Source organism: Lygodium microphyllum, chromosome 13, assembly GCF_053477565.2.
Source record: "Lygodium microphyllum isolate KBCC chromosome 13, Lygodium_microphyllum_v1.1.10, whole genome shotgun sequence".
Classification (NCBI taxonomy): domain Eukaryota; kingdom Viridiplantae; phylum Streptophyta; class Polypodiopsida; order Schizaeales; family Lygodiaceae; genus Lygodium; species Lygodium microphyllum.
In genome coordinates this window covers 55,416,705-55,488,793 of record NC_141147.1, presented here as the reverse complement: position 1 = coordinate 55,488,793, position 72,089 = coordinate 55,416,705, and the positions used below count along the sequence as shown (strand labels likewise).

General features: G+C 40.8%; 1 protein-coding gene across 2 annotated transcripts; it reads left to right on the top strand.

Moving 5' to 3' along the window:
- The first annotated feature begins 18,479 nt into the window (after window positions 1–18,479).
- Window positions 18,480–53,061, top strand: LOC148026638 (mitochondrial carrier protein CoAc1-like). 2 transcript variants are annotated; one of them, XM_087691106.1, is made up of 8 exons: window positions 18,480–18,721; window positions 42,012–42,536; window positions 42,928–43,013; window positions 43,113–43,320; window positions 43,464–43,566; window positions 51,543–51,727; window positions 51,874–51,993; window positions 52,338–53,051. In XM_087691106.1, exons 2-8 carry the CDS (start codon window positions 42,342–42,344, stop codon window positions 52,431–52,433), a joined length of 993 nt encoding a protein of 330 aa, XP_087547232.1. In that variant the 5' UTR covers window positions 18,480–18,721; window positions 42,012–42,341; the 3' UTR covers window positions 52,434–53,051. The 2 variants fall into 2 exon arrangements, with proteins under 2 accessions (XP_087547232.1, XP_087547233.1); XM_087691107.1 differs by lacking the exon at window positions 18,480–18,721 and adding an exon at window positions 42,654–42,808 and having other exon boundaries at window positions 42,403–42,536; window positions 52,338–53,061.
- The last annotated feature ends 19,028 nt before the right edge of the window (window positions 53,062–72,089 follow it).

Genomic DNA, 72,089 nt, shown 5'->3' with positions numbered 1-72,089 from the left:
GAAGAAGTTATGTGGTCGTATGTGCTTGAAAGGCAATTGATATTTATGAATATGTTCAACTAGGTTGAGAGAAACCTAATCATTGTAGGTGATGAAGAAGGCGGTGTTTGAAAGTAGTTGATGCAATGTGGAAAAATCTTTTGCTATTAGCCCATGTCTTGCTTATGGAACCTTGTATATTTTAGGTATATATTGAAGGCACTTGGGCTTCCCTATGTATACAATGACCCAGTTTGAAGGCCATCAAGATAGTAGCCAAAGCTTGGAATACATATTACACTATCTCATATCATAACCTTTCTCATAGTTATTTCCTTACGACACCATGCTCCCTCCTCTATCCTTAATGCTGATGCTTGTTATCCATTGGAAAATCCCAACATTGCCCCTACCATCGTCCACATGTACATGGATGTAGATGCATTGATAGATCTATCTCAAGTATGCCCTCCAAGTATAGCAATTGCAATGGTTACAATGGTTTCTGTACCTTTTCTAGCCTTCTTTTTAGGCTATCTTTTGTTCTTTGTCTTTGCATTTCTTCCTATCATTTAGGACTCCTTAGACTTCTTAAAACTATTTTTCTATCTTCTTTTCCTTTGTTTACTCCTATCACTATTTGAATCACTAAATTTACTATCTAAATTTGAACTCAAAGAAGAATCCTCTTTCTTATTGTGGTTACCTAAGTTTGAATCTTATCTAACTTTGATGACTCCTTGCTAGATTTCTTCTTAGATTTCCCTATCCCCAATCTTTTCTCTATCCTTTAGGTAGCTTGAGAAAGGACATCAATTTCACCATTAGCTTGCAACTCAACATTAGTAATAACACTTACAATGGTTAAATCTAAGCTCTTGACAAAATCTTGTTGGATCTACACCATACCATCCTCAAGCGAATGGATAGATAGAAAGTTTCAACTTGTGGATGCTTAAGAATATTGATAGTGAAAATAGGAAAGATTGGGGTACTAAGTTAGATTCAACTTTGTGGTCTTTTAGAATACCATACAAGGTTACAACTGGGTTGACACCATATACATTGGTTTATGGGGCAGAAGATGTTGTTCCTATGGAATTCATTGTCCCCAATTTAAGAGTGTCTATTACTCATAATATTTCTCTTGAAGAGTCAGCACACAATAGGTTGCAAGCTACATTGCAAGGTGAGGTAATCAAACATGTAGTGAATGGCTTGAGGCTTAAGAAGTTAATACAACATGACTATGATGATCCAAATCTTGATGATGATAAGAAACAAGATGTCTATGCAAATTTGGGTCAAGTTTTTGTTGCGATTCCTTAAGTAGAATTGTCAAATCTTGTGTTTCTCAATGTGGGTTGTAAAGTGAATGAGCAAGAGAAATGTGCTAGTAGAAATTGCTTGGTATGATTGGCAATTGCAACAACATATTAGTGTTCCTTTGTAGGAACTGTAGGATTGTAGGATTAATATTACATTTCCTATATGAGAGTTATAGTTCTCCCTAAGTTTTAATGTATTTTTCAAAGAGAAGATTCTCATTAGTATTTTAAAGGAGATCAAGTTTGGTAGGATTTTGGATTATTTCTTTCATGCAATAACATCTTTACAATATGCCAAAAAATCAATAAATTTATTCAAAAACATTAGACCATGATGCTCAAATTAATTTTCCCATCTCATCATTCTTCACCCAACAAGACTCTGAAGCTCCAACTCAAAAGTTGTTTATCTACATCTTCCTTATATGTCAAAGGGTTGATGTCATCCACCACCTCCACACGGGCATCTATTGTTTACTCAAGTTAAGTATTTTGTCCATTTGAAGAAGAAGAGATGATTTGTATCTCTTTTAAACATGTTTGGAGCATTTGGGTTTAAGAATTAATTATGATTGTAAATAAACTACTCTTCTTCATCTTCACTTAATCTTTCTAGCATGTACAATGCATTTTGCCTACATTTGGCACACACCATTCAACCAAGCATTCTTTGTTGTAAAACAAAAGACATGGAAGTTCTTTGTACCACTACAAATCATGGGTTGATCTTTCATTGAATGATGCTTAGATTGCACCTATTCAAGCTAAGGCCGACCTAAGAGTAAATGTTAAGAAATCAGAATGTCTTCCATATTTAGCATGACCAAGGAAGTGTCAAATTACTCTCCACCAATCTCTAGCATCATGGACAAGACATTAAGAGGAAGAATTTGACATCTTGGATACAAAGTGGATGAGGGTCAACTTGAGATCTTTGCATGTTCTATCTAAAATGATATCACACCACTAGACCAACTAACCACAAGGATGTCCTTAAATATTTTTTGGACTACTAGCACCACATTCACTTTGGAGACATCTAGAATTGGGGCATCAATGACATTCAAGGTCCCTCCACCCCATTTCACTAGGATTACTAATCAAACATGCACTATCAAAATGATTACCATGTGCAGCTAGACCTTCTCAATCGTTATCATAGAGTTCTTTTACCTCACTACCACATCTTCAAGTGAGGTTTGGGTGGGGAAACTACTTAAAATTACCTTTCACAAAGGTGTGTATAGTGGAGATGTTGGAATCCATTGTTGATAAGAACAAGGTAGAGAAATATCACAATAGTTGATAAGGCTAAATCCATTTCATTGGGACATTAACATTATATTATAAGGGAGATTGAGGTCTCATTAGAGGACCAATATTCTACATATATAGCTAAAAATAAAAGCACCATTGTGCTTCATCTGTAGATTTCTAGTTGGCTATGGTCACTAAGTGTCAATAGTTGGGAGCTACTGCACAAATTGATAAAGTCAAAATGCATAACTTGATGTCAATGTAGTCAAAAGGATAAAAAAGATACACTACAATACTTAAAGACATAATTAACTATAGACTCAAAACCATGCTTGCTCAAATAGTGTTATTTGAACGTCTATGTAGAATACATATGCTTAAATATAATAGTTCCAACCATCATAGACATCAAGGTATAGAGATGGAGTAGTCATTCAAAAGTTGGCATGCCTATCTAGGCACTAGGCTATCTTGTAGCTAATACACCAATCTAAAGCATTGGCATGGGACTACAAACACCATTATCTATATGCTTTAAAGGAGGTTGTAGAAGTGATGAATCAAACAACATGCATTGCCTAACAAGAAACACAATGAGGATCATAATGCAAGTGTTCTAAAATATGCATATTTTACTTTAGCATCATTTGTAAACCTTCCAATAATAGCATATGCACCATGCACAACTCCCTCATCACAGATATCCATGTTGCAAAGTCTATGACATAAGGTCCACGAATTGATAATATTATTATTATTGCTATGATTACAAACCCTATAATTATCAGCCACATACATGATTATAAAACGAGCTTTGATAGTTATTGAATCAAACAACAAGTTCTTTATTATGCTCGATGCATAACAAGAGAGTAAGTTATAGAACCAACTTTGATAGCTATAGAATCAAACAACATGTTCTTTTTAATGCTCAATGAATGGCAACAAAGTATATGTACTACTATTTACTTTGTAAGTTACATTTTACCAACAACTTGAGCATGATGTAAGATTGTCTTGGTACATTGAAGAGAGCCTTACTATGAAGGCATCTTCAAGGAATGAATGCAATTCCCTGATGAGTAGTAATATGCTTGTTTGCATCACTATAAGAATACTAAACATTTTTTTTTAAACTATCATACATGAGTTGTGCACGAAATGATCATAAATGCACTTTGGTGAATGCAAGTCAACAGCAACATAATGTGTAAATTCCTTCTTTTCAGATTGATAATCTAACATTTCATCGACTAGCAAACCTTGCTCTTATTCTTCTTATTGTTAGCCTACAAATCTTGATAGCCCTTGATAAGGTGACCTTCATGTTTGTAACATCTAGAACAAAGTATATTTTTCTTATCACCATGGTCATTGTTTTGAGTAGTTATATTGTATAGAATTAGGAAGGCTTTGAGCCACTAGCCAAAAAAGTATTTTTCTTGCCCTTTTGATGACCTATAGAAAATGTCAAATCAATTATATATATGATAAAATGATTTTGTTGATTCTTCTTGCAAGCTTATTAAACATGGAGGCCTTTAGGTTGCCCTTCATCTAACTAACGTGCATATGCAAATCCCTCATAAGATTTTGGTAAGGTATTTAGAATATTGGTAATTAAGTGCCCAAAAATCATCCATGTGGGAGCTTTCGCTCAACCGCCAAGACCCACGGACCGCTTATTGTTCAAGCATTCCAAGCCGAGCACTAATGGCTACCTCTCACATAGCTGATGCGCCATCCATATCTACGGGTGTAGTGAGCTTACCTCCATGCCGATCAAGTTACCTCCTCTCCCGCGCACTCCGGTAGCTCCACGATCCAAGTGCAAGCTTCAAGCAAGCTCCATCCTCAAGCTCCACGCTCCAAGCTCCATTGCCACGAGCAAGACAAGAGAAGAGAAGAGAAGAGAAGAAGAGAGGAAAAGATGGAGAGCTTCTCCTCCTTGGTCCCTTACCCTCACACACTCACTCCCTCACACTCTCACACTCCCTCTCTCAAGCACAAGCTCAAGCAAGCAAGAAGAAGAAGAAGAAGAAGAAGAGGAGGAGAGCCACTTTTGGCCACATACAAGAATGACCTTCTCATTCACTTTTCAACTTTATATACAAAACCCTAAATCCCTTTTGGACGGTTATCCCCTTATCCCCTTTTTTACGTGGCTGGCCGTGGCCTAGGCCCTTTTTCCCATTGTCCTTTTGGACGATTATCCCCTTATCCCCTTTTTTACGTGGCCGGCCGTGGCCTAGGCCCTTTTTCCCGTTGTCCTTTTATCTTCCTAGCTTCCTTTCCATCGCCCATCTACATTTACAAATTGCCTCGGCGCTCCTTAAATTAAATCATGATGCGCTTGCGCTCTTTTACAAAAGTAGCGACTTGCGCTTTTCCTTGTGCGCCTTTCTCCCTTATTTAGGACTCTTCTCCTTGTGCATCTTTGTCTTCCGTTTCACTTTGCCTTGGCCTTTGTCTTCTGCTTTAGCTTTTCCAAAATTTCCACCTTGTTCGTCTGAGGGTTAACATTACCCCCCTCCTAGACGAGTGCTAGTCCCATGGCACTCACCATCGTAGGTAGCAGGCTTTAGCGTGCACCGAAGACATGGGTGGCAAGGACGTCTATGGTTGCCGTGGAGGAGTGTTGGTAGTGGTGGGGAGGAAGGTCATTGGTGGCCTAGGTGGCTGGTGGTAGGGATGTTCTTTGTGGGGATTGCACAGATGGAGTACAAGTGGCAGCTTGTTGGGGATTGTGCACATGACGATTCTTGGCGGGCTTGCAGGATGATAAAGGATAGGAATTCAGAGCTGATTGTTGATGAAGAGCGAACGACACTTTCGTTGGAGTCTTCAATATGTGCAATTGAAAACCTCTCATAAGTGGTCTCTCCCTAGGGGTAGTGTTAGTCTTCTCTATCGTGCACAAGACATAGTTTAATTAGTTTGGGAGACAGGTCAAACTCTAAGCAAGCTGAGAGTATTGTCTTGCACTTAAGGACCCAAATTGTGTATATATTTTGGTGCAGATATTATGTGAGTGCTCGTGCATACTTAGATATTACATAGTTAAAAGACCGTGGGCTGGTTTCTCATAACGATGTGTGGATGAAGCAAAGTCGTCCATGTTGAGAAGTACACGTGGAGGTGTATACGACATCCTTTACATTGTGACTACACGATGTAACATAATTGAACACAAGGATACTGCACTATCGGTAGTTGGTAGCTATTGGACCTATGTGATGAGAACAGTGTATTTTTCATGGCCATTCGTGCAACGCTTACCACAATTGATTGCAATGGTATTAAGCCAGAGTGCAAGAGGGAATCATGTGAATGGGTCAGGGGGTGACAAGTCTAACCATAGGCGAGACAAACTCCCTAGGTATGTCCTACCCTTGATGTGCCTGAACTATTGTGGGTGATGCTAGGGGACTAGAGGACTAGGGATGGAGCCAGCCGACCAAGGTCACTGGACGCACCTAATTTGAGGACCCCTAGGTGCTGTGCTATGATCATGGGTGCTTTTATCTTTTCGTTCTTTTCTTCTTCTTTTTTCTATTTTCTTTTTTGTTTCTTTTTCTTATGCTTTTTTCTTTCTTTCTTTTTTTGACTTGCATGAGTATAACCATTGCAATATGTTGAGGCTATCAGCCTTTCAATGGGTTGGGAAATGTCAAGCTTCGAAGGCTTAGGAAATGGATATTACAGTGATGATTGTGCTCTAGCCTCGTTGTTAGAGAAGTAGTTGTTGAGATGAGGAGATACACTTGAGATACTACAAACCTCTTTGCGACACGCGATGTTGGTACAATTGAGGTAACAACCATCGTGAGCCAACTGTAGAGCTTGACCCAGGAAGAGAGCGTAGCCCATGACTATGCTTTGTTTCGTGCGATGTGGGCACTCGCAAGGTGATTTTTCAAGTTCGGCAGCGTGGCTTTGTCGCGGTTCTTTGTGAGGTTGGTGGTCTTGCGGTGACTTGGGCATTGAACACATTTGCACGAAGACCTATGTCATCCTGCATCCACTTGTCACTTCATGAGAGTATATGCAAGTCGCATGCGTCAAGTACAACGAACAAATGCAATCATGTCAAGATATAACTTTTTCAAAATCCTATGATGCTGATTACGATGCCTATTCCACTGCTTGTTAAAGACATGGCATATATTAGCAATAGGTAAGAGAAGTGTGTACAAGTGGGGAGCCTGCCCCTTTAACCATCAAAAGACAAAAAGTTATGGCAGGATGGCCTTTGTTAAGTTGCTTATATATCATAGGGGCTACTCTATTTGCACAGGGCGGGGTGAGTCTGGGTGGTTGGGCGACTAAGGCTATGCTGGGGAGGGGCTCCTATGAGGTTGGGCAGGGAAGATGTCGACCGGGACCTGAATGGTGTAGCTCTGGCTGCAACCGTTTCTAAAATGCTTTTGAATAATGCATCGAATTCTTACTTGTCTCGAGTTGCCCTCTCTACTTTCGAGCACCTGGTGCCCGAGCGTCTGTTGGGGGCTCGCACAACTAGTGTTGCCACGCCTTGTGTGCTTCTTTGAGCTTCTATTCCCCTGGCCTGGGGATTCTTCGGCCTACGTCCGGGGCGGTGTCGCTTGGGAGGCTAGGCACGTAGTGCATCGACGGAGGAGCCTGTGCTGCATGTTCCCTTTGACGATAGAGAGTGTCTTTGCAAGCCAGCTGCCCTAGTTGCTCCATGTCTTCCACGTAGGGGGACCTACAAAATGCGAGCCAAGGATTAGGCCTTGATACAGGATAAAACCATTTGCATGGAAGGGATTATAGTGTGGGTTATCAAGCACATATGACGAGAAGGGGAGGGGTGAGGCATGTAGTGTTTGTTGTAGAGGGATGGCCCCCATGATGATGTTCATTTGGCCTCCAACCATTAGCAGATCTTGGCTCATGCTAAGTTACGTGGCCTGGTTGTCATGGAGTGGGGCAGGGCTCATCCTCGAAAGGATAGACCGAAAAGGGGGAATGGTGTATAGAAAGGGATGGCACCCTGTCTACATCATCAGAGATGTTGGTTAGGGCTTCCTATGGTGGTAATGAGGGTTACATGCCCTCTGCCTGGAGGTGGGAATGGTCACACAACTTCTAAATGTGTGGTGAGAGGAGGACCTGAGGAGCTTAGCCTATTGAACCCAACTCTTCTCCATGCGCTTGACTATTATTGCTTGTGTGTGTTGATAGTGTCTATACACGGTCACACAAGTCATTGTTTCTTTATATACATATCTATGAATCCATGTCACTTCACGAGGATAAAAACCAATTGTAGAACTCTGGATTGTACTGGAGCATGGCACATGCATCTAGTACTCGTGGCAGCTTACTCAATACCGATAGATATTTTGCAACATCGAGTAGCATGGAACCTTGTCCAAGTCTACTGGCAACATGTAACTCCTCCTCAGTGAGAACCTTATCAGACAGAGAGTTCTCTTGGCTAGTTTTAGCTAAGTCCATACCCCGAATGGCAGTCAGCACACTCGAAAGGAAGTTGGTGCCACATAGGTTGAGTCTCTTTGAGACCGCCATTTGGCCAGTTCGGCCATTGCAATGCGGTTTTCACACCAATGTTGTTCAAATTGACTTCGACCCTCTGATAGTCGCTTTAGTTGCTCTATCTCTAAGAGATTTGGTTGCCAGAGCACATCATTGAATGTTACAGTTAAGCGTAGTTCGTCAGCTTCCTCGTCAAAGATGAGTCGCATGCGTTCATATAGGAGCCCGTTATAGTGATCATCAAGATGTTCTTGCTCTTCCCATGATAAGGGAAATGGCAAGTATTCTTCAAGCTGCTCTTTAGGGAATGCGCCCATGTCTGCCAGGACGTAGACATGTTCGAACACTTTGAGCTTAGCATCCAACTCGGTTAAGCATTCTGTGACACTTTTATGTTCAACGAGGGCTTGCTCGGTTGCTATCTCATGCAAGGTTCTAGGAGTTTGCCTGGGCTTTAGCATAGCTGGGGGCTTAGACCTAGACAAGCAGGTTTGGCCAATGCTAGGATTTCTTATTCTCTCGAGGTTTCCATGTTTCTCCTAAGGCTTCGTTATTGCATCATGGTTCTCCTTGGATGGGACTGGTATAGATTTGTCACCCTGTTGTGACAGCATTGTATCCATTCTTGATTGGTCAATGAGAGTTCTGTTGTCAGTGGATTGAGTGTTGTAAGCAACCATTGATGGTAACGATTGCTTTGATTTTTCAAAGCACACGAATGTGTCTGAGATTTCACCACTATTAGGAGAGGCATCAATGGGTTCATTGGTGGGATGGACTCAATGCTTTATTCCTCAGCTCTCCAGCGCTCTTCCTCTCAATGTTCTTGGGGTCCACAACCACCTGCAACTGCTATTGTTTTTGTTGTTTTCTCCTCTTTTTCTTGGTCAGTGAAGGTGTATCTCTCAACAACTCAGGACCCTGGACCAGGTCAACTGTTGATGTGCTTGGTTGGGCCTCAACATTCTCTTTCTCTAGTGTGTCCTTATGGGACATAGCCGTGGCCTGCTGAATAGCCTCGCTAGGTTGTGAGGGTACAACTGCCTCCTTTTTCGGAGAGTCTAGCTCTTCAGCCAATTCCCTTGTGTTTAGCTCCTCCAACCTAGGCTTTAGGCACTTTGGAAGTGCTGGAGTTGTCAAGAAAGTTGGTTGCGACACCTCCTCCACATGTAAACTACTAAGGATACGTTCCGCAAGGGGCATTGTCATGGCCAAGGGCTATGACTGCTGTGATCCCTGATTGGAAGTAGTAGTGGCTAGTCCAGTGGGCTAGCTACTCTTGGTGGATTGCGGTGTCAGGTCGCTAGGGTGATCGGAAGTGGTCGTGTCTTTTGTTGCCCTTTGAGCATTCATCTGTGTAGATCCAGCATGAGTTGATCTAGTCACATTAGGTTGCATAGGCATATCCTTGGGCCGAGAGCTACGACTAGTGTCATGTTCCAACTCTTGGACATTTGGAAGCTTAGATGGAGATAGAGATTGGGAGTGAGCAACCACCCTTGACGACCGTTGCTGTGCTTCTAGTGTCCGTTTGGAAAAAGAGGGTGTAGGAGATCTAGGACTCTTAGGTGGACTGTGAATGATTTACTCGAGGCTATTAGACGATTGTGCCATTTGCTTTGTTGAGCGATCAGCCTTGCCATGAGCAATGTTGTGCCTATGATGCCTGTTATCCTCTTGGGAAATCAAAAACTTTTTGGGCACTAATGGCTTTTGTGCACACTCAATGGTTACATATGACATATGCTTATTAAGCATGTTAGGTTGAGGCTCTTTCTTTCGAACACTCTTGTTTGGTTTCTTGCCTCGAGACCTAGAGTTTCTCTTAGTTTTCCTCATGTGCTTCGTTGCTTTTGATACGAACTGACCTTCAAGCGATAGAGAAGGTTTAGCAGGGGATTTTGGCACCCAAATCTATCAGTTACCTACGTAATACCCTTGAGCACGTAGCAACCCTTTGGATATCCATCGCAGTGTTGTGCTGACCCTCCATCCATGCCTTCGTCTATAAGGCTTGGGCTTCTTTTGGGGTCTTCTACGATATTTGTAAGTCCAAAGCCCGTCCTTGGCATTGTCTCTTGACTTTCTTGTTTCAGGCATGGCCTCACTCAGTGGTTCTCGTTGTTCGACCTGTGCTTGTATCAACTCTTCCAACAAGTCCTTGCTCTCGTTAGTAGGCTTGACTGTTATGTGAACACCTTCCTTGCATTTCCCTCAAGGTTCAATGAGGTCACCCTTGCTAAAGGTCATGACTATCCTTACACCCGGTAGTGTCAGGTGTATCCTCTATGCTACATAGTCGACCTCGCACTTGGTCGCCCTTTTGAAGGGTCTTCCTAGGAGGGTTTCCTTCCCACAGCTAGCACCATTTGGAGGAACATGAAATAGGATAGGCAAGCTTTCAATTTTAATTATCGCAAGGATTCTGCACTTCCCTATGAGCGCTTGTGGGTGTCCCCCATAAGGGCTAAGAGTTGCACTAGTCGGTGTGAGCTCTGGTTGGCCTAGTAGGGTCCATGATTCATAGGTCAAGATATTAAAATCTGCTCCTTCATCAATCAGAGCATCGATAGTATGCTCTCTTTTCGCGGTGAGTTTGACCCTAAGATAAGCGGGTGGTACTATGTCTTCGTCTTCCGAGTCTTGGCTTGTAGATTTAAGCCTTCTGACAAATGCCTTTGAGTCCCCAACTGCACGACCAGATGTGGATTCTCCACCGATGTCTTGGGTCGTCTGTGCAGTGCTGCTCAATGTACATCTCTCGTTAAGAGTGTCATGTCTAGTCATCTTCGCATTTGTAGCTTGCTGATGTTGCATTTTGCTCTGACTAGACACGGTCTGAACACAATGTCTTTGTGTTCTCGTGGTGTGGCCTTTTTGCCCTTGATAGCTAGATTGGCGTGTTGAGGTTCTAGGTTCTCTTTTTGAATTTGTTTGGGTGTGGGCTTCTGTGTGCTACTTTGTAAGTGAAGATCTATGCTTGTGTAGAGCCATTACTACACTAGGGCCTAATTCGGAGAACCTGTCACGATGCACGTTTTCTCTCCAACCTACTTGGGGGAGGTGTGGAGGGGGCAGAGCCCCCTCTGTGGGGGTCTAGGGGAGCAGTCCCCCCCGGCCCGCATGGCCGTTACGGTAAACGCCATGTGCAATTTGGAGGACTATTTATAGCCAAATTTTGAACTACTTGCTCTAAGTTTCAGCCCAGTGATGGATTTGTGATGTGCCTTTAGCTCTACGTAGACTTTGGGGTCAATTTCGGGGTTTAGATGCGTCAAAATTTGTGTCCTAGATACATATCCGATTTTGGCAGTTTTCTGTCTGATTCTCAGATGTCCGATTTTTAGGAGTCCGATTATTAGAATAGGAAGTCCAATTTTGGGTTGGTCCGATCGGCCCAGTGGTTCGATTTTGGTCACGTCTGATTTCTGGAATCGGACGTCCAATTTTGACAGGGGTCCGATTCTGAGTGGTCCGATTCCTCATGTCCGATTTCCAAGGTCCGAGTGTCCGATTTTCAAAATCAGACGGCTCCAATTAGTCTTAGTCAGACAAGGGTGGTCCGATTCTGGGACTTGTCCGATTCTGGGAATCGGATCGGGAGGGTGGTCCAATTTTCGGAGTCGGACGGTTTTCAGAGAGATCCGATTTTCAGAGTTGGACGGTTTTCAGAGAGGTCCGATTTTTGGAGTCGGACGGTCTGACTCTAGAGATATGGCAATCCTATTCTGGGACTCGGACAAATTGGTCCTGACTGCGTGACTGACGGCCTGCGAGTTGCACACGACGCCTTTAGGTTGACGTCTACTTCACTAAATCGTGCTGTGCCATCTAATTAGATGCAAAGCAATAGAGGAAAACACTTGACGTACCTAAAAATGGTGTGGTGCTTGAATCGATCAGCATGTCGACGATCTCCTTGCAGCACTCTCTCTCTCTCTCTCCCTGGCTCTCAAGGTCACTCTCTTCTCAGAGGGCAGGATGTCAAATGTGGCATTTCCTGGTTCCCTGGGCCTCTTATTGCCCCATCCCAGTCTGCTGTGACCTCAGAGGTTAGTTCCTCACACTCTTCCAGCCAGAATTATGAATCTGTGTCCCTATTTCCCTGTTTCAGCCTGTTATACAGCAACAGAAAACCCTATTGTTTTCCTTCTTTTTTCATATCCTAACCTTAACCTAATGCAACAAAAATCAAAACCAGAGATGGAGGTGGATGGTCCTATTCTAATATTCAACAACAAATCAAAAACCTACTTGTTAAGGAGATCGAATACCTCTTCAAACTCCCTCGCTTCCTACCTATCTACCTCAAGCACCGGTTCAGGGAAAACCCTACTTCAATGCTCGATTCGAAGCGCGCAAGCGCTCAAGGCTTGAATCCGTTTGTCTCGGCAACGGAGCCAAAATGTGGGAGCTTTTGCTCAACCGCCAAGACCCACGGACCGCTTATTGTTCAAGCGTTCCAAGCTGAGCAGTAATGGCTACCTCTCACATAACCGACGCACCATCCATATCTACGGGTGTAGTGAGCTTACCTCCATGCCGATTGAGTTACCTCCTCTCCCGCACACTCCAGTAGCTCCACGATCCAAGTGCAAGCTTCAAGCAAGCTCCATCCTCAAGCTCCATGCTCCAAGCTCCATTGCCGCGAGCAAGACAAGAGAAGAGAAGAGAATTAAAGAAGAGAGGAGAAGATGGAGAGCTTCTCCTCCCCGGTCCCTCACCCTCACACACTCACTCCCTCACACTCTCACACTCCCTCTCTCAAGCACAAGCTCAAGCAAGCAAGAACAAGAAGAAGAAGAAGAAGAGGAGAGCCACTTTTGGCCACACACAAGAATGAGCTTCTCATTCACTTTTCAACTTTATATACAAAACCCTAAATCCCTTTTGGGCGGTCATCCCCTTATCCCCTTTTTTACATGACCGGCCATGGCCTAGGCCCTTTTTCCCATTGTCCTTTTATCTTCCTAGCTTCCTTTCCGCCACCCATCTACACTTACAAATTGCACGGGTGAGAGCCCGATGCTCCTTAAATTAAATCATGATGCGCTTGCGCTCTTTTACAAAAGTAATGACTTGCGCTTTTCCTTGTGCGCCTTTCTCCCTTATTTAGGACTCTTCTCCTTGTGTGTCTTTGTCTTCCATTTCACTTTGCCTTGGCCTTTTTCTTCTACTTTAGCTTTTCCAGATTTTCCACCTTGTTTGTCTGAGGGTTAACAATCTCATCAATCATAACAAATTGCTCCTTGAGATCTTTAATTTCTCTAAAAAATTTATCCATAGCATACCCTCATTTGTATATTTGAATCTAATTGTTTATACAAGGGTGTAACTCATGCCTAATTACATAATTGATACAAATTAGCAAAGCACATCCTAAACCTACTTAGTAGTTTTATATAAGCAATATGAAGTATACTTGCTTTTTTGTTACGAAGAGAGAATAATGCATGTCTCTTTAGCCTATGCATCCTATCAAGATAACTCGAGTGGATGGTACATTTGACACAACTATCCTATAGTAACACTCCATAGCCCTTTGTGATCAACACACCACTCACATTACATAAGGTCATAATGGATAGTTGGTCTCATCAAGCCAATCATCAAACCAACAATGTATTGAATGTATCATTACTCTCAAAAAATCTTATTTCTTGAATGTGTGACTAAATTCATCAAGTTGTTGATGACCTCATGCTTCCAAGCATTCTTATGCCTCAAATGCACCACCAAATTGCTCTTTTTGTTACACAATACAACTCCTAGTGCATTAAAGAAACATTTAACAATGAATTATTACTAATATCATTTGATAAAAGAAATTTGTGTAGTTTTCAATCATTCACATCATCACACCATAGGTTGACAAAAAGCATTATGGGGATGGGATTTTGTCCTTGGTCGTATCAGTCCCTATTTGCTTTCACAATTGGTTTCTAATGTCTGGCCTACTCTGGAAACCTCAATCACTTCCTATCTTTTGTTCATATATACAATGTTTACACCTCTCTACAAGACAAAGTGGACTCCCCAACCAACCAACTTAGCAAAGCTTTAGAGGATCTAGCCTTTGAGAAAGCTAATTTAAATGACTTCCATAAATAGATGACTATAGCTACAACTTTGATGGATTCATAGAAAGCCACCATTAAAGAGCTGGAAACCAAGATCGCTACTTTAGAGGAGGAGAACGTGTCAATCACTAAGGAGAAAAATTATGCTCTTGATGAGATGTTAGCATTAGCTAGTAAGCTTGGTACATGAGAGGGTCAATTGTAACACTCGTAGAGTCGCAAATAAGCTTATTGAAGAGCTCCACACAATAAATTAGCTACCCTTTGTGTTCCTCCTCCAGCTCCTATGGTATCTTTTGTGCTGTCTTTTAAAGAGGAGCTTGACTATTTATAGCAAAAGGCTAAGTTATGTGATGGTTTTTCTGCTTAGGTTGAGCACCTTTAGCAGCACATGAACTATGTCCAAGAAGATTTTGTTCCCTATGTTGAATTGGTATCACCTCCACCTTCTTTCTAAATTAAGTTTAATCAACATCACTTGGCCTTATATAATTCCCTGAGTAATGTGGATGTAGAACCTCCAAAGGATGGGTGGCAAAATTTGTGGTTTGCAAGCTTGTTGAAATATATGTTTGATAGATTTGTGAATGAGCTGATTTCTCATGAGGCACAATCACTTTCTTTCATGTATCTTAAAGGAGATTTGCAAATCCTTGATGAGGAGGACGTGAATGTTTATGTGGGTGATGTGATCTTATAGCCTATCATGCATGTACATTTAGTTGAGATGACTTTGGCAGATGGCTTGAAAAATGATCATCAACAAACATCTTGGTGGAGAGGACATGCTTAGCATCCTCTTGTTGTAAGTGTAATATATCTCAAAATCATAGAAGCCATATGTTTGCTTCTAGTGTGAGAATGACAATTGTATGTACATTGTACACTTTCATAAAATGCGTTCCAAAGTGTAGAAAAAACCACACAGTGATGCACGCATGATCAAACAATGCCACACAACAAAATAATCTCAATAAAACAAACGCCATTCAATTTGGGAATTGAAAAAACACCCAAAATCAAGATGTTGAGCTAGAACTAGTTGTGCGATTAGTTATGGGTGATTGTTTTTTATGTCTATACCTTAGGATATTCTTTGAGATTGTATTATTCAGTCAGTTTCTTAAGAGTAACTCATGGCAAGTGTTCCTAAAGTAAAGTGTAGATAGCATTGTTGAGGCAAAAATGGTTACTATTACCTAGTGGAAAAGGGAGGAATAAGAATCTAGCATGAAAAGCAAGAGTACAATGTAGAGTGCTGGCTCATACATTGCTCTCTCCATACTAAGAATTTGGAAGCACGATCATAGGAGTGTAATCGAAACTCTTCTTTAGTCAAAAATAGTGTTCATAAGAATTTGAGATTTTAAAAAAATGTTAAAAGTTGAAAGTTATAAAGATTTATTTGAAATAATAAAATTTAAAATAGTTTGATTTAAAACTCTCCAATATTTTAGGCTATAGGTTTTTGGTCCTACAAAAAAGGTTGGACATAGGTATAGTGCATTCCTTATTGAGCCAAAATCCAAAGTTAGTCTTGTCTACATGCATGTAATTATTCAATTAGTTCATTTGGAAGATTGTAGTTTTTAAAACGTTTTGGCCCTTCTTTTACCCTCATTTTTCTTAACTTAACCAAAGTTTTATTTTCAAATTTGACATTTCTATTATGTCAAAGTTGCATAGAGTGGTAGTGCACACTTACTAGTCAGACATTTCTATCAACTTGGCATATCACCCTATGGTCATAACTTAGACTCAACTCCAACCTCATATTGTGCAAATAATTCCACTTGGTTAAGCCCTACTCACTCATGGCCTACCACCTCAAGGTACTCAAGCCAAGTTCAGTTTGTAATCCATCTTAACTATTTGTAAGCACTTTTAGTGTCCTCTTCATTGGAAGATTCATCATCAAAAAGCACATTATGTTTTAGAGTATTGCTCTCATCTAGAAGGGCCAAATTATACAAGAGGTTTAAGTTGTGCACCTTGGTCCACTTCCATTTTCTAGTGTCATTGTCCCTTGGTTGCAACTTGCAAGACTTCCTTGTGCATTCAGAGTCAATATGAGTCAACAAAAAGGTACGCCTTAAAAAGTTTGAGGAAGTAGACGCTATGGTGGAGGCATTCTTGGTGGAGATTAATGCAATTTGGGACACAAAGGGTTCAAGGTCAGAGTGATGTTTTGTAAATGCTCTATCCACCCTACAACATTGAACCTTCTTTCTTGCCAATGCATTCAATTGTTTGATGTACTTAAATACTATACAATCTATACTAAGACACTTTGCCATTGTGTTAGGCATGTAAATGCATGTACAATTTTCATTACTAACATTTTCCATTGTGTTAGGCATTTGAGGGCAACCGATGAGCTCAATTGCTCAGGGCCCTAAAGCTCAAAGCCTTTATTCTTTTGTTCATCAATCTTTAGTTTTGAATTTGTAGGTTACCATGTCTCACACAAGCTAACATACATGCCAATAGATGTAGCTTCACAGCCTTCAAAGTTTTGGTGAGCTAAAACTAAGATTGTTATAGTCATATGTTTGAGATGTCACCCTATACCTTTTAAAGATGAAATATATGACATTAGAGCATTGGAAAACTAATGAAGCCTTAGGTGTAGTGGATGATTGGGACATCATCTTATACATTTTAAAGAGGAAATATAAGACATTGCAGCATTGGAAAATAAAAAAAGCATTAGGTGTCATGGATGAATGAATGATTGGACATCTTAGCATCATCATCAAAATAAATATCTACCTCTTAGTATTACAATTCATTAGACAATGTATATATGTCTAAATTGATCCATGTGTATGCTTGAAGAAGACCTCCAATTACATAGTAATATTTGTGGCATATGGCCATTGATGGGAGTATAATGGTGTGCAACTCATGCGAAGGGGAGACTTAAATAGATTTTCCAATTTCATAAACAAATGTGATGTTTAATTTAACCTAGTATCATGAGTATGTGTATTTGTAATGATTAGTAGGTCTTTATAATAATCTTTTGTGTGACATAATTGGGGGGCACAAAGCATGCAACATTACTTCATTGGCTTGTTGATTTTGGCCTTGAATTGAAATTAGGTCCTCTCAACCAAAAGAAAAAAGCTAGAAGAGCAGGTAAAGATCAAGCTATATAAAGAGACTACAAAAAACATGCAAGCGTTGGTCAAGAGTCATAGCTAATTTAAATACACGTGAGGCTGTTGTGGTTGGACAATAAATGAATACTATTGTTTGAGTTATCATCATTAGAAAATTTGCTTTTACTCTTAAACTATTTACATTCAAAATGAATTGCAAAAAAAAAAAAAACCACACCATTTGTAATATTTCTTATATTTTTGAGCATGAGCTTTGAAAGATTTGAAATCTTTACTTTTGGAAATCACTTTAAAATTTTGCTAATCAAAAGGACTTGTACCACTTCTTTGGCTCTTGTTATGCACGATGGCCAAAGGGACCAATAAAGCGATGCCTCCAAAAGCAAAACACAAGCTACCCCAATTTATTGAAAATTTTGCACAAAAGCTGCATCATCAATAGCCAATTGAACCTCTACCACAAATTCTTATATATTAGTCATAGGTCTATTGTGAGTTAAACAATTGGCCATGTAATTTATTTTCTATTTTGGATTTTGTAGAGCTTGAGAACAATGCATCCTTGCATGTCACTCTATTGGCCCCTCATTGAGTTATGGTTTCACTCTTTGGTGAACCCTTTATTTATAACTAGGATTACTTGATAAGAAAGTAAAATCTCACAAACTTTTTGATTGAAGTTTTGCAACTTGATGTATATAGTTCAATTATAATTAAGTAGTGTATAACTAACCTAGATGATGTAAAGATCCAATAGGCTTTGATTATAACCACCCTACTTTTGGTAGGGTGTTGTGACTTGTCTTTTGCCATAATGCACATAAAAATATTTAACGGTCTACCAATGTCAAAAGTCACAACACCCTACCAAAAGACAAGATAGTGGCACCCTACCCAAAGGAAGGTGGTCGACAATCAAACTTAACTTGATGCCAACGAGGGGCTAGCCCAGTTGGTAGGAGGGGGGACTTGCGTATGCGGAGTTGGGCGGCTCCGAGGTGTCAATAACTTAGGGTGAAGACACTGGGCTTGTCCCAAGTCATACATAAAACATCTCAACTGATACATAAGTCATCGATTTAAAAAAATAAGTCATCGATTTAAAAAAAAAGATTTACAAAAATAAATCAGATTAAAAAAAATAAAAGCCGGCCATAAAATTATGCCTTGAGTGGTGCAAATTACTTCTTCCAAACACAAGTTCATTCTTATTGGGGGAAGGGCGCAGAGAGACCGCGAGCGAGCTTAAGCTTCGTCGCTGTGTAATTCGGGTCTTCGCATCCGCGTTATTCGAGGTTGCGGTGTTCCACTGTTCATCCCCTGTGCACGCTGCGTCTGCCATTCGACACGCAGAGACGGGATCTTGGAAAAATGGCTAGCACAGAGCATTGAATACTCGAAATGATGATTGCTTAATGCTGAGAATTGCCAGGTTTTGAACTTCTCCCGCTCTCATTTACCTTTTCCATTTGTTAGAGTGCTTGTGATCAAACAGAAGATCATAGTTTCACAGCAATACAAATGCTTCAGGTTGTATCGTTCCTTGCATAGTTGGCATGTCTGGTCCAATCATAATGTTAGAAATAGCATTGCGTTTTCAATTGAGTCTTAACTATAAAAGGGTGGATTTTACCACGATTAATAACTGAATCGTGTAGTGCGGCTTGACTTGTTAATGAGCTCAATCTCTTTGTTCTATTGATGTTGCCTTTCCACAGCTTAGAGTCTGAATCTTACATAGATCTACTTTGTCAGTAATATGAGTGGATGTGGGGGAAATGGATCTCTACACATGAGACTTTGAAGGATTCAGTAGAACAGAAAGGCTTACACATGGTGGAAGTAGAGATACAGTGAACAGCACTTTAGCTTAGTGCATTAGCACATTAGTGTGGGCATTGGGGAGGTGGAACTTAAGTTAGTAGGTTGAGCCAAAGAACAAGGGAGAGCTGCCCATATATGTTGTCAATATACACGAGACATGAATAAAATTGAGTGCACGCAAACTGGTGTCCAAGAAGTATCTCAAATCCTAAACGAACCTAAAAGTGGATAGAGATCCTAATATCCACTTCGGAATATAGTTGGAGACTTATATGCAAATACTAAACTTTTGGTACACACAATACACAAACTTTTCTTGATTATGCCATCTTATTGTTTGGAACTATTTGTGTTGGCAAATCTATGAGAGAAATATGTGGTTCGGCTGTATGAAGGAATCCAGGTGTTGCAAGTTACCCTTGGGGTGCAAAGGCTGCACTTGTTAATGGGAAATGCACATGGCATGTTGGGATAGTGGTGAAATTGGTTTAGGCAATTGCTTGGAGAGTAAGAGATGAAAATGAGGTGGAGTGATTACATTCTGGGGGATTGGTAGCAGTGTCAAAATATAGAGCATGCTTCGAACTCTAGCCATTGTATAAGATTCAAAAAACCTTGAGATGTAATGACTTGTGCCCTAAATTGGACTCGGTAATAAAATTTGACAAGTCTTATGTCACAAGTATGTGAACTTATTTTTAGCCTTTGGCTTGAGAACCTTGCATCAGTACTATAAGACGTGGGTAGGACATTAGAGTAAGAAAAAAAAACCAAGGTTAGAATGTGAAACTTTCATTTTGAGGGCCAAAAGAGTGGTTAGAACCTTTATGTGAAAGTTTGGGCAATGCCATTAAACTTTAATATTTGGGCAGTGAAATTGAAAGTTTGGGCAGGTCATTTATTGTTGACCAACTGAAAATCAATATGGGATTTTTGAATGGTATTTTGGAAAGTAAAAATTGCTATTTTTATCTGAGCCTTCCCAATCAAGCTGCATGCAAGCTGGGACAGCCATTCTGGGTTGGGTTCAGGTTGAGAGAAGCCATTTTGCAGCTAAGAAGGTCATTCTTGGCTACGGTGGACTGAGCAGTAACATTAGGACATACTTTTTCTTTGATTGTGATTACTAGGGCAGCAGTGTGGCATTGGGAACAGCATTGTCCTGCTGATTTAGATCAACAAATGGGCTGTGTGCCATCTTCTCTGGCATTATGCTGCTGATTTGCATCAGATTAGCCTTGAGGGCTGCTTATTATATATATTTTCTCTCTTTTTGGCAATTTTTGTACCAAATTAGGGGGTGTTTAGGGCTGTGTGCCACGTTAAACATTCCAATTTTTGGACAGCCATCAGTTCGGGAAGAGATTGGGTCAATTTGCTATTGTGCATGTGCTCAGAATTTGGAAATTGAACATGCATGTCGTGTTTTTAGGCCGTGCGATCATGTAAATTTATTTTAGTGCTTGGGTAGATTACCGAATGCTTATCATGTTTTTGTTGGATACGGAGCTCACATGTGACCAATAGGCTATGGTGGATGGAACTCCATGAGAGAGAGAGAGAGAGAGAGAGAGAGAGAGAGAGAGAGAGAGAGAGAGAGAGAGAGAGAGAGAGAGAGAGAGAGCTTCAATTTCTACATCTGTGCAGTCATTTGGTATAGGAATATAAAAGGGGAGATATTGTTAGCCTGCCTATGTTAGTTATGTCAGTCAATCACCTCTTGGTTGTGAGCACCTGTTAGAGTCTAATGGAGACATAGGAGCTTTGGCAGTTTAGGTGCATTTTCTTTATTTGTCGGCTTCCTATGTGCATTCCTAGGCCGGTTTTTTCTTTCCATTGTTTGCCTACACCTACTAGACATTGTCATTGTCATCAAGGATTTTTTTGGCATTTTTCTTTAGTGACCAACATTTACTGCTTATCAGCTAGCATTTATGGCCTCTTCAGGATCAGGTCGGCTAGTTTTTTGGTGCTTTTGCTATTTATAGCCCACTTGGTAGACACACACACACTCTTTAGTCTTCAATCTTCCGTTTGTTGGTGCACATTCCAATACTTCGACTCTCCGTGCTTGGTGCTGCCATCGTCATTGGCCTTATTTGGTGCCCTCATTGATGCTTTGGGCTGGGTGCAAGGAGTGATCAGTCCATCTCCATTGTATCAGCATTCTTCAGTCAATGCAATATTCTTCCTTTATCTTCTGGTTCCTTTCTCTCTCTCTCTCTCTCTCAGTGTTTGTGTTTCTCTTTTGTTGCACTCTCTTACATGGTATCATCGTCTAAGTGAGAACACAATCTGGAGATTTCTTGTGGAAAAGGAGGTTTCCATTACGAAGTAGCAGCCCAAATCTTCAAAACGCAAATTTTCAGCTTGCGTTTATTGTGTTCATAGCAGGTACAAGTGGTCCAGTGCCCAGTCAACCCTTTCAAACACTGGGTGACATCATCTAGGATGAGGCAACCTTGTCCAGACATTAGGCAGCTTCAACGTTCTGTGTTTTCCAGCAAATGCAAATTTGCAATTTGAAGGTGGCAGCTTTTTGGTGCAGGTGGCAGCTCTTTGGCATAGGTGACAGCCTCTCGGTGTATACAACCCCCTTCTTGTGACAGGCAATAGCCTTTCTTTACCGAACACAACTTTCTAGGTGATTGCAGGATCGAACATGTCTTACGAGTTCACGCGCTTTGATAACTCAGAGGAGGAGCTTCTTTCCAGACACTCTTTTGAGCGAAGACGTGATTATTGCACTTATAGTTGGCGAGAGGAGTCCCTCGTTAGCATCCATACCCCTTCTATTCATCTATCATAGAAGACTCCATCCTTAGTGAAGATGTCGTCCTTGATACCCTCGATGTAGGTGCTTGTCTTACCTTTATTACCCAAAGAAGACAAACTTGATGGTTACAACTATTCGTTGTGGTCATGTAAGGTGGAGTGCATACTCGACACTTTCGATCTTTGGGCTCTTGTTTAAAACTCCATCCCCCATCCTAAGGTGGATCTAGTAGATGGGACTTCTATGGACCGAGGAGCCTTGTGGGATCGGCTCAATTTTGGAGCGTGATCCTTTCTCTTTATGAGTTTGCAAAATTCTGTCCTTGTGTATATTCGCTGGTTGGAGACCACACCGGAAGTGTGGAAGAAGCTTGCATCTTTGTATCATCACAAGACGTTTGCCCACAAGATTTCCCTTGAGAAGAAGTGGCGGATGCTTAGTCTTGATGCTCTCTACTCTACGAAGGAGCACATCTTGAAGATGGAGGACATGAGAGGTGAGCTTGTCTCTCTTGGTTAGATGATATCCTTTGAAGACATGGCTATGATTCTTTTGACTCAATTGCCATCTCCTCAGTTCGATGTCTTCTACACCAGCCTTATCACATTGAGGATCCGTGAGACACTCTTATGGAAGGAGCTTTAATCGCTTGTCTTGGAGCACGACGAGCAACTCAGAGAAGTTGAGGCCAATGGTTTTGGCTCCATCAAGGCATTTATTGCAGGTACAATTGGAGGAAAGAGAAAGAAGGTGTAGGCCACGGACAAGAAGCATGAGGATAAGAAGGATGAGAAGAAGCCCAAGTGCTCACACTGTGGGAAGGGTACTCATTGTGAGAAGTGTTAGCAAAAGCACTTCCATTTGAAGCCAAAGTAGAAGGATTCGAAGGATACAAAGGCTGCCCTGGCGACGACAGCCAGTTTGTCTTTGTGCATGTATTTGCCGAGGATACAATTCTTCCGCTTAGGAGAAGCCTAGGCTTGTTGATAGTGGGGCCTCTTCTCACATGACCTATGGATAGGATTGGCTTCAAGATCCGAGTGCGAGAGGGGGCACAATCACCATTGGTGACAACTCTACGATTCTTGTTCGAGGAGTGGGGACTATTCCTTTATTGCTAGATAGGCAGTCTTCTTTGGTCAAAGTTCTCTATGTACCGGATTTAGGTTTTAACCTATTGTCTGTTCATGGTCTTACATGGCTTGGTTCTTGTGTGGTCTTTGCACAAGATGTGGTGACAGTTGAGGATGAGTCTATAGGTGCCGTTCTTTAGACAAGATCCCAAGAGGGTGGGCTTTACACGCTCATGGCCTTAGCCATGAGGTCTTTCCCCGAGCTTGGGCTGCTTTGGCATGCTTGTTATGGTCATCTCAACTTTGATGCTATCCGACGGGCTTCTTGGAAAAAGATGGTGGAGGGACTTTCTAATTTCCCTCCTATTCACGCTTTGTGCCCTAGCTGTTTGTGGGGCAAGCAACATGGGCAATCTCATTCCTAGGTTGACACTTGGAGAGCTTCTACTACGCTTGAGTTCGTTCATATTGAATTTCCTTGGAAAGGCCAAGTATCTAATGTGTATTATAGATGACTTTAGTCGTTATCTCTGGCCTTATTTTTTGGAGTATAAGAGGGAGGTGTACTCCCGTTTTTGAAGGTGTTTGTGGAGACATAGACTACTTCCAAAGTTGGTGGGATACTAGTAGATCATGGTGGAGAGTTTACTTGTAATCTCTTTTCTCAATTTTGTAGGGATCATGACATTTGGGTGAAGTATACCCATCCGTTGAACACACCTCCAGAATGGTGTGGTGGAGCATGTGAATTAGACCATGCGAGAGATACCCCGATCGATGTTGGAGCATTGGGGGTCTTCCTCATACCCTTTGGGGTGAGGTGGTGGCTATTGCGGTTTGCATCCACAATTGCTCCCTAGCTTTTGCATTATAGGACATGACTCCCTACGAGGCTTTCTTTGGTTAAAAGCCTTCTGTGTCTCATTTCCACATCTTTGGATGTGATGCATCTGTCCATGTTGACAAGAAGAAGAGGAAGACAAAGCTTGACCTGAAGTTTAGGAAGCTCATCTTCGTGGCCTACAATACTACTACGAAGAGCTATCGACTCTTATGACTTGACGACATGGAAGCTTGAGGTGAGCTGTGATGTGATCTTCGATGCTCCTCTACTTCTCACTAGGTTGCCTCTTCGCACCCCTTCATTTTCAGTTCTTCCCTCTTCTCCTTATCCACCTTCTACCTTGGCTTCCCTATCACCTTTGATGGATGTGACTACTTTGTTGTCGTCGCATACTTCCACCCCTTCGGCCTCCTTCTAGAGTCTTTTAAGGATGCTTAGCTATCAGAGTGGGAGCTGTCTTCTGATGAGGAGCATTTACCTTTCCCTTGTGAGGGGGAGTCCCTTTCACAGACAGGTGCATTGCATGTACTGGAGGCTACTCAATCTCCCTCGCAGCATGATGAGCCTCTTCGGATTCCTCGATGGTACCGACAACTCATGCAGGATTCGGGTGTTTCTCACTTTCCTGCTTCTCCTATAGGTCCACACAAATCAGCTCGCTTATAGGCCCAACGGAATAGTTTACTTTGTGTGAACTATGCTTTTATGTCCTTGATTCTTCATGATAGTGAGGCTACTATAGTTGAGGAGGTTCTTGCATAGGATATTTGGCGTCAGGCCATGCAGGAGGAGCTCGATTCCATTGATTGTAATTAGAGTTGAGAGTTTGTTCCGTATTGCTTGAAGCGGAAAGTGATAGGTGTGAAGTGGGTTTATAAGACCAAGTATCTTGCAAATGGTTCCTTGGACAAGCTAAGATCAAGTACCTTGTGAAGGGGAGTGTGCAATGGAGTGCGAGATAGAGGCGCGAGCAGCAGCATTGAGAGTTAGAGAGAGTGAATGCAGAGATAGGTGTACCAGATTGTGATGGTACACAAAGAATGAAAGAATGTATTTATATGTTAGGGTACAATAAGGGTGTGTTCACACCCATATGACTATATACACGGAGACAAAGGGACTTTACACCCAACAACCTCCCACTTAAAGGCTCGAAGTGGTACCTTTAAGCTAACCAACTCCTACTAAACAAATGCAATGCTCTTGCTGAGCCTTTGCAAGACACTTAGTTAGGACATTTGCAGGGTTATCTTGGGTTTTGACCTTAGTCAATGTCACAAGACCATCATCCAAGACCTGTCGAATGAAGTGGTACCGAACATCTATGTGTTTGGTACGTACATGAAACATGGCATTCTTAGCCAGACATACTGTACTCTGGCTATCACAACCAAGCACTGGAGTACGTGAAGAAAGACCAAAATCCTTGACCAGACAGCCAAGCCAAATAGCTTCCTTAGAAGCTTCTGTGGCTGAAATATATTCAACTTTTGTAGTAAAAACATACCCACTGGTAGATTTCCTAGTGTCAAGATCTCTTGCCGTGTCCGAATCACAAAATCTCTGCAACTCTAGTGTACCCTTTCCATAGCATATACGCTTTTCTTGTGTACCTTTCAAGTATCTGAAGATACATTTCATTGCCTCCCAGTGTGGCTTGCCAGGGTTAGATATGAATCTACTAACAACTCCCACTGCATGAGCAATGTCAAGGCGAGTTGCAACCATGACATACATCAAAGATCCACAAGTTGATGCATAAGGTATACCCTTCATGGCACTAGCAGTTGCATCATCCTTAGGGCAATCAGCTTTGCTAAGCTTTGTATGTGGCGGTAAAGGCACACCAAGAGGCTTAGCATCAGCCATATTAAATCTGTTAAGTACTTTGCTGATGTACTTGCCCTGCGAGAGAAACAACTAACACTGCCCTCTATCTCTTTTAATGCGCATGCCCCAAATGTGTTCAGTTGCCCCTAAATCTTTCATGGAGAAGGCTGAACTCAGCTGCCTTTTAAGAGCATTCAAAGTACTTTTGTGCTGTCCTGCAATCAGCATGTTATCCACATATAAACCAGCACAATAAGGCTTCCATCATCAGCCTTTTTAGTGTATAACCAATGATTTGCATGATTGCGTTTAAATCTATGACTGAGCATAAAGGTATCAAATTTTTTGTACCATTGTCTAGGGGCTTGTTTCAGCCCATATAAGCTGCGTTTCAGCTTACAAACCAAATGCTCTTTTCTTGGAATAGCAAATCCTTCTGGCTGCTTCATGTACAGCTCTTCATCCAAGTCACCATGAAGAAAAGCAGTCTTCACATCCATCTAATCCAACTCTAAATCCAAGGATGCAGTGAGAGCAAACAAAACACGGAGTGTAGTCATCTTCACCACTGTTGAAAAGACCTCCTGGAAGTGTATGCCTTCCTTCTGTGTATAGCCCTTAGCAACCAGCCGTGCCTTGTAATTGGGCTTCCCATCAATACATTTCACTTTGTAAACCCATTTATTAGGAATAGCTTTCCTATCCTTGGGCAAAGGTACAAGCTTCCATGTGTTATTTGCATATAGAGACTTCATCTCTTCTTGCATAGCAAGCTCCCACTTTCTCTTGTTTTCACACGACTGTTCCTCTTTAAATGTCTGAGGCTCACCCTCATCAGTCAACAAAATGCAATCCAAAGATGGCTGAAACCTCTGTGGCTACCTTCTGACATGTGTAGACCTTCTTACCCAATGATTTGTATTATTAGGCAGTGGGCCTACATCCTGAGGAATGTGCACACTATCACCAAGTGGCTGATTTTCAGCATTTTCTTGCTGCTGTAATCTGTTTTCAACATGTTTTTCTTGTTGTCTTATTTCATCTTGTGCATCTACGTGCTGTCCATGATCTTCTGGCTGTAGCACAATAGGTTTCTACTCATTTTCAGCATCAAAAGGGATAGAACTTTCAGCTAATGGTCGGCTGTTCATGCTGAAATTTGACCTTCTTTTTGTTAAGATCACCATGTGTAGCATTTTTCAGCACCAAGAAGGACAAGGACAAAGAATCCACATGCCATATTTGTGGAAAGACTGGCCATTGGAAGAAGGATTGCCCTGACAAAGACAAGAAGGACACCAAGGATTCTGGAGCGGTGGCTGCGCCCTCATCAGCTGCATTTCTTCATCTAGCTGTCATTGAGGACTCTTCACCGAATGCTTCTGATGCTGCGATGACGGCTCCCCAGGCTCGAGAGTGGATCGTTGATAGTGGTGCCTCCCGGCACATGACTCCTTCATCAGATGGTGTTGCCTAGTTGCGACCCTCGCGTGGGCAGATTCTCATTGGAGATAGCTCTTCAGTATCTATTGCAGGTCGGGGTAAGATGCAGCTTATTCCAGATGGACGAGGTGGTACCCATACCTCAGAGGTTTTGCATGTACCAGGCTTAGGGTACCATCTCCTGTCAGTTCATAAGATTTGCTCGCTTGGCCTTGTGGTGGAGTTTGACAGTACTACGGTGCGAGTCCTTGATCGTGGGTCGAGGAAGGTTCTATCATCCGGATATGAGGAGAACGGCATCTATAAATTAAAGTCTTCCACCGCCCTCTCTACTCTTCTTCTTACCTCTCAGTCACAGTCAGAGTTATGGCATGCTCGGTTTGGTCACCTTAACTATGATTATCTTCGGAGGGCGTCAAGTGGACAGCTTGTTCAAGGGTTGCCGGATATAGTGGTGAGCCAGCAGCCATGTGTCTCCTGCATTCGGGGGAAGCAGCATAGGGATGCCATTCCCCACACAGCTTCGCGGCAGTCTGCTTCACCGATGGAGCTTGTATCTACGGATCTATGTGGCCCTATGAGGAATGAGTCCTTGCGTGGGAGCTCGTACTTCATGCTGATCGTAGATGACTACAGCAGGATGACATGGGCCTATTTTTTGGCATTAAAGTTAGAAGCTTTCTCACACTTCAAGGATTGGCTTCTCTTTGAGGAGAACCGATCGGGCCGGAAGTTGAAGACCTTGCGATCCGACAAGGGCGGTGAATTTGTTTCTAATGAGTTTACTCGGTTTTGTGCAGATAAAGGAATTCACCAGAAGTTTGCCAATACCAACACTCCTCAAGAAAATGGCATTCTTGAACGGAAAAACCGCAGTGTGATCGAGATGGCGCACACCATGATGGAGCACCGACAGACCCCTCAGGTTCTGTGGGCCGAGGCTGTGGCTACTGCAGTCCACATCCTTAATCAATCCCCTACTTCGGCCGTTGAAGGGATGACCCCGTTTGAGGCTTACTTTGGGACCAAGCCAGATGTTTCTTACTTTAGGGTCTTTGGGTGTGATGCCTATGTTCACATTCCCGAGGCTCACCATGATAAATTTGAAGCAGCTTCCCGAAGACAGGTATTTGTTGGCTACAGCTCCTAGTCCCAAGGCTATCGATTGTATGATCCCGTCAAGAGGGATGTGTACACTAGCCGCGATGTGCGGTTTGTGGAGGTTCCGGCTATATCAACGGGTGAGGAGCATCCCGTTCTTGGAGATCAAGGGGAGAGTTGGACTCCTGCTACAGTTCCACTGGAGCCCGTGCCTTTTGATTATGATTTTGTTTCTGACACAGAGTCTACTATTTCACCGGTCACCCCTGAGGAGTTACCACCGGTGGATATTCTAGAGTCTTCCGTTGATGGAGAGAGACGAGGGGAGGTTCGGCCTCCTCCTCGCTGGGCCCGTGACACACTTCATGATTCAGGGATCGAGGGGGTTCCTGAGGAGTGGGGACCGCAGGATAGTCCGCGGCGGTCACGGCGGCACCAGGCACATTCAACGGAGCTTGTTTGCTCTAACTATTGTCTGATGACCCGTGTTATGCAAGATCGAGAGCCCACCTCCGTGAAGGAGGCTTTACAGTCCACACCATGGAAGAAAGCTATGGAAGCCGAGTTGGAGGCTATTGAGAGGAATGGCACTTGGTCACTCGTGCCCCGCCCCCCGAATAAGAAGGTGATTGGTGTCAAGTGGATCTTCAAGACCAAATACCTTAGCGATGGTTCTTTGGATAAGCACAAGGCTCGCCTTGTTGCTAAAGGTTTTGCACAGCGCCCAGGGATTGACTGCCATGATACTTTTGCCCCCACAGCTCGTATGGCGACCATTAGAGCTGTTCTTGCCTTGGCTGGCCATAGGAGATGGCTTGTTTACCAATTGGATGTGAAGTCGGCCTTCCTCAATGGTGATTTGAAGGAGGAGATCTATGTTGAGCAGCCTCTGGTTTTGGATCTTCAGATGGGAAAGTCTACAGGTTGAAGAAGGCCTTGTATGGCCTCAAGCAGGCTCCGCGTGCATGGAACGAGAAGATTGATTCGTTCCTCCAGTCTCAGTTGGGATATCGGTGTTCCAAGGCTGATCCGCAGCTTTATGTTCACACTTCCGAGGATGGTTGTGTGTTTTTTGTGTTATATGTTGATGATTTGATTGTCACAGGTGATGATGCACAGCAGGTCCAAGAGACGAAGTCAGCTTTACATCGGATGTTCGAGATGACTGACTTGGGTCTACTCCATTTCTTTTTGGGCCATGAGATTTATCAGTCTCAGAGGGGGATCTTCATCTCTCAACAGAGATATGTACAGGAGCTCTTGGTGTCTTTTGAGATGGAGGATTGTCGGACCCTTTCTACTCCTATGGATTCGAACTGGAAGGCCACTTCCCATTCAGCTTCTCCTATGGCGGATGCTTCCCGCTATCGTCAGTAGATTGGGTCCTTGATTTGGCTTCTCAACACTCGGGTTGATCTTTGTTTTGCTGTTGGGCTCTTGGCAGGGTTCATGAGTGAACCTAAGACGGTGCATTGGCAGGCTGCTCAGAGGATACTTCGGTATTTGAGGGGGACGTCTAATTTAGGGATTCATTATCCCGCAGGGACAGATGGTTCAGATCTTGTACTTGCAGGTTGAAGCGACTCGGATTGGGCCGGTGATGTGGACCACAGGCGGTCTACTACAGGTTATTGTTTTACCTTGGGTGCAGGTGTTATCTCATGGAGTAGCAAGAAGCAGCCCACGGTAGCCCTTTCATCTACTGAGGCGGAGTATCGGGCCGCGTCTTCCACCACATGTGAGGCTGTGTGGCTTCGGAGATTATTGGAGGAGCTTGGGTGCCCCCAGACTCGTGCTACTTTGTTGCAATGTGACAATGAGAGTTGCATTGCCTTGGCATGGAACCTTGTTTTTCATGCCCGGACGAAGCACATAGAGATCCAGTACCCACTTCATCAGAGAAAAGCTTCTGGATGAGACCATCACTGTGGAGTACTGCAAGACGGAGAACAATCTTGTGGATTTGTTTACGAAGGCACTTCCCCAGGCTCTACTTCGGAGACATTCCAGATCCCTCAGGCTTTTGCCCTGCCCAGGCTCTGAGAGGGGGTGTTAGAGATCACAGCCAGGCAGCCAGTGCAGTCGGACAGGAGTACAGTCGGACTGCCACGTGGCAGTCCGACCTGTGCAGGCAGTCGGCTGCATTTAATGCAGCCGACAGGCTGTTTTCTGGCGCCCTATTTTCGCCCAGATTTCTGGCTATAAATAACCGATTTTTCCAGCAGTCTCACACACTTCTCTGCTCGCAGATGACACGCGCAGATTCCGTCTCTGTTCGCAGATATCAGCAGGAGACAATGCAGACTGCAGCGGACTTCGAGGTGAACAGCAGGTTGCATCGTCGAGGTGGAGACACGAAGTCCAGCGCACTGCGCCCGTGTATATATCTGCATATCTTTGTATTCAGCACACTTTATACAGCAGATCTTCATCTTCCACTGTCTCTTTCTCCCTCTTTTCTCTTTGCGTTCTCTCTCTCTCAGTCCTACGCTTCCGCACCGCTGCACTCTGACAGTACCGTGCACCCCCATACGAATTAACATGCATAGTGCACACATCAGAGTGTACTAAGTCAAGAGTAGTAGACTTCTTAATGACACCATAGTAATAAGGAGACTTCACACGTTTTTCATATAAGCAATCATTACAAAATTCGAGACTAGAGCCTTTTACATCATATCACCCTAAAGAGGAGAGAACCTGAAGGCCTTTCTGGCTCATATGACCAAGTCTTTTGTGCCAAAGCTCCATTTGTGAATGGACTTTAGCCACAGCCAAGAACTTGCCAGGTAATGCTTTACAATGCAAATAATATAAAGTCCCCCCTTTTGTAGCCCTTATGGACCTTCCAAGATCCACCACCAAAGGTAGTAAAATACCCTCTAGCATTAAGTTGCCCAACTGATAGCAGACTTTTCTTTATGCTAGGTATAAATCTGACATCCTGCAAAATCAGATCTTGGCCATTTTCAAGGGCCAAGTGAATGGTGCGAACACCCTCTATCTCACATGCATAGTTATTACCCAAGTAAACCTTGCCTAGGCAACCTGCAGTGTATTCAGAAAATGACTCCAAAGAGGGGGTAACATGAAAAGAGGCAAGGCTGTCCACTATCCATGATTGTGATAGCCCATCATGAGCTGAAAGTAAAGCATCGATTACATTCTTTTTGGTGATGTGCATATCACCTGTTGCTGCCATAACGTTTACATCAGTGCATGAGGCTGCAACAAGTATCTCTTCAGTGTGAGGAAGCTCTTCAATAACCACACTAGATGCAACATTTGCCTTTGCAACTTCTTTTGAGGAAGAGCTCTCATAATCTTTCTTATTATCATTCTTTTTCTTACCTTGCTGTTTCTTTCTTTCTTGCTCCTTCTTGAAGTACCTGCAATCAGGCTTTTTATGTCCTTTACGCCCACACTGATAGCATGTGACATCTTGCTGTTTGCCCTTGCTTTTGATTCTACTTTTGCCTTTACTGGCTGCATTACCCCTCTTTTCAGACCTGCCTCTTACATGGTAAGTTGAGCCATTGCTTTCACTGCTAGACTTTCTTTTGATTTCTTCATTAAGAATTGAACCTCTAACACCATCAAAAGTCAAAGCAGGGTTGTTGCTAAGTGACACAACCAAAGATTCCCAGTTGTCAGGCAAAGTCATCAATAAGAAAATAGCTTTCAATTTATCATCAAAAGCCGCCAGACTAGAGTCCTGCAAAACTGACTCAAAACCCATGTGAAAGCACTCAAATGCTCAGATGCTGACCTAGACTCAAAACCCTTGTGAAAGCACTCAAATGCTCAGATGCTGGCTTAGACTCATCTAACTCCATGTTCACAAGTTTACGCATAAGATGCACTTGATTCACAGGAGTTGTTTTTTTATAAGTGTCCTTAAGCTTTTTCCATATAGCATAATCTGTATCAAGACGCTTGATGTATATAAGTACATCATTAGACAGTGCCATCTTAATGTATGCAATGGCCTTTTTGTTAAGTCTAGCCCAATCCACATCTGTCATAGCTGTAGGCTTAGTCTCCAAGAGAGCATTTTCACAGTCCTTGAGAAACAAAATGTCTTGTATCTTATCCTTCCACAAGTCAAAGCTAGTGCCATTAAACCTCTTGATTTAAAAGAGGGATTTAGTGTCACTGTTGCTAGAAGCATTTGCAGCCATTTTTCAGCAATACACCAGAAATTCAATGCTGCAATTTATGACAGCAAAAATGAGCTGAATATTCAGCTGATTTCATGGAACTAGCCTTCCTTCTTGGAATGGGTGGTGATAACCTGATTTAAGAGTTAATTACAACAATAAATAAATGCACATAAAATGAAATACACACTTTAACATAACATTCTTGGATTGTAGACTCCCTGTTGGCCCCAAGACTGGCGCCCCTTGCAGTATTTCTTTAGCTTTCATTCAATTGGAAGGAGTACAACTTGAGATTCTTCAATCTCCTCCTGCTAACCAATTGCTCTTGCTGTCATAAATGACCAGCAAGCCTTTTGGTGATTCACCCATGACTTCTTCTCCAATTTGACCCTTGGTTGGCCAAATGTTGCCCCAAATCAATTCGGGATGGGCTGGCTCTTAAAATCCCTTGATAATCTTCAATTATCAGCTGCTGATTTCAATCCCTTGAGCCTTCAATCTTTGGCACGGATCCCAAGGCGGTTGCTAAACCCTAATTTTTGCTGTAAATTAGGGTTTATTGCAGAAATTACAGATCAACCCACCAAAAATGACTGAGATCTCCTCCGAATGGCTAAGAATTGCTGAGAATGGCTGAGCATAGGCTGAAGGAGATGAGAGAATGCTGTAGAGAGAGAAAATTCTGAGATTTGTCGCGAAGAACTGATCAAAATCAGCTGCTGCCCTATTGTACCAGCCCCAAACGGATGCACCAACAACAATAGGAGCATCAGAGATTGTGATCTTCAAGAAAAAGTGCATCAGCAGCAATTGCAAGCTTCCCATTTCAAGAATATGCAGTCTCCATCACTAAAATGGTCTCCAATGGCTGGGAAATGGCCCCAAAAGTTGGCAGCAACAATCCAACACCTCTTTCCAACAGCTCTAAAATGAAAAAACGAGATTTTCCTCTGCCTTCAGCCCTATTTAGCCTTTCCCCCACTTGCCTGGGAAAGTTTTGCCAAGTGGCAGCTTTCTTAATCCATTTTCAGCAAATTTCAGCCATTTAATTAATTTTTAGCATTAATTAATTAATTCAGCCCTTAATCCATGCCCAGAAAATTGACCTTGTGTATTGTGGATCTCGGATGTATTCAGCATGCATCCAAGGTACTGTGCTGACAATATGTCTGCCATGAAGTCACTATTCAGTGTACTAGTCACTGTGGTATGTGTGCAGGTGGGTATGGTTTTCACTACAGCTCTGAAACTGTACATTTGCATCAGGTTATTATCATGAGAGACTGATTACCGAGTGCTGGTTATCAGTGTATGATCATTAGTTTCAGTGGTATTCAACTGGTTCTATGGACAGCAGCATGTGTACTGAATGCCATTGACAATTCAGCCATGGTTTTGGCTCGGTTTATGCTTTACTATGGTTATGTAGTCAACACTATTGAGAAACAAGAGTTTGGGATGCATCCGATGAGTTTTTGGCAACAGTTCTGGACTATTGTTGAGCTTTATGCTATGTTTATGCTGGCTGGAAATTTTCAGCAAATGGTAGGCATATGAGATAGCTAGCCAGCAGTGGCCAATGTTGTGTTGACTATGATACCTTGTGGAAATTCCAGTGCAGTATTGTTTACTTTGACACATTACAGTGCAATCGAGGACGATTGCAAGGATTTCAAGGGGGTGGTTTGTCACGAGGACGTGAAAATTTGATGCTTTGCTTATGATTAATTGGCATTTGATTAATCAAATGTGCAATTAAAAGATGCACATATGTTGCACATGTGGGATACAAGTTACTTTTTCACAGTTGAAGGCCGAAGAACCCTGTGAAAAAGATGGGTATCAAAGGCAAAAGTTATAACAAGTTACACTTGTTAGATTCTAGGTGAATTTTGGTGTCGATTTGCCCCTAGGATCATTAATTGGCCATTAATTGTCAGTGGTGACACTAGGGACTAGGCATTAATTAATGGATTAATGCTTGTCCGAGGATCAATTAATGCATGGGACCACTTTGGGTTGCAAATGGCCTAGCCAATTAATTTTTGGATGGGCAAGGTCAATTTTCTGGGCATGGATTAAGGGCATACATAACTTGATGCAAAAGTACAGTTTCAGAGCTGTAGTGAAACCATACCCATCTGCATACATACCATAGTGACTAGTACACTGAATAGTGACCTCATGGCAGACATATTGTCAGCACAATACCTTGGATGCATGCTGAATACATCCGAGATCCACTATACACGAGAGCAGTCCATTCCTAAAGGAGTGGAAGTGCTACCTCCCCCTTGAGTATCAGGTGGTACTTTGGACATTTGCCCTGTTGAACCTGAAAGAGCCCGATCCAAAGTCGGCTCTAACTGAAAGGCATCAAGGTAAAGCTGCAACAATTGAGGATGGTCTGCCAAGTCATCCTCTTTCATCCATTTAGCATCCATTGGTGAACAGTTGTGAAACTTCACCCAGTAGCTTATGGAAGCTTTACCTTTGACCTTTTCTCTTTATGTGCCAAAATGTGCTCGGATACCAATATCTTATTCAGCTCCTCTACATTGGACTGAATTTCAACAGATACATCCTTAGGCACATCACCATAAAAAGGCCTCAACAAGCTCACATGAAAGGCATAGTGTATCCGCTAGTGTAGAGGCAATTTCCATGATAGCTAGCTTTAAACGGAGCATTTGCATGACCAGCACTTATTCCTTGAGTCCCAAAAGCACGACGGGGTACCGATGCTTGCCCATATGCGTGATTTTGCACACCAGGCATCATACCGATGCCACCGTACATCGTATTATGCATTCCATGAGCCATACCCGAGTACATTGGGTTATGCAAGCCATGCATTGGTTGCTGAAAGTTATGGGGAGGTGTGCCATACATTCCCACATTCGGTCGCTCACCCACTATAGCATGAAAAATTGTGCTACCACCAAAGTAAGCTGGCTGTCCCAAATTCTCATGCAAACCTTGCTGTCCAAAAACCATAGGATTAGTATTTACATCATGAACTTGCATTTGCATTTCTTGCCCAACTGGCACCAACTGCTTTTCACCATGAGCATCTTGAGAAGGCTTTGGCTTGTTCTTCGGTGCATCTTGCTGTCCCAAAGTTCTAAAAGAGGATTTTCTCTTCTTGCCCTTGTTATCCTTCGTAGGAGTGTTCAAAAACTGAGTGAACTGAGGATCTTTTGCCAATTCAGCAAAGATATTGCCCTCATTCGATTTTTGAATGCAACATCGAATTCCATTTCCCCTTGCTGATCATCATCATCTTTTTGCATTGAGGATCCAACATCTTGGCCTTCAACCACATTTTCAGCATGTTGTCCATGATTCATGCCTTGTCCAAGATCAGGCATTGCATTTCCTTCTTCCCCATGTGAATGTGCATCATGCGAGGCATCATTATTGCTTGATTGCATCCCATTGTACGAAGATATCTTGCTGTAATTTCTCAGCTGAGCACAAAGATTAGCACTAGCACAAAGCTTTGGCTTGCAATCAGGTGCCTCGGGCCCACCAAATCAAGAGATTTGATGTATCCCGGAAATGGACCCATGAAACTAGACTTCCTTCTTGGAATGGGTGGTGATAACCTGATTTAAGAGTTAATTACAGCAATAAATAAATGCACATAAAAATGAAATACACACTTTACCATAACATTCTTGGACAGTAGACTCCTTGTTGGCCCCAAAACTGGTGCCCCTTGCGGTATTTCTTTAGCTTTCATTCAATTGGAAGGAGTACAACTTGAGATTCTTCAATCTCCTCCTGCTAACCAATTGCTCTTGCTGTCATAAATGACCAGCAAGCCTTTTGGTGATTCACCCATGACTTCTTCTCCAATTTGACCCTTGGCTGGCCAAATGCTGCCCCAAATCAATTCGGGATGGGCTGGCTCTTAAAATCCCTTGATAATCTTCAATTATTAGCTGCTGATTTCAATCCCTTGAGCCTTCAATCTTTGGCACGGATCCCAAGGTGGTTGCTAAACCCTAATTTTTGCTGTAAATTAGGGTTTATTGCAGAAATTACAGATCAACCCACCAAAAATGACTGAGATCTCCTCCGAATGGCTAAGAATTGCTGAGAATGGCTGAGCATAGGCTGAAGGAGATGAGAGAATGCTGTAGAAAGAGAAAATTCTGAGATTTGTTGCGAAGAACTGATCAAAATCAGCTGTTGCCCTACTGTACCAGCTCCAAACGGATGCACCAGCAACAGTAGGAGCATCAGAGACTGTGATCTTCAGGAGAAAGTGCATCAGCAGCAATTGCTAGCTTCCCATTTCAAGAATATGCAATCTCCATCACCAAAATGGTCTCCAATGACTGGGAAATTGCCCCAAAAGTTGGCAGTAACAGTCCAACACCTCTTTCCAACAACTCCAAAATGAAAAAACTAGATTTTCCTCTCCCTTCAGCCCTATTTAGCCTTTCCCCCACTTGCTTGGGAAAGTTTTGCCAAGTGGAGCTTTCTTAATCCATTTTCAGCAATTTTCAGCCATTTAATTAATTTTCAGTATTAATTAATTCTGAAAATTAATTCAGTCCTTAATCCATGTCCAGAAAATTGACCTTGCCCATCCAAAAATTAATTGGCTAGGCCATTTGCAACCCAAAGTGGTTCCATGCATTAATTGATCCTTGGACAAGCATTAATCCATTAATTAATGCCTAGTCCCTAGTGTCACCACTGACACTTAATGGCCAACGATCCTAGGGGCAAATCAACACCAAAATTCATTTAGAATCTAACAAGTGTAACTTGTTACAACTTTTGCCTTTGATACCCATCTTTTTCACAAGGTCCTTTGGCCTTCAACTGAAAAAGTAGCTTGCACCCCACATGTGCAACACATGTGTATCTTTTAATTGCACATTTGATTAATCCTTTAATCAAATGTCAATTAAACATAAGCAAAGCATCAAATTTTCACATCCTTGTAACAGACCACCCCCTTGAAATCCTTGCAATCGTCCTCGATTGCACTGTAATGTGTCAAAGTAAACAATACTGCACTGGAATTTCCAACTTAATGGCCAATTAATGGTCCTAGGGGCAAACTGACACCAAAATTCACCTAGAATCTAACAAGTGTAACTTGTTACAACTTTTGCCTTTGACACTCATCTTTTTCGCAGTGTCCTTCGGCCTTCAACTGTGAAAAAGTAGCCTGCACCCCACATGTGTATCTTTTAATTGCAAATTTGATTAATCCTTTAATCAAATGACAATTAAACATAAGCAAAGCATCAAATTTTCACGTCCTCGTGACATTTCAGCCCAAATTTTCAGTAAATAATAGCAAGATTCAGTCCAAGTACATGTACAGCAATAGAACGAATGACTTTCAGCAGTATGATTGCAATTTCAGCATACATTAAATGCATACATCACTACCAGGTAACTCCCACTTCAGCAATATCACCAAAAATACATTTGCAACAATCCTAGATTTGCAAGTGATCACTAAGATTGCTGCAACATGAATAATCAACAATTCATCAATTCAATGGGAGCCCAACATGTGTACTGCATACATATGTGCTCGTATCAACTTCTGATACACAAAACACCAAGAAATCTTTGCAATTTTTCCAAAATCGCACAAGGGGGAGATAAAAATGCTCAAATCACTCTGCTATGGCAACAAGATTGCTTCAGCAATATTCCCAAAGTGCATTTCACGCATCAACTTTGCCAAAATCCACAGGTTTCAGCAAAAGCCCCAAAAATTTCACTATCAAATCTGCCCCAATTGCATTAATACATGTTCCCGAGAGCATAAAACATGCAAATTTAGCAAAATTTCACAAAATTTCGCAAAAGCCCCAAAATTTGGGGTCCAAGTGTGCACGAATGTTAGCCAATCTGACTCAGCTGAATAAAGTTTTACCAATACAGCAAAAGCCCCAAATTTTATGGGTCCAATGTTGAGAAATTTTACTCAAATGAGCAAAATTTCACTAAATTTGGCGAAATCCCCAATTTAAATGCGCAAAATGCCTGCAATTTCTGACAGAGATGCCTCAATTATGCATGAACAACACTAAATCTGGAAAAGCCCCAAATTTCTGGGCATAAATTTGCACAAATCTGAGCATTGTGCTTGCGCCCGCAAACCCTTGTCAGTGACCAAGGGCCCTGCTTGCAAAAATTAATATAGAATTGACGAAAATTGTTGATAACGTGACGAAACACCAGCCGTTGACCAGCTGCCTGTCCCGCATGCCTGTTGCCTGACGAATCTGCCTGCCCGTCCTCGTGAGCTGTCGCCTGCTGTTCGTGACTGCGCTGCTGTCGTTGACCTGCTGGAAGTGGCGAAAACTACTGCGCTGTCCAGTTGCAAAAACGAGACTGCACGTGCTGTCGCCTGGCTGGGAACTGTTGACTGTCTGTCCTGGCAACACACGTGTGTCAAAACAGTGACGACCTGACTTGTATTGGCCTGCAAAGGTTGTGTGTGACCTGTCCGGTGATAGTCTGAGCAAAAACAAGCTTGAAGCACCGTCGCTTGTCTCGTGCTTGCTCCCGCCTAACGAGTAGAGATGACGACTTGCTGATTTCTCGCAAGCAAAGCGCCAGCGATGTCTTGCACGGGCTCCGGGAAGTGCGCACATCTTAGCCGTAGCTCTGATACCAATTTGAAGGGGAGAGAGTGCGCAATGGAGTGCGAGATAGAGGCGCGAGCAGTAGCATTGAGAGTTAGAGAGAGTGAACACAGAGATAGGTGTACCAGATTGTGATGGTACACAAAGAATGAAAGAATGTATTTATATGTTAGGGTACAATAAGGGTATGTTCGTACCCGTATGACTATATACACGGAGATGAAGGGACTTTACACCCAACACCTTGTAGATGGTTCCTTGGACGAGCACAAAGCTAGGCTTGTTGCCAAGGGTTTTGCTCAGCAGGCAGGTTTGGACTATTTTGAGACTTTTGCACCTATGGCTCAGATGCCTACGATTCAGGTTATCTTGGCTTTTGCAGCCCACCATTGCTGACTTGTTTATCAAATGGAGGTAAAGTTTTCCTTCTTGAATGGTGCCCTTGAGGAGGAGATTTATGTTTCACAACTCCAGGTTTTCTTGTGTAGCCAACCATTGCTGGCTTGTTTATCAGATGGATGTAAAGTCAGCCTTCTCAAATGGTGTCCTTGAGGAGGAGATTTATGTTTCATAGCCTCCAGGTTTTCTTGTGCAAGGGAAGGAGGACCATTTCTACAGATTGTGGAAGGCCCTCTATGGCCTGAAGCAAGCTCCTCATACTTGATACCACAGGATTGATCGCTTCTTTCTTTGGAGTGGCTTATGTCAATCAACTCATGACCCCAACCTATACTTCAAAGCTGAGCGCGACATGTGTTTTGCTCATCTTGGGAGCTATACTCAGGAGGTTGATCGTACTCAGGAGATTTTGAGACAGGAGTTTGACATGGCAGATCTTGGGATCCTCCACTTCTTCCTTCGATTGGAGCTCTATCAGATGGCACAGGGCATTTTTATTTCTCAGCATAGGTACATTTCCGAGCTCTTCTTGAAGTTTGGTATGGTCGATTGTCGGTCTATTTCTTGCCCCATGGACCTAGGGTCCAAGCTTTTGGTAGCCGGAGCTCCTCTTATCGATGCCACATGATATAGGTGTCTTGTTGGCTCCCTCATCTGGTTTATGCACACTTAGTCAGATATTTCTTTGGTTTATTTCTTGCCCCATGGACCCAGGGTCCAAGCTTTTGGTAGCCGGAGCTCCTCTTATCGATGCCACATGATATAGGTGTCTTGTTGGCTCCCTCATCTGGCTTATTCACACTTAGTCGGATATTTCTTTGGTTTATTTCTTGCCCCATGGACCCAGGGTCCAAGCTTTTGGTAGCCGGAGCTCCTTTTATTGATGCCACATGATATAGGTGTCTTGTTGGCTCCCTCATTTGGCTTATTCACACTTAGCCGGATATTTCTTTTGTTGTGGCATTGTTATCTTCTTCCATGAAGACTCCCATTCAGGAGCATTTGAGAGCGGCCTTGCTCTCAAATGCCACATGATATAGATGTCTTGTTGGCTTCCTCATCTGGCTTATTCACACTTAGTTGGATATTTCTTTTGTTGTGGCATTATTGTTTTCTTTCATGAAGACTCCCACTTAGGAGCATTCGAGAGCGGCCTTGCACGTTCTTTGTTATTTACAGGGGACTCGATTCTACGGGATCATGTATGGAGAGGGGGTTACTCTTTGTGGTTGGAGTGATTTTGACTAGGCAAGTGATGTGGATTCAAGATGGTCCACTATAGATTATGCCTTCTTCCTTGAATCCCAAGTTATCTCGTAGAGTAGCAAGAAGCAACCTACTGTGACTCTTTCTTCTACAGAGCTAGAGTATCGTGCATTATGTTCTACAACTATGCAGGTGGTTTGGCTTTCCTCAGCCTGGGCCTATGGAGCTGTGTGTGGACAACCAGAGTGCTTTAGCTTTGGCAAAGAACCTTGTGTTTCATGCTCGCACGAAGCACATCGAGGTTCAATATCAATATGTTCAAGAGTAGATTGTGGATTCTAAGTTAGTGGTGGTCCATTGTCCCACGAAGAACAATGCGACATATCTCTTCATGAAGCCTTTACCCAAGGCTTCTATGCTTTATCACATGCGGTTGTTGGGTCTTCAAACGCTCCCAAGATCTGAGAGGGGGTGTTAGCATGCCTATGTTAGTTATGTCGGTTAGTCATCTCCTAGTTGTGAGCTCCTGTTGGAGTCTGACGGAGACATAGGAGCTCTAGTAGTTTAGGTGTATTTTCTTTATTTGTCGGCTTCCTTGTGTGCATTCTTGGGCTAGTTTTTACTTTCCATAGTTTGCCTACACCTACAGGACATTGTCATTGTCATCTAGCATTTTCCCAGTGTCTCCCCTATTTTTTTGGTATTTTTTTTGGAGTGACCAGCATTTTTGGTCTCTTTAGGATCAAGTTGGCCAGTTTTTTGGTGTTTTTGCTATTTATAGCTGTAAACCCGTACTTGGCAGACACACACACACTCTTTAGTCTTCAATCCCCTTGCAGGTGCACACTTCGACATTCCGACTCTCCGTGCTTGGTGTTGCCATAGTCATGAGCCTGATTTGGTGCCCTCATTGACGCTTTGGGCTGCGTGCAAGGATTGATCAAGCCATCTCCATTGTATCAACATTCTTCTTCAGTTAGTTCAGTATTCTTCCCTCATCTTCTACTCTCTCTCTCTCTCTCTCTCTGTGCGGTTCTCTTTGTGTTTGTGTTTCTCTTCCGTTGTGCTCTCTCACAGATTTGAACTTGGGGCAATGGGTTAATAAAACAAGCGGCTTACCACTAGGGTAGCCACACTAGAGAGAGAGAGAGAGAGAGAGAGAGAGAGAGAGAGAGAGAGCTCTTGCAAGTACACAAACCGAATAGATAGATTGATAATAATAAGTGAGAGATGTGTGATGAAGTGCAACAAGTGATGTACTAGTAGGTGGTCCTTTGAAGGTTGTTGATGGTAAAGCAAACCTAAACAAGGAGCCAACAAAGAAGAAAGGGCTCATTTTAGTCATCAAGTGACGTACAAAGCTTACTAATATTCTAGATTGTCTTTTTCACTAACAAGCCAATGAATATGATATGGTTTTGTGTTGTCTTGCAGATATTTGCAATTAAAGGGCTGAAAACAGTGTAGGACAGAACCAGTGACCACAAAGCAATTATTTACCTGAAATAGCTTTTTGGATGTCTCTCTTGTTTACAAGCTTTCGCGTGGGACATCGGATGGTCTTTGAAGTCGCTTGCAGGCTTCCTCTTTTCAACATTCATTGCTCTTACTGCCTTGCTATAGATAGATGGGATAAGTCATTTGCAAAGCTGGATATTGGTTGATGGCAGCCCCCTGAAAGTCAGTATTTCTGGCTTAATTGACAAACTTTCCAGTGAGAGCAACTTATATTCGATAAAGAGGCAGAGATATACTCTCTGAGAAATGGGCTCTGGACAATTGGCTGCAGCAGATTTCGATGCCAAAACTATGGTGACCTGTGATGAAAGCAGCTCCTCAGAGATCTCTGTCTGTGACAGAATGCCAATGTATGTCAAGGAGCTGATTGCTGGAGGTGCTGCAGGGGGTTTTGCTAAGACAGTCGTTGCTCCTCTTGAGCGGATAAAAATTCTCTATCAGGTTGGCTTTTAAGTTTTTTCATTTCATACCTACACTCAGGTCACATAGTTCAGGTTGCAGTGTTCAGCAATTACTTTGACTGTTCCCTCAACAAGAGTCTGGCTTCCTCGATTTCAGGTTGGGGATTACTCAGAGAGTCCCACTAAGGTCTTACTGGTTTTAAGGACCTATGAATGCTGTATCTAAATAGTACAAATTTTACAATGTTTCTAGCTGGTTGTCTGGAGTAAGATCTCTTTCTTATGAAGACATGGGCTTTCTGCTCCCTTGATGTATGTGTATTTCTTTGCAGATATCAAACATGGGCTGCATCTGTGTACACAAGAACTTGCACTGTTTTTGTGGGAGTTTATGACCCACTAAATTGTGTAATTGCTTCGTTTTTATGTAGACTCGGTATGGGCGTGTTCATTGTTTAGGTGTGTTGCAGTCATTACACTATATTTACAAAAGTGAAGGTTTTTGGGGCTTTTACAAGTGAGTTTTCCTTTTTTCAAGTCAACATTCTCTTCTAAATCTAATTCCAATGTTGAACTTATCTTCAAAGTTGTTTTAGAAAACCATTGTTGTGTGCAGAGGAAACGGAGCCAGTGTCATTAGAGTAGTCCCGTATGCAGCCTTACACTTCATGACATATGAACAATATAAACGTTGGCTTTTGAATCATTATCCTTGGGCTTCTCCAAGTGCAGTTGTTGACCTCCTTGCTGGGTCGATGGCTGGTGGGACTGCTGTTCTTTGCACGTACCCCTTGGATCTTGCTAGAACAAGGCTGGCATATCAGGTTGGTTTGCATTTGTCATTTCAGTCCATCAATTTCAGTTATTGATGCAAGTTTATTGGCAGGTAACTGATGTTTCAACAGGTTGGTCTGCACTTGTCATTTCAGTCCATCAATTTCAGTTATTGATGCAAGTTTATTGGCAGGTAAGTGATATGTCAACAGGTGGCACAGTTTACAAGGGCATCACAGATGTGTTTTCTAAGGCTTTGAAAGAAAATGGAATTAGAGGCTTGTATCGTGGAATTGGTAAGCTGAGATTCTAAACAACCCTTCTTGCATATTCTTGAAATTCTAGGGCTAAAATGCCTGTGGTTACTTCTGTTCTTAATCGGCTATATGGACCATGAGAGATATTAATGGATACATTTTCTCATATGAACGTAGATGCGCAGAACATTGAGTATAGTGGCTTGTAGCTTAGGCAAGGTATCATTCTTCACATGGGTCAAGAAATAGATTGTGAACTTTGGATAGCTATGAGAATGTAAGTCACATCTTGGCCACCATGCAAGAGATGGGCTTGAAGGTGTATACATGTTTCCTAGTGTTAAGGCAACTATATCGGAAAGAGGGGACCCATGCTTATGGGCTATGGCAGAGGGTAAAGTGTGTTCATTGTCCTTTTTTTTTGTGTGCAAATAAAGTGTGGCTAATTATATTACTTCAGAAAAACCTTGAAATACAAAGAAGTGCTCCTGCTCAACAGACTAGCTGGAGTTGATACAGAGTCACAGAAATATCAAATATACATGTCTCTCAGGGCAGTCTAGGGGGGATGGGGGCAAGAAGCCATGGAGGGGGGGTGTATCGCCATTTGGGGCTGCTTGCTTGCATCATGAAAAACAAGTCCCGACAGCCCCAAGTGCGCATGAAGTGAAGATGGAGCTCCTGACGAGCTCGAGACTCGCCCTGCACTTGGCTACGAAGGGAGTGGATGATGGAGGTCTAGAGCTCTGCCAAGATCGCATGTACAGAAAGTCTCTCTTATCCAAAAACCTCCTGACACCACGCCTTCCAGATATGCCATCCAACGAGACTCCTTACGATCTCCTACACCTCAAAGCGGTTTGCTGTGAGCTCCACAACCTGGCGGATGGGTAGAGCCTCCAAGCTGGCTACCGCGCACGACCCAGCCTCAATAAGGAAAATCGTGTCCTGCATCCTAGCCTCATATAGAAGGTGATGACCTTGGCTGACTATCTGCCAAGAGAAAGCTCCCCATGAGATACATCCAAGGTTGGGTGCTATGCGGTGGAGGATGCGGCATGCTCCTCTCGACACTAGCTGTGCCGCCTCACACAACCAGAGGCAGTGCTGTGGAGTTTCTAGAAGCTGCTGTGTGTAGCGTTTATATCCTCCATCCCTCTGCATTTGGGCTAACCAACTCCCTACCGCCAGGCCTCCATGTGCCACCAACCATATGAAATATGATACCCTCCTTGGCCTCCAGCTGTCCCATAGGCGGTGCGAGAAAGTTCGTCGGAAAACATTCGTGATGCTGTGCTCTGCCCAGTACCTGCTACGCGACGGCATCGAGTGCATGTCCTCCTACATTAGCACGTGTTTGCCAATCCTAGCTGTGTACTTTAGGAACCTCGGTGGCTTCTTGGTGACCGCAGTGGGTGACCGTAGCCACTCTCCTGGATCCCACTCCAGCTCATCAAGTGGTCTGCCCTCCCAAATCTAGAGGCGCCACTCTTGGAGCTCCTTCTAGAAAACATAGGAGTCCGGTCGCCATGTCTTTCCCTGAAGGCCCACCACCCGAATCCTCCTTCACGGAAGGACAATTATCCCCTTATCTTGCTACCCTTTGTCAAGGGCTAGGCGCCCCCCCTCTTGAACGGTGAAGAAAGTCCCATGCGGGACGCTGCCCACACTACCTGCCACCTGAAAGAGGATACCTATTGGTGAAAACTTAGCGGCCCATACCTCCCCGAGCTTTATCGGCTCTCATACTGGGGGGGGCAAGCCTCTCCTGAGGTATTGCTGCGTAAATCTCTCTTCTTCTCAACTCGACTCCTCTCTGGTAACCTAATGCCCGCTACAATACCTCCTCGTCCACCAACTTGTACACCTCCCGCTAGGTCCTGATGATGCGAGTCGGGCCGGCCTCCCAACCAGCCCATTGGATGTGGGGGTGCTCGTCAATTTGTACCCCCTCCTGATCTTTGACCTGGGGGTTCCAGATCACCGGTTGACGGTCTATCTCCTCTTGGCAACTTGGGGGGCTTTGAATTAGGGTCTTATGGAGGCCCTGCCACACATGAAGTAAGCTACATAGGAAGGGGGATTTTGGGGGCGTGATTTGGGCCATTGTGAAGATCCATCTCAAGGACGGTCTCCAATCCCCGCCAAGCCTCGGTCTGCACTCATGGAGACCCTCCTGCAATAGAACCTTCCAGGTCTGTCCTCTTGGTGTGAGACCGCAGACTACAAGCTTGCCCAAAAGGGCCATATTCTAATACTTCGGGTCAATGATCCCAAGCCCTCCCTTGACCGATGCCGGATGATGGTCACCTACGCCACCTTGGCTTGAGAGTCCCTGGAACCGTCCGACCCGGCCCAAAGGAAATTCCGCACTAGGTGATGAAGCTGAGCAACGGAGGACGAGGAGAAGCACCAACATGAGGTGATGTACCAAGCTATCGCTAGGAGGACCTAGTTGACCACCAGGGCTCGGCCCGGTAGGGAGAGGCGAGCAATACTCCAATAGGTCAGCTTCCTCCGAATAGAGTCAAGGACTAGGAGAAACTCCTAGGCGGGGGTAATGTCGAGTTCCACCTGGAACCCTAGGTAGCAGACAGTCTCTGCTCTTTGTACACCCATCTAAATCCCAAGTGGACGCCCCACTCCGTACTAGAGTCCGGGTTTGTAAGGAAACCAACTGACTTCCGCTAGTTGATTTTCGCTCCTACTGTAGTACAGAACACCTCGAGAGCTAGTCTCACTCTCTCTAGCATCAACTTATCGTCCTCTATGTAAAGTGTTGTATCATCTGCATACTCTGAGTCTAACAACTCTGTCTCCTTTCTCATTAGAAGTCGGAGGCCGCGTAACCCACTCACTCATGATTTGAGGAAGTGAGACATCGCCTTTGCAAAGAGTAGGAACAGATATGGGACCAGTGGGCAGCCTTGTTGTATCGATCTCTCCAGCCGAAACTCCTCCCCTCTCTTGCCACCTATAAGAACCTTGCTGGTAGCCAATTTGTAGAGTGCAGAGACCCCATGGATCCATGCCTAGGGAAAGCCCAACCTCTCCATGGTGCTCTCCAAGAAGTCCCAGTCCACCCTGTCATTGGCTTTCTCAAAATCCAAGAGTAGTACAGCTAATCCTTGACCACTGTGCTGGGTCCATTCTGTCGCCTCAAAGAAGGTAAAGACATTGTCTAGGATGCTCCTATCCTGGACAAAGCTTGTCTTTGTGTCATGAATGAGGTTTGGAAGCACGGGGCAGAGTCGTCTATCAATCATCTTTGCTAGTGCCTTATAGGTAACTGGCAATAGGGTGATTGGTCTCCACTAGGATAGCTCCAACCGGTCTTCCTCTTTGGGGAGGAGATTGATAAGACTTGCCGATAAACTCCCTGGCATCTGACCTGAACTGAAAATCTCCTGGAAAGCCAGCAGTAAGGGGTCCTTCACTACCTCCCAAAAGGTGGTGAAGAAGGCCTTAGAGAGGCCATCCTCTCTCGGGCAGTCCCCCATGGTGGCCCTTGGGCGGGGACCATAGGGGTGATAGATGCTATAGGTGGTACTACCAATGCATCTATCAGCCACACTGAGAGTTGTGACTTTGTACACTGGTAGAAACGAGCCACTTGTGCCAGGGGCCACTCGATCATATCCATCGGAGCTCTCCACTGTGGAGGGGCTCGAAAGATAACGTTGAAGTGTGGGACCTTGGCAGCAGCCCACCAGTTCATGTTCATCATGCAACCTGGCCACTGTTGTGCAAACAATGCTAGTCCTTCTCCCATCCATTGGGAGATGTGGTCTGCCACCTAACTCTTCACCTCCTCCTCTATCTGTGTCGTCGTCCAATCCCCTGAGTGAGAGGATTGAAGGAAAAAGGTGTAGTTTGGTCCATTCGGTGGTGCTAGAAGATGGACCTTGCCCCTCCTTGACTTATGAACCATGAAGATCCCCACCTCCAAAGGTAGTGGGAACTCTCCGCGCTCCGAAACTTTGAGGTAGGACCACGGGCCACTGCGGAAGAACTCATGTGGTAACGGCTGCGTATGTCTTGGGAAAGTGTGACGGGCGCAGGGACAAATGAGCTGGTGGCTGTGTGGGGAGGGCAAAACTGTTGGTGCCTGGAAGTAGGCGTGTGTGGCTCATCACCTCTTGTGGGAGAAGGGGGGGGTGGGTCTGGGGGGATCACTTATACTGGGTGCGGATGAGGAGGGTGCTCGGCAGGGGAGGTGGTAGGGGGGAAGAAGATCGAGGGATGGTGGGGTGGTCAGAGGTACGTGGCGGATGTGGGGGGGGGGGGGCTGTGGGGCAGGGTCAATGGGGGATCCATGGGAGGTGGGATTAGGGGCTGTGGGATCTCAGGTGAGGTAGTTTATGGCACGGGTGGTGGTGGATGTGGGAGGCTGCAGTCGTGTCGGGTGGGGCAGGTAGGGGGGGCTGCGGAGTGCTTTGCTAGGGGGGCGTTGCTCGCCCTCCTGCTCCTTGTTGTCAAGGTTGTGTTTGAGGAGTTGGCTGCGGCCCTCCTGCTGTTTTCCTCTCTGTCGTCTTTAGGCCTGTGTGAAGTTGTTAGCATCCACTTGCGGGCTTGTCGGCGGAGCTGCCTTGGCTCCGAAACGCATGTAATCTGCTGCTTGATTCCCAAAGTCGTGGCAGCGCAGGCACTGCCCTGGTTGCCCAATCACAATGACCTGTTGCCTAAAGGAGTGACCTCTTGCCTTAATCTCCAGGAACTTTGGTTTACTCTTTGTGTCTTTCATGGCCACTCGTACCTTTGGGACTCCTGCAACTGTCACTGCATCCGCGAAGGAGGTAGGAAGAATTGTACCGAAGAGCTGTCCAACGTCCTCCACTAATTGGCGGTACTCTACCGCCAGTCCGGGAAAAAGTAAGGTGATTGGATGTCTGAGAAATCTGTTATGGAGCGCAAATGTCTCCACAGTGAAGCGGCTATACCAAGGAACCATGTAAATGACCCCTTTCATGGAGGCACAGGGTGAGCTCTCCACTTACTTATGAGTTGCGTCCGCAGAGGTGAGTCGAAACATGAAGATCCCTTGGCCCATGAGGATTGCCTCCGCGATCTGTGCTGTGCCAATGCGCAGAGTAGAGTAGAGCCAATCCTGCAGCTGGTCCCTTGATGGGGAGTGTCCAACGACCTAACCAAAGATTGCTGTTTCTTTCAACTCCAGCTTTGTGGCATGGACGGCTAAGAGCTGTTCCTCAGAGAGAATGATACGTAAGGTGTTTGAATGGGGGGCACTTGCAGAATGTGTCCGTGTCTGACTAGAGGTTTCCATTGTGCGTCCCTGTTGAGAACCTACCTATCATGCTGCTGTGCTACCGGAGGGGGGAGTTGCTGCAGGGGGGGGGAGCAACTGGGGGGGGGGGGGGTTGGGCGGGATAGCAGCAGGGGACGGGCACAGGTCAGGGGGGAGGGCTGGTTGGGCGTAGGCGGGCAGCAGGCGGGGGGAGGTTGGTGGGCACAGGCAGGGGGGTGACGGGTCAGGTGATGGATGGCTAAGATGGGCGGCGGGACAGGTGACGGATGGCAATGGGCAGGGCAGGGGCGACGGAGAGGGAACAGTCGAGCGGGCTCGATTGCTCAGGCGATGGTGGCGTGGTGAATCAGTCGGGACGGGACAGGTCACGGATGGCGACAAGCGGGGGGGCGATGGGACAGGTGATGGATGGCAAAGACGGGCGGCGGGACAGGTGACACATTGCTCAGGCGATGGTGGCGTGGCGAATCAGTCGGGGCAGGGGTAGCTCACGTGACACCGACGGGCAGGGAGTTCTGTGATGCTATCGAATCGTGTTCATTGTCCTTACACAGTGGTATAAGGATCTTCACTGGCATGCTCTGAAGATTGCTCCACTGTGCACTGAAAACACAGTATCTGTGCATCCTGTACCTAAATTGCATTTAGATAGTTCTGGGAAACAGAATATTTTGCTCTGCCCAACCACTGGGCTTACTAGGCTCCACAGGAGAGAGGTAGTTCAGTGTTGCCCCACATGCAAGGCCTTGTGGTTTTATATTTATGTATGCTTTTCAGGTGCAAACAAGGAATTATTCATTGGGCCTGGAGGTCCAGCTTTTCTAAATGAGCAGCATGGTGAATTTAATGATGACGAATGCCCGTCATACCTTTTGACATTAGCTGCATTTAAAACTTCAGCCTCATGATCTTTGATTCCAGCTTTAGGAAGACTTACACTTGATCCTTGTTTTACCAATACAAAACACTCACCAAAGGATGATGTAAAGGGCTGTCCATGTAGTTGAGTTAGCACAAAGGCCGACTCATCTCAGCCACATGTGCTGATAGCATAAATGACTCAGAGGGCCTGTATCTTCAGGACTGTACTTCTGCCTGAGTATTGGTTAAAAGGGAAGTCTCAAAATTAACGTTTATTATTCACAATGTCTAGCACTGAGAGCATTGTTTCCCAGCTTGTCTCCTGCATATGATTCAGGTAAGTGAGCGTTCATTACATATAGTTACTGTCATGTTTCAAGTTTTCAATGATCCTCCACTGAAGTTATATAGTGACTTTAATGAATCCCTTTTACAAAATGATAGATTTTCATACCTAAAGGGATTCTGCCCTACCTTTATAGAAAGGAGGCAGATGTGTGCACAATCCATTTCTGATTTTAATCTGTTGGTTAGCCATCCACTAAGTGAGCATACATAGGATAACAGTTATGATTCAAGTTTTTCATGATCCTCAAAAGTGAAGTTGTATAGTAATTTTGATGAATCCTTTTTGCAATGAGAACACTATGATGGACTCTCTTACGTAAGGGGATTCTGCTCTACCTTTATAAAAAGGAGGCAGATATGTGCACAATCCATTTCTGATATTAGTCTCTTGGTTAGCCATCCATTTTCTCCTCAAACTGATAAAAGCTTTTCAAACAAGAAGGGTCCAAGTCTGAAACAGATGGATTTTACCAATCCTTGAGTTGTAATGAGCATGATGTTCCTTGTGTATCTTCCTATCCTGCTGTAATGGTGCATCTTTGGCCAATAAGGGCACTTTATCGTCTGTTTCTGAGTTGTGGGTGAAGTGGTTTCTGTGAAGACATTGGAATTTCAACACTCCGCTTTCTGGTATAAATGCCCATAGTGTGAGTTTTCTTCATCTTTATTTACTCGAAATTTCATTGGACTGATCAAACAAGAAAGTCCCATTTCAGTTGAAGTGCCTTTGCATGATATGCTGATATGTAAGTTCTTAAGTCAACAGTCTAATGCTTTTGCAGTGGGTATCTAGCCACTGAAAACACCATCAAAGCACTCAACTTGTATTTCAAACATTCCATGTTTAAAACATGTAAGTTCTGTTCCAAGATTGGCTCAAGTTGCTTTATACAACTGATCAAATTACTGCTACTGTTTGGGAGTGTTGCTGACAATAGTAACAATGCAACTGCTACTTGCCACTAGGACTGTCTGCAACTACAATGTTGTCCACCTTTAGCATTACAATTTCAGCACTGACACTGTGATTGTCTGCAACTACAATGTTGTCTACATTTGGTGTTACAATTTCAGCACTGACACTGTGATCAGGACGACTGCTAGCACTATTACTGTGGGTGCTACTGTTGGTCTGTCCAAATGCGGCTGCTGCTGCTATTGCTATTTACAATATTGCTGCTAGTCCAGTTTTGGTGGTAATCACTGAAGCTGCTGCTGCTGCAATTGCTAACTGTACCTACTGCTGTTTGGTACTGGTGGTAGAACTTTTGCTCGGCCTGTTGTGTTTAATATGTTCTTCACCTGCTCTTACGTTGTGCAATTAGGAATTTCCTTTCATCGTGCATTCACCTTGTTCGAGTAATGATGTGGATGTTGTCTTTATTCTATGCAAGTCCTTACAAGCCTGAAAGGCTGGGGTTGATTGGGTTAAATGGGTGTGGTCTATTCTAGTGGAAGGTACGAGCGTATATGCGTAGCATGTTCTACCATCTACTGACCATGTAACAAGTATATTCTGAACTTTGTTTGCTACCTTCAGGTCCAACTCTTTATGGGATGTTACCTTATGCGGGCCTGAAATTCTATATATATGAGAAACTTAAGGGTTCTTTACCAGATGCATATCAAGGCTCTGTTATATCAAAGCTGGCATGTGGAGCTACGGCAGGAGTGCTTGGACAGACCATCATTTACCCTCTTGACGTGGTTAGACGACAAATGCAGGTAGGCTTTGAACTACTTGGAAGGGTTTTCTGTGACTTGTTTAAAGGAGGGTTTTTTTCACCTATTTCATTTATGTTTGAAATGAAAAGCTTTTCTAGAACCAATCTGCTTTGCTACGTGATACTCATAATGCTTCCCTTTTCTAGATTCAATCTTCCATCCCTTCAAAACAGGTGTACAAGAGTACATTGGATGGCCTATTGATAATTGCACGTACACAAGGTGTAAGGCAGCTGTTCGCTGGTCTAGGCATCAACCACATTAAGGTGAGCAGATGCAAATTGAGTGCAAACAGAAGTCACCTGGTTCCTTTCCACTGTCTAAGTGGTGACTGTTACTCTATTAGCTTTAGCAGTATAGAATGTCCTTACTGATTGTTGTGTAAGGCGTAGTGTGAGGTCACAGTCTCTACTCAGTAGATCTGTACAATAAACATCATCTTGTTGATTCATCTCTTTAAGCATTTACACTAAGTTTTACAGGTACCGTCATTTGCATACTTGCATTATGTAGGGATACAAATATGGTCTTTGTATGGATGGTGTCACATGTTTTGGGAATGTCAACCAGAATGTATTTGCCATAATTTGCTTCACTCTGTTGTATGCAGTTGGTGCCTTCAGTAGCGATAGGATTTGCTACATATGACAGTTTGAAGACCTGGCTAGGTGTTCTGCCTCCAGAAACAAACCGCAAAGGAGAGTGACTGCTTTGATACGGGCTTGGTGTTAGAGGAACATTGTGCTGTCTTGACGATCAAAACATTGTAATGTTTGGTTATGACTTATCCATGAGAGCAGGAAACAATGTAAGGGATCACATGAAGAAAGCCAGAAGTATATCTGTGGCACAAGCCAGAAGAAGTGAATGAAGGTGAAGCAAGCCTACCTGTGCAGATTACAAAAGTTAGGAAATTCAACTGTCTTAAAACCTTTCAGTGTTTGGGCTCTGACACTTCACAAGTTGCATGCTAGAGTGAACACGAGTAGAGAATTGTCTGTTGAATTACACCTACGGATGCATCCTCATCTGCAAGTGGTATATAATATGAGCCATTCACTTGCTTAACATATTGCTGTGGTAATAATGTGAAGAGTTAGTTGTCTCTGTTCTTTTGACAGTGCTAGAGAAGGAACATGGGCTTCCAGGAATGGAGTTCTTTTCATTTGAAAAGGATAATTGGATGTAGTATTAACGCATAGTTCTTGGATGAGTACTTTTGACTAGATATCAATCCTGTTCTATGACTGGCCCTCTTCGGATCCTCGGATTGTTATACAGGTCTATGCTATTTTTGTGTGCCTAATCTTATCTCAAGAATTTCTAGAGGGATGCATGTCCATCTTACGTGTCCTATAGGTGGCCCTTTAACCCTTTCATTCAAGTATAGCAGGCATTCAAATGTCCAAAATTTCACCATTATTGGTTGACTTGAGGTTGGTCTACATTTATCCTTCTTCAATGCCCTCCTAGTATCTCATTTCCAAGAATCTTGATTTTCACTTGGCTAGCCTAATATCATAGTTTGAATTGATGAGCTTAAAGGTCAAATGTTGTTGTAGTGGAATTATTTGATCCAATTGTTGCTTTCGCAATTTACACAATTTTCTATAGCAACATTATCAAAGGCATGTTACTCCTTTGGAAAGAGCCTTTTATCATACACTCCTACAATAGTTGAACTTCTAGTAGATGACAGAGAAAAAGTACCCTTTAAACCTCACAATCATTCTCTGTTCCATAATTCTTGGGGTAGAGCAATTACTCTTATTGGTGGCATTGTGTTGTTTGGTCATGACATACTTGTCCTAGTGGGGAACATCATGAGCTATATCTATTCTTTGAATTTAGAGCATTCTTGGTCGGATCCCTATGCATACCACTAGTACACATGGTAATGTTTTTCTATGTGCGTGTATGCATACGTGTTGCAACCTGTTTGTGTTTTTGGTTGTTTTGACCCTTGGATATGATGAGCACGTTCACACGCATGTGCATTAGTGTATGTTCCCATGCTTTATATTCTATTGATATTAAGTTTTTGTTGTTGCTACCTTTTCTCTTTGCTTTCCATTATTTGCCTTTGGATGTGTCCATGCTCATATGGTATAAAAAGTGCCTAGGTCTCCTTGCAAAAGTGTAATAATTTTCATCAATATGAAGTTGACAACTATAATCTATTGCTGCATTTTAGCTTATTGCCACCACTCTGATATATAGCTTCTTTTTTGTGCACCAGCTTTCTTCAATCCAATATTTGAGTAAATTGTACATGCTGATTACATCTAGTGTCAATATTGGAAGATTATGATGCACTTAAGTTGCATGACACTTATTTGCAACAATTATTGACTACATGCTTTGTTTTTGTCAACATATGCAACTTATAGCATGTGTGACTCTTCATGCACCTTTAGTGCATTTTCCATTGGGTGATGCTAAAGCATACTAATACTAATGTAAATTATTGATGATCACTCCCACCATCTTGTGCATAAGTTTCTTGATAAGCTATGCACGTGAATTTATCAATCCTTACTTTTTTGTGTAAGACTAACTAACTAATTCACCCCTTCTCTTTGGTGGAGTTTATTTGAGCACATTAGAGATATACATGTGGTTAGTGGTGTTTTGAAAATGTATTTTAATCATGGCATGTATATTCTCTCTCAATTATAATAATGATTATTTTGGAGGGTCCACCCGAACTATATGATGTGAGTTGAATAGGTGAAATGTAGACCTTTTTACATACATAAATGTATTGTTTAATGGGGACATTCTAGGTTAAATGGGAAAACCTTTTTACATATACATAAATGTATTATTTAATGGGGACATTCTTGGTTAAATAGGAAAAGGGTGTATCTTATTTATGATAACTATAACTAATAGGTTTTTAGATAGGCTTTGAATGTATGATTTTTGTTGATGAATCTACAAGCTTTGTGACATGCTAAACTCATATCCACTAGGCCAATCACCTTTGTGCAGTATTGCCTTGCATGTGAAAGCATTAAATGAGTTTGTTTGGATGGCTTTGAAACCCCATAACCACTTTTTGGACAAGTGCACCTAGTCCCTTTGCATTACATTGTGCATTGGGCTTTAGCAATGGAGTTGAGAGGCAAGCTACTAACATTTTTGAGTTTATTTTTTTGGAATTAGTTTGTCCTCTATTTCATAGTAATACTTGCACCCAATGAAAGCCACAACCACTATTTGCTTAATTAGATGAATGAAAGCTTGACGTTGTATCCAAGAAAAAGTTTCCTATGCATTGTTCATAAGAAGTAAAAGATTAAGAACACTATTAACCCAAGTATACATAAGATAGACACCAAGCTCATTTTCATTCCTCCATTGCATGTTTTACGACCTCACCTCTCCATATTAACACACACACACACATTCTTCTTAAATGAGGAGATAAATAGCAAACAAATGCCCACTTGAACCCCTTTGCAATATGTCTTACCTTGCAACATATTCCTTTCTTCTTTGGATACCATTGGCATGTATTGGGATATGATGGATAAAACTTTAAGGCAATGGCATACTTTATAAATCTCATAGTCAAAGAAAAGCGGGAGCCATTGAGGGGCTTTGAAGGTGATATAATAGCCTTGTGATGTAAGTGTTCACTTCCATCTTCTTTTTCCCTCTCTCGAGCATGGTGAGGACGATTCATAGTGTACATTGGATAGAAGTATACACCCCCTAATCATTCTCTCTCTCTCTCTCTCTCTCTCTCTCTCTCTCTCTCTCTCTCGTTCCCTCAAAATACCAACCCATGCACAAGTAACATTTGAATTGCCCTTACCTTCATAATCCTTGACAAAGAACCCAATTTCTCACTCACCTTCTTACGACCTTATAGTTAAAATTTTCTCGCAGGATAATAGATGGATTCATGCTTTACATATCTACCTTGCCCTCTCTAAAAAGCCACACAAATACAATTAGCACTAGATCGATTCCCTTGGAACTTTTCTTATACCTCACACATGCTCTCTCCAAATCCAAGAATGATCCTTGCCAACCCTCCCTTTTCTTTATATAACTTCTTTCTCCCTATATAACCAAAAACTAAGAGACTCTATTAGCTAGAGCCCATAAGAAAAAATAAAATATTCATTGGCTATAAATATTATATATAACAATCTCCCTCATTCTCTCTTCCTCTCCCATGATACCCATTATCCACTCGTACACAATTGAAACTAGATAACCCCCCCCCCCCCCCCCCCCCCCCCCCATCCTTCTAACCCTTGTCAAAATGTTAGAGCTTTATAACTATAATCACTAATGGTAGCTAGGACTCGTGAGAGAGTACATGAATGGATACATTTTTGACTCATAGGCTACATTATATATAATTACACTCATGAGAGACCACATGGATGCATACATTTTTGACTCATAGGCTACATTATATGTAATTAGACTCCCTCCTTATAACTCTCTTTACCTTGTTCTCCCTCTCTTATTATCAACTAATAGTTTCTACAACTGTAAGTACTAATGGTAGCTAGAACCCATGAAAGAGTACATAGATAACCCCCCTAATCCTTATGACCCTTATCAATATACCACTCCCTCACACACCTTATTAATACTTCGTAACTAAGAATAGGGTAACACATAGACTTATTAATAATTAATATTCTCCTACACTCTCTTCCCCCCCCGGCCCGTCCCTTCCAAATCCACATAGATACAACTACCACTAGGAAATTTCCCCTTCATGTATTTAAAATCCTCATCCTCATACCTTCTCTCTCACAGCACACATTTTAAAAATGAACTCACATGCAATCCCATTCAATTAATCAATATTATAGACACTTCATAACACCTCTTGCTAGATCCTTCAACATAAACCCTCATGCATGCATAATATGCCCCTAATGACTACATATTACATACAAAAATAATTGTAACAATTGAACTAATCACCCACACAACCTCTAGACCAACCCACGCATCCTTGTAGTTAAGTTCCACCGAATTCATCTCCTTGAAATTTGTAACCCCGCCTAGTCCGATAAACGTACCTGATCACAATTTAATTTAGCCTTTGCGACCTTAGAGCTTTGGTTCCTTGAGCGAACATTATCTCATTTTTAATGCACCACCCATAGCACTCCTTTTCGCTCTCGTAATTACTATAAATCTCCAGGCTGTGACTGTGGATAGATTTGTGTAGGGGCCCGCCACAGCGCTCACGTGTCGGTCATCTTGACTGAACCAGCCTGTTACAAGTGGGCACAGGTCAGTAGGGGGGTTGAATCTTGCAGGTTATCAGTAGCTAAGCCTCTCCACCTAAACCTCTCTCGGCCCTAAATGACGGGATGTTATAAGCATCACCTTGATTGGCCCTTCCATCCTGCCATGTCGCCATCCTACTTCCTTAAGTGCAATACGTACACACGGTAATACATCTTCTTTTCTAAGTTCGCTTGTCATCAATATATATATTATGTTCCTTTTAGTAATTTACCTCACACACCTCTTTGCCTTCTCCTCTCCTCTCTCTCCTCTTTTTTCTTAATTTTTTTCTTTTTTCTCTCTCTCTTTTAAATTTAGCTCTCCTCTCACTATTATTGTGTGTGTGTGTTCATATTCTCTCTTTTTCTTCTTCTCTTTGATTTTCTTTTCTCCTCTTTTTCTTCTCTCCCCCCTTATTTTTTCTTCACTCTTTTAAATTTTATGTTTCCTCTATAATTATCTCTCCATGTTTCCTCTCTCTTCTTCTTATTCTTTCTCTTTCTTTCCTCCCCTTAGTCTCTCTTAAAGTATGTGAATTTTATCTTTTCCCTATCTATAATTATCTCTCTTTATGCTCAATTTCTCTCTTTTTCTTTTTCTTTCTTTTTCTCTTAAATTTTATATATTCTCTCTATAATTCTCTTTCTTTGTTTTTCCTCTCTCCTATTCTTTTTTTTTGCTCTCTTTGTATTTTTCTCTCAATTTTTGTTCTCTCATACTCTCTCTCCTCATTTTTCTTTTCCTCTCTCTCTCTCTCTCAAGTTTTTTTCTCTCGCTCTCTTTTCTCTCCCCCTATTTCCTCTCTCTCAAATTATATATTTTCTCTGTCTCTCTAAGTCAAAAGCTATATAAAAAAGATTTAATTTAAAAACACTATTCTCTTTCCTCTTTCCCTCTCTCTCCCTCTTTTTCTCTTTCTTCTTCTTTTTCTCTATTATTTTCGGTTCTCCACCATTTTCTTCTCTCTTTCTCTTTATTTTTTTTTTTTGTGCTCTCTCTAATTTTATATTTCCTCTATAATTCTCTCTGTTTTTATATTATCTCTTTTTCTTATTATTCTCTCTCTTTCTCTCTCTCTCTCTCTCTCTCTCTCTCTCTCTCTCTCTCTCTCTCTCCCCTCATTTTTCTTTTCCTCCTTTTCAAGTTTTTTTCTCTTGCTCTCTTTTTACTTTTTATTTTCTCTCTTCTCCTTTCTCTTCCCTATTTCCTCTCTGTCTCTCTCTAAGTCAAAAACTATATTTTAAAAATTTAATTTAAAAACTATTATCTTTCCTCTTTTTACCAATATCTCCCTCTTTTTCTCTTTCTTCTTATTCTTCTCTTGCTTTCTCTCTCCTCTCTTTTTGTTCTCATTTACATCACACACACACACACACACATTTTCTTATTCTTTTTTCCTCACAAAGTGTGAAAAACTATATTTAAAAAACTTTAAAATGAAAAAAGATTTTACATTTGTTTAATTAAACATTTTAATCTAATTGAGAGAGGGGAGTTTTAATTTAAAAAAGTGAGGTTTGGAAAAGAGGATAGGTTTCAAGAAGCCCTCTAGAGCTTCAGGGCTTCTCAAACCTACAACCAAAATAATATAGTAGTAGAATTTCTACCAACATATTATACTATCTCTGCATAATATGATTACCCTATATTATCCTATTTTTCATTCCTTAACCACATCTCTTTGCCATGTCAATCCACTAATACTAATATTCCTTACGCTATTTATCTACCTCTAACCTATCGTAACTACCTACCATAAGCTACCTCCCCATCCTTCCCTGTAACTTCTTGTTACCCATTAAACGCCCTCACCTTCAATGCCTTGTGCTAAACAATGTTATAATGGGCCCTTATTTATGCAAATCTTGATAGTGAAATAAGCCTCCACTTATAAAAACCTTGCAAGTCACCTTACTCTCAAAGTTTTACTCCTGCCATATTTTGTCTGCTTCTATTTGCAAAGCAGTCTGCTAACTCAAACTTGAGAATTTACTAAGCATGGACACCAATAATGTGAAACATTATGAGGGTCGACATGGATATCAACTAGGTGAGGTCATAGACACCTATAATACATATTACAAGTCCCGGTTCTCACCCACTTCTTTTGTATGGATGCAGGTACTAGGATGCACCTCTACTTATATTGCGATGTGCTATTATTGGGTCTACAAATGTTGTAAACTATTGCAAACTTTTATATATTGAAAAAGTTTCTTTCCTTTTGTAAAACTCTCCTCTTGGAATGATTCGAATTATTGTTGGAACTTATGTGAAGTAAGAATGTGGTTCATCCTCCTTTCTTACTCCATATTTTTTACTTGGACTATTCATAATGGTAGCTCATTTTTAATTTTTACATTAAAGCTCTTTGGTCACACACAGAGAAAAAAGCATGTTGGTGTCACTAATGGAGGATCTTGCAATACTTCTTTTTTCAAGAGTTGGGTGCATCTTGGATTACCTTGGTGAAGTATTTAGGATACCTTAGACACATTAGTCCCAAAAATTTAAACATGCTCATATTTTCACTTTATATGCAAAAAAAAAGCATTCATATTTTACTTGCAATATATGGGGCCTTGATTTTCCTTTCTTCTTTGGATACCCTTGGCATTCATTGGATAAAACTTTAAGGTAACAACTTACTTCTTTAATCTCACAATTGGAAAAGTGAGAGCCATTTAGGGGGTTTTAAGGCTATATATTGACCCCATGATGTAACCTGTTGCTTCCATTTTCTTTTTCCCTCTCTGGAGTGGTGATAACCAGTGAGCAAGGCCGTTGTCTTCTACTACCTTTCACCATGAAAACACCACAATACCATGCTTTTCCTGAGTCTACTCGATTATATTGCATTGAGGGAGTAGCTTTACAAGGGTATTCGGCAATGGACCACTTGACAAGGGTAACAACTATCATCCACCAAGGGGGACTCGTTACGTCCTTACAATTGGGTTGGCGTACGGTCTTGTTGTTCAGAAGGCATATCAGAATTGTCGTGCTCTCAGCTTTGTAAAGGGATAACAATCCTATCCAAGTTGTTAATAGATGGCAACGGTCACATAACCACTGGGATGGTGGCCTACAATGCGGAATCCTTTAGGCGTCTCGACTAGCTATTGCTTTTGGCTTACTTCAAAATACTTAGTTTAGTGTAATCCCAGATAGCACTAACCAAGACTTGGTTCATTAGCAACATCATGCTTTGACCAACCATGTTGTTGTAATTATTATCATTTTCTCTATTTGAAAATATGAATGGTATTGTTACCCACTTGCTTTGGTTTTTTCATTAGTAGCGAAAGCATAATATAATATCTTAATATGAGTACTGTCGCAAGCCATACAACCTATACATATGTGTTTGGTTTCACACTTAATCCAAGGGAGACCACACTTATTGCACATCAAATTTCAATTTATGGTTGTGTAAAATGATATCTGCCTTTCTCTTTTAGTATGGTCAGCATAATCAAGTACTCTCGATAAGGTATTGAGGCCCTTGCTCACTATAAATAAAAAAACATATGAGATCCTTAATGTTTTTCCAAAATTATCTAGGAAAATGAAAGGGCCAAAGATCGGGAATGTGATACACATATACCCAAGAAGAGTTTGTCTAATAAGAAAAAATGCAAGAGGTCATAGAAACCGAGAATGATGTTTACAAGAGAAAAATCATTGTACTTAGTCCTTTTAATAATAAGAGGATGGGCAAGATGTATGGATAAATGTTTATCAATGTTTCTTGTACTTCTGAGGAAGAGAACTATCTTAGCATATCTCTTGAGAAATTAAGTCCATGCTAGTGAAAAAATATCTTCAATTACCAAATTCTATAGTTTATTGTTGCATAAGGTAAGACTTTGATTCTCAAAATTTTTAGTATATAGAATAATTATGTTATTGATTGCAAATAATTATTTTTTATTTTTGCTATCGGCTTTAGGATATTGATTGCTTCTCTTAGTAGCTAAGATATCTAGTATATTTATTGTTGATCCACTATTATCAATGGAATTGTTTTTTAGATCTGGTTCAAACTTAGCAATGTTTTTCAAATATTTTGATTCTATCATAAACTATAGCTTTTTTTCTTACATCGAAAGATATGCAATTTTTCAAAAGGGTTATCATATACCTCTTTATTGTATTTATATTTTACTAATATTTTGCTTTGTAGAAAACATTGGAGTCATTTATATCAACATACTCACTAAAGAAAGTATTCTCATGAACTCTCTAAGTGGTATCCATGGCCAAGCAAAGAAAAATCATATAACTTTCTCCAACGAGAAGTACCATTGCAAAGTGATACATATACTTGTGCATGGAGAGTGATTTCAAATGTCTATACGATAATAGATTTAAAGATACTCAAGATAGATTGGATGAATGTAAGTCATTTTCATATTGTTTGTTTTTTTAGAAACCCTTTTTGAATTTACCAACTTGTTATATTTATTCTCATAGTGTCGAGATTACCTTGACTCATATATTTCGTTAATAAGGGAACAATGTATTGAGTTGATTTTGAATAGGGCAATCACACTAGTCGATATTGACTCCCTTCCACAAAAATCTCCAACTAAAGTAAGGGCAAGGTCAATAGCAAGTCATCTGCAAAGAATAGTAAGATGAACTCCAAAAAGAAAAAAATTCAAATACTTTCTCCTATGAAGTTTCACCCATCTCCTTTTAAACCTAAATAGAAGAGAGTACCCGTCAAAGTTAAATTCTTTTAGCAACCAAAGAAAAAAGGCCTTGTAAGAATACTAGAGATCTTTGTAAAAACTGATGAAAAAGTTACAATGTCAAAGAATGAAAAGGCGTCGGAGACAAAAGAAGATAACTAGATACAAATAAAAACTTGGAGAAATCTCATTTATTGTTTTGTATCCTTGTATATTTTCACTTCAATTTTGTAACTCTTGATTTAATGAAAAGCTTTTTATTATATATAAATGTAATAATTATTTTTATATTTATAGCTCAAAACTTACAATTGTGATAGACATACAACTCATACAAGAGAGAGAGCATTTAGCTCTTTTCCCAATTGTTTTTCTATGGACTTTGGATTTATATTTAGGAGATGTGTTGTCTAGCATCTCCAAGATATCCCTTATATCCTTTACACTCCAATTCGAAGTTTAGATTCTACCAATTCTCCAACCATTACTTTGAACATTTACATTATTTTCTTCTTCATGTGCTATAACTTGCACCTTAAGTTTTAAAGGCATGCAATTTGTATCAGAATCCAAGGGAATCCAAATACATAGTTTATGTTTGTATCTTCTATAATTTAAGCCCAAAGTAAGAGTTTATCATGCAATATTATAAGACAAAGATAAGGATTAGGGACGTATAATATACTTCATTGTATCACCCTTATGGTCATACTCTCCAAATTTTCAAAGCCTTCCTATAATGTTATCAAATTCCTCCTCTACAAAATTTCTACTTAGCCAAGATACATTTATTCTTTGTAAATGTGTTATTTTAAAGCATGCCACAAATGTATACAAAGGTATAAACCATCATAAGCATATTCTTCTTGAGATCTTGATATATTTTGAATTTAAAATTATGCATTGTTACCTTATTAAAAATTTTCCAATTTAAAAATGAAAGACTTCGCAATGGCAAATTCTTAATATATTCATATATATCTACTCTATAAAAAACCACATTCTGTGCATATATAAAAACTCTACCCTTACACTAAAAGAACATAGAGTTTGATCAACATAGATAATGTTTGCGAATACATTATGAATCACATGAAAGATTTCACTTAAACTTTTCAAAAGTTACCATTTAATATTTGTTGATAAAAATATATCTATAATCAAGAATTCATTGTTAATAGTTGCTTAAAATAGAAAAAATATTGCATATATTATCAACTAAAGACTTGCAATGAGTTTGTTGGGAAACACGTTCGTTTGGAGACAATTGCATATCCTTGGCCATATAAACATATTACACTTTGACAAACCATCCTCCAAGCATAATTTTGAAAGCAATGATACATTGTTTTATACATTCTCATTTTCTTCTTTTTACCTTGTTAACACCCTTGTAAGAGAGCAATATGATAACCCAACCATTTATGCTAAAGGTTTTTGGCTCCCAATTTTAGTCAACTCCTTGGCTATAAATAGTGCAAGACTTTACTAGACGAAAAGAGTACATTTTAGATATCATACACATTAAATTTACAGAGAAATAAGCTCAACGAGAAATGTGAATGAACTAAAAAGCAATATTAAGAAGACTAATGAAAATGCATTGGATGCCAAAAAGAATATTAAAAGCTCTCGACTTTCAAAAAAGTCCTTATTAACTACATAGCATCTTTATGACGTCCTTTATAAAATTTTATAAGTAAAGGACTTCAAGACTACCAAAACATGTCAAACTTTGGAGATTTTTGCTAAAAAAGAGGAGAGAATCTAACAAACTTATTGTGATGGTCCATTGACTAGCAAATTAGAGATGAAACAAGTACATTCCAATGTGCAAGTATCTTTAATCAATGAAAACAAACAAATAGCAAAGAAAAACACTATTGTGTTTGTATAAACTATAGTATCTTAGGCCTTCTTTAATCATTATACAAAATTTTCACTATTTATGCTTGCTTTCCCATTTGCATTCAAGCTCAAACCCTATCTAAAATCATGTAGACTCTGTTGAAAACATTTTGAGAATCTTTTGACTAAAAATGAATTGACATGTATGTATCCTAGTTTATATTTTATATTAGTTTTACATTTAATCAAGTCATGAGTTTCAAAAAGCTAAATAAAGCCACATTAAACCAATAGTACCACCACATCCTAACCTCAACTTTGGATCTAGTTATCTTAAAGTAGCTACCGTAGCCTCAAGGTCCATAGTACTATGGTCCACCTTGAAAACTAAGCTCACATTTTATCACGATTTACTTTTTTAGCCAAATTTACCAATCAACCTTAGTTTACTTTAGCCTCATGTATCAAGTGCTCACTTAAATGTCCAAGATTTTTTTGAGATGTGCACCTCATTCCTAATTGTCAATCCCAACTCTCACATGTATTCAATGGTTGTGTGAGCCATTGGAGTTATGCACTGCTTTACTTCTCATTAAAAAAGCATGTATACAAAGTCAATACACTAAATAATTTTATCGAGTCTCGACTTCAATGTTGGCCATCTAAATTCTACTTATAAGATACCTACTTACTCACCTGAACAATGTTCACCTACTTAAAGTATTGTTAAATTATCATAAAGCTCCATGACATCCATTCTTTATATGCATGAAAACCCCTAATATGCGGCATACATTGTCAAAATGTGTTTCCAACATTAGGAGCGACGAAAAGAAAAAAGGAGAGAAAGATGGAGAAGAGGAAAAAGAGGGGTTGGTAAGCCTGTTTTTGTTTAGAGTATATGAAAATGTATATATGGGGAGATACATCGTTATCTTTGGTTGTGCATAATATGTAGATAGAGGTCTTAGTGTAGATTGTGTGTGTGTGTGTGTGTGTGTGTTTATAATAGAGCATAAGAAAGACAAGTGATTCAAATTATGGATTTATCCATTTACAAAAGAAACAACTGGATTAACATCTTCCATGCTTTGAAAACATAACATGATATTCATATATCAGCTTAGAAGTACATCATAAGCTACAAATTTTAAAACTCCAGTTGGGTTTAACAACCGTAGCCATGAGACTAATAACACTTCTAATGTGAAAAGAGTTGCACGACCTGATACTTGCAAAACCAAGTAAGATGATACCTAGCAAGAACTAAAATACACATATTACATTGCAAGTATCAAAAGACATACCCACTTGCTATCCATTTCGCGTTCATTAAGGTGATCATATGGGCATGAGTAGCAATAATGTAAGTATCATTCATAAAGTCAATAACAAAATCTTCAATTGCCTCCTAAAGAGAAAGAATTGCTGCAAGTTGCTATTTCTTTAGACCGAACACTTTTCATACAATAAATACAAGGATATTTTACATTTGTCCCATTACATATTCAAGCATATATTTGATAGTTTTTAAGTCAATTGTCATATGTCACTCGACATTAAAAATTACCAATCCAATCAACCACTAACATTTTTCCTTTACTTTTAAGTCTTAATAATGTTTAGAATACTTGTATAAGTGAATAACTATTTCAATGTTTGATGATTCTCAATTGGTACCTGAGTTGCACCAACCTATCAAATCTCCATCTCGGACTCGAACTTATGTACTAGTACTTGAACCCCACCATTGATATAGTCTAATACCTTGTTCATGATGCAAATGCTAACTCTTTTCTATCCTTTTTGAATTTATGCTTCATCTAACTTTGAGGCAAACTTCAAAACATTGTGACATTCCTCTACTGTGAGTTTATATATGTGGACCATCGCAATTTATACTATTCTTCGATCAACCCATATATTATTAAATGCATTGTATTAAAAAATAGACTTTCATTTTGGCTTTTCGTATAGCATAGACCCTTCAATATGAATGTATTCCCAAAAACATATGAAATCTTACAATTCATAGTAGTCCTTGCAATCGATAACGCAAAGGCTCAAGGCAATCCAAATGCACTAATTCTATTACATTTAAGATTTTTAAACCATAATCTAGAGATAGCACTCAACCAATACCCATAAGATTACATGTATCTACAATTTCATTTGGTTTTATTGTGTCCTTTAAGTCCTTTACAAATTCTTTGAGAGTTGGGCATCTCAAAGAATCCACATTCTGAGGTAACTTAAGAATCCTTATATTTCTTATTCATGGTCTCTTTTAAAAGATTAATTTTCTCCTCTCTCTTGGATATTAATGCCCAATATGTTAGAGACACATTTTTTTACAAGATTTAATATTCTTTTCTTTACTCTCTTACACAAGCTAGTTATATTTTTAAATGGTCTCTTCCTCTTTCTTAATCTTATTGGAGTTTTGTTCAAGCATACTAACTTGTCTTTTAATGACTTATTAGCATTTTTAAAAATGTCAATCTTATCCATTAGCTTAAAAATACTTATTTGTGAAATTAATAATGGTTTTCTCATTTCATGTATTTAATCCATATATATGTAAGATGCAGAGCATAACCTTGTTTAATAGTCAAGCATCCCATTATAGCCTTCTCCAATATATATTACATAATCATGAATATTAAAAAAATGAAGAGATTTACACATAGAAGGATCATTGGGATAAATATTTTCATCCACCCATAAATCTATATGCTTATTTTATTGTATTTGCAATCTGTTAGCCTCCATCTCATTTGTTAGTACTCGATGATGTATACTTCTCTAAGATGCATGAATTGGATCTAGTTGAATGGTAAGTTTGTAATTGTATGTGCTTGCATTCCTATTACTTGAAGAGGTATTACTAAACATTTTAGCAAATCAATCACAAATGAATCTCATAGTGATAAGAAAGTGAGGACAAAGAAGAGAATGGTGAAAGAGTGACATGTGAAAAGAATATGCAAGAGTAAACGAACGTTATTTTGGTGCACATATCGCAAAAATACAAAATCTCCCAAGTTTCAAGACAAAAATGGTCGAAAAGATAACCTTGACATAAATTAAAAGATAAGAGCAATTAATGGTTGATCCCTTCAATGAACCAAATATTCTCTCATTAATCACATTTGAGTAACCAGATTTGGTGGTTTCATTATTCCAAAATCTCAATTAATTAGCAACTTAATCATTTTCTTACAATTGTATTTTTTGAAGCTTTTTTAGCCCTAATGTAAAGGTTGGAATAGTAGTTGCTAAGCTCAATGATTATGAATATGATTTCAATTCAAATATGATGATACGGAAGATGATTGGTGATTTTTAATACAAGGTTTCCAATGATTGAGACTATGAGGTGAGAGAGAAAGAGAGAAAAATATGCAGAGTATCTATGAGTGTCTCAATCCAAACAATAAAGCTTACTAATGGGGGATTTCAATATGATGCACTTACATCAAATTTGTATTTCATATGATTTTCTCTCAACACAATGGAATTGACTTTTTTAAAGTACCCAAAAGGGCAAGTTACATGATCATGGAGATGTAGGTTTATGAGGTGTTAAGCTTGGAAATCAATGTGCAATCAACAATGATATCATATTGGATGAGTTTCTTTGTCCTCTTATTCCTTCTGTGTAGTATATGAATTTATAAAGTTGGTTTCTCATGAGGTTTCTCTTTCCGCGTATATTTCAAATCCCAAAAAAATCATGAGGCCTAATAGAAGATTGTGCTTTGAATCTTTTACCAAAACTAGGTATGTGCCAAATAGAACAAGTGCATATTTTATATAAACCAAATCAAATTCTTGGGGTACATTGTTTTGATTGTTGAATGAATCTCAACCAACCTTGTAAAGATTGAAAACATTATAGCTTGGTTAGTCCCCAATGAAACGAAGGAAATCCATGGATCTCGAGGACTAATGGAATGGTTTCCGATCTTCATTCAAGTTTATTCCCTTCTAGCCGCACCCTTGACTAATATCCGAAAAAAAAAACTAAGATCATATGGGCAATAGAATACGAACAAAGCTTTCTATAAACATAATGATGCCAGGAGGCATATTCCACAGTGGATTCCATGAGGTTTTGCGATGGATTTCGTAAAACTATATTTATTTACCGGGGCTCATACATAAGGTGGATTCCTTGTGTGAAAAGTTGACAGGGACGCCTGTCCTTTTCGGGCGTCATGTTAATTTAATGTGCATGTGGGTGACTCCACAGTGGGTGATTCCGCAAAATACATATTTAAATTAATGGATGTTTATGAGTTTAGAGTGCACTCGTCTTAAATTAAGGTTAGGACAGAGTTCCAACCTATTTATTTATTTTGTAGCTAAAGACTGCTAAGTATTCACTTTTATCGGTTTAATTTTATTAATTTCTAACAATTGTGAACGCTTCAATTGATGTGTAGAGCAGGCGACAGTGGTGTTGGGAAGTATTGAACAATAGCGTATATTCAAATTATCTTAAAAAAATTATCATTTTTTATGGGAACGTGTATCATTATTAAAGGCATGGTGGTAATATTTATTTAGACGTGCTTATATATTGAAGAGCTTGATAAATATTTATTATTTTATATACGCATGGATGCACGATTTGAATATTTCATTATTGGACATTGTATTTGGACACAGCTCGACTCTTAGACCGCCCAACCGCTTTATTCTTTATTTGGATAAAAGCAAACACAAAAACCAAAGTATGCTAATTGTAAAATTGGGCTATTTTTAAGCTTTGAGATGAATAAATTTATAAATGCATACCTTGTAAAGGGCTCACACAAGGCATGGGGAGATATTATACCCAATCGGTCTTTTTGCCTCATGTCATACAAGTCTATCTTCTTGATTTTTTAGCTTAAAGTAGAGTTCTTTGTTCTTGGGGATCTTCTGCCGCTCGCTACGTACGCAACCAGCATCCGATTTGCACATCAGTGGTATCAGAGCACAACTGAGATCAAGGGCTTCCAATTGCTTACCATCTCACGCGAAGGCGAAGCTCCTAGAACGAACAGGCTCTACAATTAGTCTCGCGATGATCCATCAATACCAACGTGTTCCTAGCGGTGAAGAACCCCCTGTTGTGCTATCAAAATGCGAAGAACTACACCCAGGAAACAAAGGACTACCTCTAAAGATCCTTTGTAAGTCTTTGGTATAACAGAAAACAGAGAAGAAACCTTCAATAAGTTTGAGTTTATTAAGCTTAAAAAGCTTAAGCTAAAGCTCGACGACGACGACAGTAACATTTACTCCTTGGCGACGACTTTGACATTAACGTTCTCTTGTCCTGTAGATTGACGATTTGTATAAGCTTTAATTAAAAAGCTTAAGACTAAGCTTTATTAAAGCTTAGGAGTTTCATTAATAATCTCATTCTCAACAGTTGTTCACATTGAGTTAATTCTGAACTCGTTTCCAACTTCTCTAAAAGCCCATGTTCATACTTGCACTTTGACAAAGAGTTTTCAGCAAGCAAACTGACACATACAATATATTTTTCGCTTGGAAAAAGGATTTCATCAATTTTTGTACTCACAAAAAGCAAAAAGATCACAAAAAACCATTTTAAAAAAAGAAGCAAACATTGTAAACCTTACTTTGAGCTACGCTCATCCTGCTAACAAGATTTCGAGAGTGTAAGATTGTTTGAAATTTTGCAAGATGTCCAATCAAAATATTGAAGATTTTATGAATGTGATTTATCAAAACCAACGATGAGCAAAAACTGAATCTAATTATGATGTAGCTTCAAGAGGAACGAAGAGCACGTTAAACTTTGCAAGCTCAACTGGCCACTTTTCAACGATCTAATATCGAACAAGATGGACCGCAACCCAAAGATGTTATACGACATGCGATCAATGCGACACTCAAAGCACAATCTATCAGAAAAGAAGTCAAGATAATTAAAAGAAATTTCAAATTCCGTACTTTTAATTGGCTATGTGATGGAAAGACTGTTCGCACTTTTATCAGTCAGTTTAATGCTTATTTCTATAAAAAACAGTATGCCAAAAAAAACAAACTTAAGTGTATCACTAATCATTTAGTAGACAGAGCATCGCTATGGTAGACTGTTGTCCGCAAAAATATTGATTGTCCTACTACTTTGGAAGCTTTTCAAAAGAAAATTTTGTAGAATTTTCTTTCACCTTAAGTTCATGAAAAAGCAATAAAACAATGGGATCTTCTGCAACAAGGAGATCGCGAGTCTATTTCACAATATACCGAGCATTTTCTGAAATGCATTATTGCAACTTTGAATGCTCGAAGATGTACTTGAGATGATCCATAAGCACACATTTATGTCTAGTTTGCTTTGTCACTTTTATACAGAGGTGAATATGTTCAAGTCAACGACCCTCGAGAATGCGATTTCTTTGGTCCATGATGCCGAAGAAAAAATTTACGGACGAGAAAAGCGACCACAACAATTTCCAACTAACGATAACTTCGATACAAAGCAATTCAATTCTAATTTTCAAAGATTCAATCAAAATCACTTTGTTCCATTCTCTGTAAATCTTAGACACGACTCCGTGCTTTACAATTAAACACAAATCCAAACCCTAAGTCATCTTTTCAATCAAATCCCAACATACCTAAACTCCCAACTATTATCAATAATATTTTCAAAGTTAAACCCATAACCTGCTACAAGTACCAATATAGATTATTCCATGCATTTAATGAAGATTCTTTCTAATGAAAAACAAATCACATTACATGATACGCACATTTTAGATAATTTTTCATTGCTTAGTCACACGTAAGCTAAATGTGCATTAAGAAAAGGTAGCAAATCATACTTAATATAGATGAACGAAATTGAAGTTAAGAAAAATCAGATACATCCTAAGCATGCACAATTTTTTTCACAATTTAAAAATTATTTTACTGCTGACCTACTATCCAGCTTACCACCTATACGTCCTGAAGATCATAAAATAGACTTAATTCTAGGCTTTCAACCACCATGCAAAGCACCTTATCAACATAATCAAATTGAATAGAAAAAAATTCAAATTGAAGTTGAAAAATTATTAATCCGAGGACTTATTAGACCTAGTAGTTTTCCTTTTAATGCACATGTCCAAAAAGAAAAATAACATCTATAAGATGTAAATTGATTAACATCTCCTAAATAAGATCACTGTCGAAAATAGATATCCGATTCCCTAAGATAGACGATCTCATGAATAAGCTACAAGAAGCCACAATATTCAGCAAGATAGATCTTAAATCTGGATACCATCAAGTACGATTAGACACATATGATATTTTCAAAACTGCATTCAAAACACAATTTGGACATTATGAATTCCTTATTATACCTTTTGATCTAACTAATGCACCAATCACATTTAGTCGTATGATGAATCGCATATTTTTGAAGCATCACTATTATGTCATTTTCTTTGATGACATATTGATTTTTAGTAAGAATGAAAACGAGTATTACAAACATTTATCCTTGATTTTTAAATTATTTTAAAAAATCAATTATATAATAATCTTAAAAAAAGTGAAATTTTTCAAATCCACATTGAATACTTAGAGCATATTGTTTCATCTGATGGTATTAAAGTTGATCATAAAAAGATATTTAAAAAAATTGAATTGATCGATACCTAAAAATATGCATGAATTACGTTTTCTTAGGTCTTGTTAGCTTCTACAAAAAATTTGTGAGAAATTTTTTATTACTTACATTACCTGTGACAAAATCATTAAAAAAAAATATAATATATCATTGATCTGATAATTAACAAGTCTTTTCATTTACTGAAACATGCTTTAACGCATACTCTTGTTTTGCAACTACTTGACTTTAATAGACCATTATTCCTAGTAGTCACTGATGGTAATGGATTTAGAACAAGAGATATCCTTATGCGAGATTCACATCCCATAATCTACTTTAACTGCAAACTTAAGCCATCTGAACTCAAGTATTCTACCTATGGTAAGAATTTGCTAATAATAGAACAAGCTTTACGTCAATGAAAACACTATTTAATGGGATCTAAATTCATGATCAAAACTAACTAACAAAGTATCAAGCATCTCCTTAATCAGTCACAAATTTCTGACCGTTATATTAAATGGACTGCTTTTATCCAAAGTTTTCATCAACTTATCCAATATCAATCCGAAAAAAAAAATATTATTATCGATGCCTTAATTAGAAAACGAACTATTCATAATATCTCTGTTATATCTTTTGAATCATTTATCCCTATGAAAGATATATATGACAGACTCTAATTTTCTAGCTAATTGAAATAAATTAATTACAAATAATTAGATTTCAATAAATTCATTCTTATACTGATGAATTTATATTTTATGAGAAAAAATTGTGTATAACTGTTCCATTTCAATCATTTATGTTGCATGAAATTCATTTTCCTATATTAAGACCATAGAGATATTATTTTTACTTAACGTACATTGATTGAAGATTTTTACTGATCATAGATGAAATCTGATGTTAACTTTGT

Coding starts and splice junctions, on each gene's coding strand:
- LOC148026638 (XM_087691106.1), top strand. CDS start 42,342: ATGGGCTCTGGACAATTGGCTGCAGCAGATTTCGATGCCAAAACTATG. Junction 43,014..43,112: donor GGTTTTTGGGGCTTTTACAA/GTGAGTTTTCCT, acceptor TGTTGTGTGCAG/AGGAAACGGAGCCAGTGTCA. Junction 51,728..51,873: donor TGGTTAGACGACAAATGCAG/GTAGGCTTTGAA, acceptor TCCCTTTTCTAG/ATTCAATCTTCCATCCCTTC.